Below are 67,169 nucleotides of genomic sequence, written 5' to 3'. Positions count from 1 at the left end.
GGGTGGGGGGTAGAGGGGGCAGGAGAAGAAAATGATTTTTCTTTTTTTTTCGGTGGGAGAAAATAGTGTGTGCAGTGTATAATTTGGACCCATCACTTGTGCATCTCCACAGTGGTTGGCCTGTCATCGTCTCTGTGGGTAATGGAATTCATTGTGGAGACCACTCTGGAGGTCCCTCAGAAGTGTGGGCACAAGACAAATAGCACTCATCAATATCTGCCTGCTGTTCTGTAGCCACAGCAAATGAGAATGAATGACAGAATGTCTCTTTGACATCTGAGGACATCTCCTGGGGAAAATGGCTGAGCAGAATGAACATCAAGAAGCATTTGGATGACGAAACGCTGCAGCCTGTTCATGTGAAAACATCTCTTGAGACGTCTCCAGGCATAATTAAAAAAACAGATGTTTATGAGAAAAGTTCACCTGATTTTAAAGTAAATGTGCATGATGAATATTGTGTGTATCAAATTTCAACAAAAACACTAACATGAGCTAATTTTTTTCAATTTTAATATCAGTCTTGGGGCATTAAATTATTTGAAAAGTCAGATTACAGATTGCACTCAGAACAAAAACACCTTTCTCCTCCTACAATCATTTACCCCTGAACTTTTATTCTTTTTCTTAAAATTGAAATGTCACATTTAATCTATTATGGCAGAAAAGCATTGTTGCACTGATCTCTGTGGGTTGAAAATGTCAACTCTGCTGCACTCGTGACAACAATCAACATCACTGCTGTGAGCGGTCTGATAGATGTCTGACCACATCCAACAGTGATACTATACCGCACTGTTGTATAGGGGTGAGAGTCAAGAAGGTAAATCACAAGACAAAACTGACAGGATACCTTCACTGCCCATGATAACGATGGACAGGACAGAGTCAGCGGATACAGCTAGTGCGGAGACGACAAATTGAGATTAGTCGACATTTAAAGATCGTGGAGAATTTTGACAATTATTTGTTTCTGGTTCCAGCTTCTAAATAGTTAGTTAGTTTTATATCACTGTAAATATCTTTATATTTTTTGGACCATTTGTCAGACAAAATCAGCAACTTGAAGACTTCAATTTAAATGCAACACACATGTAGCACTGCATCATCTGAGTTGCCATACAGACAGAGGTCAATGTATGAGAGCTAGGACGTGCTGATTGTAGTATCATAAATTCTCGTTGTGACTTCGCCATGAGATAGACCACATACTGAGCCTCGACTAATCACAGCTTGCCCTCTTTCACAACCTGCGTGATGTCATCAGAAAGTTAGGTGACAGGGACCGACTTCAGGGAACAACAGCGTAAACGTCGGAAGCGGTGTGATACTGTCACGTTTGGAAAAAGTAAAAAAACATCAAGAAAGCAGGGATGTTGTTGCCATAGCTGCACAAACCCCTCCCTCTGTTGACCAGTTCCACCTACAGGGGCGGCACCGAGAACATCACCATGTGGGAGCTGCTCTCCCACATGGTTATGTTCTCGGTGCTGTTGGTCAACATCGCGTAACACATTGTGGAAAATAACTAAAGGAAGAAAAACAATTCTCACAATTCTCGTGAGGCTTCCAGATGTGGGATCAGTTGTTGTCTACGATGATTCACTACACAGGATAAAACCATCAATTGTCCCGCCTCATGCCTTTTTTCATTTAATGAGCAGGAATCCATTCGTTGTCTTTGTTCACTGCGTTAGGTTTATTTCTTATGTGATCATATTGGCGGCAACGTCTTGATGATGTTGTGTATTGTGATTTACTGCGGTATAATTTTTTTGTCTCACCCCTATAACTCTATTTAGCGCTAAACATTACTTTTAAAGCGCGGACAGCATGTGCAGCGAAGTGAAAATTTCAACCACTAGACGACAGCAGAAGTAGGATTGTCAACCTGTGTGACATGGCTCTTCAGAAAAGCGCTGAACCACAAAAGTAGGCCGTTTTACAGACAGAAATAAAATGTGTTTTCTGAACTGCACTGATCTCTCTGGAACCTCACTCGAATATGGACACAAGGCAAAAACAGTGGGATAGAAAATATTCTTCTAAGCATCTATCATAGCGCTACCAGTTCCCTTAAGGTGGCAGATATTTTTTTTTTTTTTTTTAAATACAGCATCAAATAGCACTACAATAACATAGTGTAGTCACAGGACAGGACAGTCAACCCTGTGGTACACAGGAGCTTTTCCTAAACCTTGATTTTAGCGTACATCTTTTGGATTTTTACCTTCAAAATAGTAGATAAAGTAACATCTTTAAATGTTCAGTTAAAGTGCACCATAATGAGTTTTTGCTCACTATCAGTACATTCCAATAAAATAATTTTGTCTATATTTTTTTTTTTTTTCTGTACACTTATCTTAAATGCTACCATAAATTGAGAGCATGCTGCTGCCCTTACACCAAAGATTACTGCAAAACTGGCACAATACCACCACATGACACCACGTCAGGAAAAGGACTTCAGTCACATCACTGTCAGAGCTGCAGAGTGTTGACCACAGCTAACACCTTCACAGAGCACTCGTCCTCCACTGGAATTGGAAAGACAGACCAGAAGATGGACAGTTCCGACTTGCTCACGCCGAGCATTTTGTTTTGGTGTCTGACATAATTGTGGTCCCAATCGATCCTTTGGTCCGAAGGATTCTGGGCTTGAAGTGGCCTTGCTCCCACTCAAAGAGTAAATAGAGGCGACTGGTTGGATGAGCAGCTGCTCCATCAGCAACAACCAGTGTCTGGTTAGACTCCCTCTGTCCAAGTGCACCAATATTCATTAAATAAGCTTCACACAGATCTACACTCACACACATCTCACTTCGCCTGTCCAGAACAGGCGTGAACCTGCAGTCCAGAAGGGCAAAAGGGCTTCATCTTCACTTTCCTACTCGATCCCTCGCTGTGGACGGTTGGCGCAGCCTCTCTCACAGGCCCCAGTACGGAGCCAGGCTCCTGCGGTCCCTCTCATAAACATCTGGTATGACCCCATAGGGTGTCTGCACCATCTTAACAGAGTTTCTACCAAACAGCTTCCTCTCATACTCGATGAGCTGGCGCCAGAAGCCGCCATTGGGCCTAATGACAGGGCGGCGGGCTTTAACCCAGGCGTGGGCCTCAGCCAGAGACACGCGGTGATACTTCATGAGGTACGCCAGGCACAGAGAGGCTGAGCGGCTAACCCCCGCTGCGCAGTGCACAAGCACCGCCCCTCGTTTGCGTCCCACGCTGTGAATCTTATCAGCCACGCTGTCGAAGTACAAGGAGATGGGGGAGTGGGGCATATCCGCCAACGGGACCTTTACGTACTCCATGTGAGGCCAGTTGAAGTTTGGGAGCTCGATGGTGGCGTTGACCACGCAGGTGATGCCTTTCGACAGCAGCAGGCTGCGGTTTGATGCCACGTTCCCTCTGCTGAGGAAAAGGTTGGGGGTGATTTGTGCGATGCCCCCCAGCAGGCTGCCGTTCTCAGGCAGGAGCCTCGGCACCGCAGTGGGCACCATGGAGCTGCGATGGTGGTGGTGGTTGTGGAAGAAGCCTTGGCTGCGGGAACCCATTGAGGAATCAAGAGGGCTTCAAAAAGGACGGTGAATTGAAGAAAAAAGAAAAATCTTCAGCAGCTCAGAGTCATAGTCGTGAAGTGGGACCAGCCAGACAGCTCCTGTAACACAAACAGATTTCACTTTCAATCTAAATTAAACATTTTTCTATTTCAGTGGAGGCTGAACACTCAGGCTGACAAACATACAAACACTTCGCAAGGACGAGTAACATCACTGCTGTTTGCAAAGACTCCAAGACAAGGCTGCTATAATCCTTTTTTTGGATGGCATTGTGATGAGGCGGTTGTTTCCAGGAAATGTTTCTTTCAGTCTGAGTCTGTCTTTAAACTTCAAAAGCCCAGGCAGACACAGCTGTTAAAGAGCCACAATAGTTGACTAATTTAAAAACACACTGCTATGAGGCTGCGACCCACTGATCTACTCTTCAAATTACAATTACATCTGAGGGTTTTCACGAATCCTCAGACAGATTCAGAGTGTTTATATGTGAGCTAGAGAGGCCGCTCTATCTCTACTGTTTGTGTCTCTATATTCTGGTCGAATGGCCTCCATGCTGCACACTGAGACGTGCCTCCCTCTGCCATGTGAGCACAGACCCCCTGGAGGCATACACTCACCTCATCTCATGTTCATCCATCCACAGCCCCCACATACAGATTACATCTCTCGTCTCTCTGGCTATTGCTGCTTTTAATGTCGTTTTGGATGGCAGCAAACGGCAGGGTGGAAAGTAACCATATAGTGTATGAAACCTAAAATGTGCTGATAGTACACTTCATTTAAGCACCAAATTTGCTAAACTTTATTATTCTAATTCCATTTTCTTTTTCAAAAAAGGATGATAAAAATAACCTTATGAGCTGTAACCTGAACATGAAGATGCACGAGACATGACATGAAGAAAAAGATATTATAGGAACTCTAATGTGACATTTCTGGCTGTGCTGTATATGATGGAAATAGCCTCCTGTACTAATACTTAAGTTATCAGCAGAGAGCCCACAGCTCCAGGCGCTACTTCACACACTGTTGCACTTGTCGTGCGTCATCCACACCTTGTGCAGCAGTCTGGCCGGCAGGTCTTTTTCTTTCATGTTCAGCTACAGTCTGGTTAACAAGACACACGGGTCAACTGCTTTAAACTGGAATTCAACCAGCAGAAAAAAAACACCTGCTCACCTGCAAAGACCGCACGAGACAGACGGGGGATTCTTCTCATTGATTAAATTTAAATCAAAAAGTCGAGTGGAAAGATATGAATTTAAATACACCTGCATGACTGACAATACAATGAAACCGTGATGGCAGCTTTGGCATCCAATGATAAATTTCTACCACATCATCCATTAACAGCCCCCTGCAATGAAGATCAAGTTTTTAACCCTGTTAACGTTTTTTTTATATCATACAGGACATATCGTGAGCAAAATAAGCTCCACTATATTTCCAACTTGGGACTGCAATGAACAAATGACAGCCTCATTAAAAAAAAACAGCTTCAGACAGCCCGGGATTAATATGTCACAAACCTAAGGAACCAATCCTGTCAACTTACTCGGGGTGTGGGGGCGGGAAAAAGAAACCCAAAATCTAGTGAGTACAGAGAGCGAGAGTTTACATCAGCACAACCACTAACAGTGTGTCAGCCACTGCCACTTGCAAGCTAATAAACAACATAAACAAATAAAAGATGCAAACTATGCTAGCCGTTGTGGTATATCTGCTAGTTGCTGATTTTGGTCACAGCAGACTCCTCGTCTGACTGAAGCTCAGACATGCGGCTGAGTCTCTCAGATGTTTCCTCCACTAACCATCTTGCCACGCACCCCTCTTTCACCCGTCAACCTAACGCAAGCAGTGGTGGTGGGTGGGGCGCAAGGCCTGATCCAGAATTTAAAATCTTTTACTTTTTATGTGTGAATACCATGTTAAACAAAAATATTAATAATAGCAGAATATTTTTTTGCATTCTTTATATCTACAGTTCTCAACTTCAGTTTGGGGAACTACACAGTGCTGTTAAGTCTGATAAGACATATTGTTTAACAGGACAGGAAGCAGAAAACTATTTCTGCTATACACAAAATTATGCATTTTTCCACACTTTCTTACTATGTAAAGAATTACTGGATAATTTAGCTTCTCCAGGCCTCTAGGTCAGGTCACATTTATTGTAACGGGTCATGAGACTAAAATAATGGGAGCTACTACATTAAATGTTACATCACAAGGGCCAAAATAAAAAAGCAACTGCTGTGAAACCTTTTATTTTTCCCTACAAGATATTCTCTACTAACATGAAACACACTTTTTCAAGGTTGTAACCCCAGTTTTTGTGGTTTTATTATCTAAAGTTTGCATAAAAATAGCAAAACAAGTGTCCAGTACTAAAGCAAACGCTGTTTTTACAATACAATCATCATATAGCCAAGGGTTGGAGCTGCCTTATGTCATCATTACCTTCCAGCTGTAAAAAACTCTTTACTCCTATAGATCACAGCTTTGCCATCTCAGCATGATCTGCTTCTCTTTCCCCCCAAAAAATAAAGGGATCAAAAGGCTAAAATAACACTCTCCTCCCTCCCCTGTTCAGTCTCTCTGGCTTGCTCCCAGTTGCCAGTCACCCTGCTCTTTGCCTCTGAAACCGTTGCCATGGTCGTGATCGAGCTGTGGTGCAGCTGATTCCACCTTCCTCCGCACTGTCACCACTGGTGATGATGAGACAACAAATACTGTCATCCTGACTCTGGAAAATGAGTGTTTACCCTCAATCCACATCAGGAGATGGTGAGTGATACATCAGAGCAGCACTGAGACACAGTGTGAATGACTTTTCTGTAAGAAGAATCAAGTAATTAATAACTAAGTAGGAAAAAACATGTCCCACACTGTTAGTCTGTGTGGTCCATTGTTGATGTGTTCAGGCAACTTTACAATTATTTTAATATCGATTTAATCGATTGAAATAATTTTTCAACCACAAATATTAAAATCCTCTAGTTCCAGCTTCTCAGTTATGAAGATTTTCTGCTTTTCTTTGGCTTATGTGACAGTAAATTAATAATCTTTGGGTTTCGAACTGTGGGTTGGTCAAAAAACAAAAAACAAAAAACATAACATTGGCCTTACGGAAATTATAATTTAAAAAGAGGTGAAATAACACACAGATAACTGTAGACTATAGTTCCCCTCTGCTCCGTGGAGCATTTTAAAATCTTTCAGCTCATTGTTTTGGTTTTCCAGCAAACAACTTAATTGTTTTGCTTCAGTCTCTCCTCAACGATCATGGTTCCAGATGCAGCAGGAAAAAACAGCTCTGATAAACTCAGTGTAAACCTACTACACAGTAACCTGCCAAGCACATAGAATACAGTGGGTTTACAGCTTGTTGCACTGCCAACAAATGACCAAAAGTGAAATCAATGAGGTTCAACGATTGTCATGTTGTATTGTAGCAATGAGTTGATTTAAGAGTTGACATATCGAGTTGATATATTATCACCATTTTTGTGGTTATTTTTCTGGCTCTACCGCAGGAAGATGACATCCCCATTCTTAATCCCACCTAACAAAGCTCTGATCTCAGTCTGCTCTGTCGTTTTTTTTCCCAGTAGCCATCAATGAACACACCAGCAGACGTATGTGGGCAGCATTTCAGAGGTCTGAAACCAGGCAACAAATGTGAGATCTTGCTCTAATTATAAATGGGAAGACTCGGCTACTAAACAGACATCTTGCAACTAACAATTATTTTCAAAATTAGTAATTTATTTTCTTTAAATGTGATTAACTACTTTGTCTGAAAACAGCATAGATGTAGTGTGTAGAAAAAGGTGCCTGCTATAATTTCTCTAAGCTCATCATAATTTATTCAAATTGCTTGTTTCCAAAATCCCAAAATATTCAGTTTCCAATCAGATATGACAAAAAAGCATCAAATCATCTCATTTGAGAAGCAAACGTTTGGACAAATGACTAAAATAGTTGCTGATTAATCTTCTGCTGATCGATTAATTAACTAATTATTGCAGCTCTACTGGGACGCACAGTTGATGCATTAATGCATGGAGATGAACACCATATATACCATCAGCTGAGACAAGTACAAACTCTGTTGCTGCAGCAACCTACTGACCATCAGTATAAGACAGTGGCAGCCACATCAGCAGGGAGATGATGGCGATAAGAGAACCAAATAATCCCTGGCTCTCACCAAAGTGCTGATGTACCACAGATTTGCTCCATCCAAATGGTTATTTATACCCCAGGCTGGGCAGGAATGAGGTTGCAGAGAGCGGAGGAGGGAGAATTATGCAGAGGCTGTCACCACAGAAAACTCTACTGTATGTCTGAGATACTGGGGATACTGCAGCTCGCTGTCAATCAAATTCACTGTGAGAATTAATTCTTCAAAAAAAAAAAAAAAAAACACTGAAGAGGGTCAGTGGCATTCACGGGTCAGTGTCCGAAGAACTGTGCTACAGAGTCACTACACATCCTGACTTTTACTCAAGCAAGTTTAGTGTCTGATGTTTCTTCTTCTAATACTGTATTCTTGTCGTGATATTACAGAAACAGCCCCCCCCCCCCCGGCCGCTCTCAATCATTTAGGGTGGATGTGTCAACAGGTGGTCCCACCTAACAAATCGTCTTACGCACATCTCTGTTACCCTCTCGTGGGGAGATTCCTCAGGGGTCCGGTTACAGCTCCACTAACGCAAATTGGAAACGTGACCCACCTACAGGAACCTTGATGGTGAAACCTCAACGACACCGGATCATTTCTCGACTTGGTTAACGTGAAATTCCTGACTGACACTTCCTCGTGCCACAGGATGAGATTAATGAAATGAGTGAAAAAAAACTGTAAAAGAAGGTGCAAGCAGACACGCTCCTCTCAGCACCGTCTCTGAATTAAAGGCAATCCATTTATTCAGTCTGAGTGATTTCTGAAAGTGACTGCAGTCTAGATAATAATCAGCAGAGAATGAGGAGCAATGACAAGGACGGTGTTTTTGAAGCAGGACACGGCTTCTCAAATTCATCCAAACACAACTGGGTGCAGCTTCACAACCCACAAATAAAACTGCTGCACACAAAGAACACTTTCATGTCAACTGCAGAGGGTTCAAAAGAGGGAGAGTCAGCATAGAGACAGAGGGACAAATTCAACATGAGGACATGAGGGTTTTGGGTTTGGCACCTTGCTGCAACAGCAGCAGCTGGGTGCTGCTGACTCAGTCCCCAATGTTACACCTCTTACCATGTCGCACACTGACACATGTAAACAGTCAAAACGTGAGGGGCTGGGGTGAGACCACATGTCATGTAGAGCGACGTTGTGAGCGCACGTATGTGCTGCAGAGAAGACACTGTGGTACATACAAACCATACATAAATAAGCCAAGTTTGTAACAAGTTATATTACTGTATCCATCACTACAGCAGACAGAAGAGACAGATAACGGGAGTGACTCTACTTTTAAACAAATGAAAAAATGACACCCTGATCAGAATCTAATGAGGAAGACTTCTCATTATTCAAAACTGGTGCCACCAGCAGTGAACATCAAATTAGAGCTAAAATGATAAGTCGATTAATCGTTTAGACACTAGACACAAAGATAATCAGCAGCTATAAGTTGTTTATCATTTCAACCATTTTTCAAGCGGAAATGGTGAAAAATGCCATATATTCTCTGGTTCCATCTTCTCAAACCAGACACTTTTCTGATTAATTCATAATGAAGATAATCATTAGTTGAAGCCCTGTTTCAAATAGAGCTGAATCGAATAGTCGATTGACAAAAATTACCAAAAATCGTACTAGTTCTAGCTCATGTGAGAGTTAAAACAAGTAATAGATGACAAATTGGGACCCAAAAAATTCAATTTTCAAAAATCTTTTTTGGACATTTTATAGAAAAAATAATCCATTAAGATCCCCAACAGATTCAATAATAATGAAGATAAATGTCTTTTGCAGCCCTAATCTCATATATATATTATATTTTTCAGTCTAGGGAAATATGGATGACCAGGCCATTAATTTACAGCAGCCTACTCATCCCTGTCCCATCCCTGAAGATATTTAACTAAGGGACTGTAGAAAAATGACTGAGCTGGTGGGAGGGTTTAAGTTTATATTTCACTTTTTAAAATTGCATGACCCTACCTAGCATTATTAACATTTAATTCTATCTTTGACTTAGCAAAAAACTGTAACCTCCTCCCCCCAATATCTCCAAATATAGTATTACTATTAATAACTACAAAAAAGGTGACACATATGGAATCTGAGATGCTGTAACGTAATGTAAACCTTAATATATTTATGGACTGAACCATTTTCACAATAGCTATCACTGCATAAATCTGGAGTGGAATCAACAATTTCAACATTTATGGTAAAAATAGCAAAAAGCTTGAATTATATCATAGATTAACTTCATTAGACAAACTTAACCCCTTTTGTTATGATGCAGAAGAAAGTGAAGGAGAAAATAACTTCTGGTAGGGATTAGCCTACATATAGTGTAATCTAAAAATAAATACCTGAAACAGAGTCAGGACTGTTATGACCTGCTGTGCTGGTGAGAACCATTGTTTGAGACTATGATTCTCTTGTAATCCCAAGAGAAAATGCTGAAATCTCAAAAAAATAAATAAATTAATAAATAAAATAAAATAAAATAAAATAAATGAATTAATAAATAAAAAGACAATCCTCCATTAAGCCCTCCCTTATAATAATTTGTGTACAGTCCCTAAGTCTTAAATCTAGAAATATCTTTGGTGTTTAAGAAACTTGAAATATATAAGATGGCTCTTCAATGAAAGAAAGTGTAACGCCTCCTCTATCTTTCAGGGCTGGTGTGTGAAAATGTGAAGCTTTCAGTGAATGACTCCACAACTTTAATAATCTATGACCGAGCCGTGAAAGAGCACTGCTCCTCTGCCTGAAATTGATCATAATAAGTGTAAAACATAAATAAAATAGCCTAATGTTAGGATTGTGTTTGCAAAAAACGACGACATTCAGCTTCATGTCTTGTTTAAAGGCGTCGGGAAGTGTGGCAGGTGCGCTGGTTTCTTCAATTCCACTCATGCTACAACAGAAAACTGACCATAATAAACCCTGCAGGTAAACGCCTATAAAACATATTATTAAATATATCAGTGCCTTGTGTGATTTTAAATTAAAAAAAACATCTTCAACGAAATCAAAATTCTGTCGATAAACTGCACCCATCAGATGTAAAACTCAACTTACCAGTAGACTCTCACTCGGGCAGAGATGGAGGTTTTCAAAGCGCCTTCACCACCTGCACCAATCCGGCGGACACAGATCCGCTGCTGTCACACTCGGACATCTACATTCAGTCAGTCCAATCATACAAACGGACAGGAGGATGGCGGGAGGCCAGCTGGTGGGAAACAAACCGAGACACGCAACAACATAATGTGAAAGTCACAGAAATACGAGCCATCAGTGCATCCGCCCGGCTCTACGGTGGCAGCAGCGGCGTGTACAGGGCAGCGCTGTCCTCGGTATGAGAAGTGATCAGTGCCACACAGAGGAGGAGGCAGGAGAGCATGTTGGATGAATGAGATGATTGTATGCTGTTTTGTAAAGTTACTGAAATGGTTGGACACAGACTCCGTCTTATTTGACTTAATAAAGCCGTAGGATGAGGGAGTTTCTGAAAACTATCTGACTTGTTGATGTAAAGCCTGCTTAACCAGACAGGCATTTGCATAACCGAGCAGTTAGCTTAAGCCTTTTTTCCTCTAAAACCAAAACATGGTGCAAGAAAACAGTGCAAATAAAGCATACATCTCATCTTTGTGTGGCTTGTCAAATAAGCTCTGTGGTGATGTGCCAAGTCCTAATGGACTCACTACCGTCCCCTGTGGCTGGAGAGCAGAAAACACTGCTACTTCACTGTTTATTATAACTGCAGTTGTAGTGGATTATTCAGTATTTTATCAGACATTTACTGTCATTAACATTTTTTTTTCTTTACAGACAATTTAATAGTGATTTGAAAGAAATCAAAGTCATGAGTGAGACTCTGCAGGAAGTTCTGCTTCAGCTTTTCATCTGGCATCAATCACTCCTCATACATAAATAGTGGGAGGATCAAGCACCTCCCCGGACCACAGTGCTGAAAACTACTGGTGAGATGCAACAGAACAAACAAACCTCTTGATAACAAGTGGAATCATTAAAACTGGACTGAAATGCAATTTTGATGGCTTTCATAATTCGGGTTCTTTCTAAGCAAGAGGCCATTTATTTTCCTCAAAATGTTACTGATGCTTTTTCTCAGAGGTTACTGGAGCATAAAATGTAAAAGTCAGTTTATCAGCAGAGCTGTAGTCAGTCCAAATTCCCCCAGCTGAAACCCACCTGCTTAAATAATATCTGATTAGCTACCAACCAAACTCCGTAAAAAATTTTGGAGTATTTTTTTAAGAAATCGCACAATTTCACAGTTCATTCATTGATTTAAAGGTTCGGTTATATTTTGTGTAAATTTAAAATCTTCTGACATTATGGTCAAATTGGTCAAAGCCTTTTCTACAATGGTAGGTCTGTATATCTGGTGGACTGAATCCTTTGAAATGTATTTTGTTTTTTTGATATCAAAATAGTCTAAACAAACCCGACGTGTATAATATGTGCGGAATCTTTAAATGTTTACTTTTTTCATGTAATTTGATCCCAAATTCCCAGAAATATAGAGGACATAATTTTGGTGTCCTTAAAAGTCCCATAGCTTTGATATCCATATGAATATATATTTGTGTTTTTAAGTAGATAGTGAAAACCATCTAAATGTAGTTTTACATCTCTCTCAGGCTTCTCTCTGGAGCTCTAGTAACAACATGTCGGTGAGCCAATCAGAAGAGAGGAGGCTCCGAGCCTCTCTACTGATTTGCTGACAGTTTTCTGAGTGATGTAATGGAAATATAACAGAGAAACCAAATCCTGCAAGGCTGGATGGTGGGTCCAGGTGGGCAGAGCTTAGGGCATGGCGACGGTGACTACTTTGTTGTGACATCACAAAGTTAAGGAAGTACTGACGGCTCGTTTTGAGGAACAGTTTCTGAATACAGGCTGTGTGCATTTCTCTGTTGACTGAGCGCTTTGATACCTTCACAGTATAAATATAGAACCTAGACCTGCTTTGTAATCAAAAAAGACATGGACATCTCACTTAATACAATATGGGACCTTTAACTATGGCCCTGCCTATCAGTTAGATTATAGATTCTTCTTTGAAAAAAATATGTTAAACATTTATTTTCTGATTGATTATACAGGAAATAAAATTATCTTTATAGAATGAGGTTCTAAAATTATGCAATGCACACCTACGATATATGGAAACTTTTGTGAGTAAAATAGCTGTAATGGTTTATTTAAATGGCCATGCATCACAGGTTGCAGCGTGTAATTTATCATCCGGGCAAGCTGTTTATAATTAAGACACTAAACCTCACTGACACTGCTGTGTTATAATTGCTAATAACACCTAAAGGTTTTTTTCTTAAAAATTACACCTTCTAGTGCACATGCAGCTGTACCATACAAGTGACTGGAGAGGAAGACCTCATACAGGAGCTTCAAACACAACGTGAACTGTTTATTTGAATGCCTGCAGAGACGTGTGTGATCATGTTGCAGGTCTTGAACTTATAAAACCCAGAGAGAAAACAGAGCCGAGTTGACGATGCAGTAAACAATGTAGGATCACGCTCCACAGTGGCTCAGGCAATATGTTTCCATTTCAGTACGCTGCTGACTTGAAATCTAATTTTATGCACTTGTTTAACACACACACACACACACACACATTACCAATTTAAATGTTGCCCCAGAATTGTGGCCTACAAGCATATGTATGAAAAACAAATATACTGTCTGTTCTTTAGGTCTGTCATTTCAAATCTCATTATGCCTTGCCTGGAAGAAAGAGCTCGATGTCCTCGCACAGCTCGAGTCAGTGGACATTTTGACCAACTATGGCTGCAAATCTGAGCCCTTTGAGTTTGCAGCTGCATCTGCAGGGCTTTCTGTGCAAGCCTTTAGTGAATATATCCGTGTACAAAACCATAATTAGACATGCCTTCCAAAGTCAATCCTATTTCAGAGGGCTCCTGGGGGAGATATTATGCTATCCATAAACCCATGGCCCCTGCCTCAGAGTCACTCCTAATTACATTCCAAATTCAATCAACTGGAAACAAACAGCAGCAGTACCAACTAAAAAAAAAATGGTGCAAGGGTGACTGTTTCTGCACAGGAAAAAAAGACATGGGCTGACAGAGGTTGACACTTTTTTTTGACCCTGCACTTGAAATGCTATGCATCCTTTCATAGGATAAGTACAGAGGAGAGATAAGAGCTCATGTTGATTGAAATTCACCTGATGAATGTTTAAAGAGATGAGGAAATGGTGACAGAAATGTCTTCGAACGGAAAGAGCAGGATGAAAAAAAAAAAAAAAAAAAAAAAAGGCATGACATGTTTAAGAAGTGCTAACCTTGAATTAGAACAGTGAAAAGCGAGGGAAAGATGGATAGAGAGATAGAGGGAGGAAGATAGAGCTGCAGGCTGCATAGACAGGGACTGGGGTTCAGACTGAAATGTCAGATGAGTCAGAGGCAGTCTGCGAAGATGCTCCTGTTTAATATGGCTCCACAGTCCGCCGTGGAGGCTGAAAATTTACAATGACACCATCACTGTAATAACAAGCACCTGCAGCCACGTTCTGAAGGAGCTGTCTGCTCTGAATGAGCGGGTAGTGACATTGATTAACCCTGACCGCCTGTGACACAAGATAACTGATGGGCTTGACAGTGCGGAGGGGGCCACAGTGATTTAACCGTAAAATCCTTTGCACATCTCTCAAATGTGTGGACACTCAATAACCTGTGCTGTTCAGTTACAGCTACTTATTTACTCTTTCTGAGAACCAGCAGAGATCTGTCAATCCGAATAGTAAATTATGAGCGCAGTGATCCCGTTCAGGCCGCTGAAAATCATTCAGGGAGAATGCTGAAGATGACGGCGAATGCATTTTAGAGTCCTGGTGTGAGAGCTGAAGCAGAAAAACATGCGTGGTATGTGGAAATATTGGCACAAGCTGAGAAGGACCAAGCTGTCCCCAGGCATTTGTGCTGCTCCGTGTCTTTCAGGCAACATCCTTACTTTCTTCTCCTCACGGCATGAGGAAAGCTTCACGAGTCCAGCCTGAGGAGTGCACGATCAAAGCGTCAGCATATTATCAGAGTATCTGTGTCCTCTGCTAATAAGTTGATGAATGATTATCCCTGAGAAAGTAAACCAAAGTCTGTAAAGATATGCTGTAAATCTGCAAGATGATCCCAGCAGTGCCTGTAACACTAGAGATGTTTATTTCCGTCTGTGCTGATGTGTGTGACCAGTGGGCCAGTGAGAGGTGGTAAGATGAGGAGAATAGAAAGTGTTTTGTGGTCAGCAGTGTTGGAGATGCTAGATCTGGAGTGCAGGAAGGGTGGTGGTGGTGGTGGTGGGGGGGTCTAAATAAAGTTGCTGCTGATCCCACAGGCGCCCCCCCTTTTGCTCCAGCTGTGACAGCGGTAAATAGACATGGGATCTAAGTGTTTGCTGTGGCAACATGTGAGAGCAGCAAGGTGGCTGAGCGCAGCATGGAGCCTCCCTGTCACTCTGATCAGTGCTGCTCCGACATCAAACATACACATTTACTGCTGTGGAAAAGGAATGAGACCCGAGATCCCTCAGCAGCATCAGACACACATCCTGTTCATATCTATTCTTGAGGGGGAAAAAAATCGGTGGAGATGTTGCATCTTTTTTTTTCCCCAATATTATGCCTTATTGAGTGCTGAATGCATTTACTTACTCCATTTCTTTTTTTGAGTGAGTGAGAAAATGCACGTACACAGATGGGGGGTTGGGGGTTGGGGGGTGGCGGTGGGGGGATACAGCAGACTTCAATTCTGTGCACTGCTCTGGTTAGTCACGACTCCCCTGCCCAGCAGATGAGCATGAGCAACAGGATGAGTGTGTGTGCGTGTTTGTGTGTGCAGAGCTTCCCGCTGCCCCTCCTCCCCACCACTGCTCCTTTCAGACTTCAGTATGCCACAGACCTGGTTGCCAAGGTAACCTCCTGTGTTGATGGGTTCACCTCTGTGTTAATCACTACCTAGCAACTACCTGGCAGATGGATTGTGTACATTATATATATATGTGTGTGTGTGTGTGTGTGTGTATATATACAGACCAGTCCTCAGAACTTCAAAGAGCTGTTTGAGAGTTAAGACACGTTTTCAGGGTTCAGGTTAGAATCAGGGTTATGGGGGGAGTTAGGCATTTAGTGTGATGGTGAAGGTTAGGGTAAGAGGCAGAGGGGCAGGGGATGTAATATGTCAAAGAGTGTCCTTACAGCTATAGAGAGACTAGTGTGTATGTGTGTGTGTCAGGGTTTGTCCTTTTAAAGACGGTGACAAACAACACAGTGGAAAGATGTGGGAGACATCTTTTTCCTTTTTCCCCTGAATAGCAGCAAAGTTAAAAATCAATAAGACACCGGCAGAGGAGAAGCTCTAAAACCAATGGATCGATTCCTCCCAGGAGAGCTGTGTTTTCTTTTTAATTTTCCAAACATGGCAGCCTACTTTCACTGCTCTAATAAGAGAAAATAGCTCCAAGATTATGAGAGAATATGTCCATCTTAATGCCGTAACCGTGGAAATCAGCAAACAGACATGTAATTGACAGTTAATTAACATATCTGAGTGGAGATCACATCATTTCCTCTGTGTCTTGTTTGCTATCCTTCCTCTGTGCTTTCTGTATGATAAAAATAATTCATCCTGATGTAGATTATGATTCATTTATGTGATCTAATTATCTACAGTGGTGGAAAGTAACTATACATTTAGTTAAGTAATGTACTTAAATGAAAATTTGAGTAGTTAAGTAATTCCATTTTCTGCTACTTTATACTTCCACTCCATTTGTTCATATGCTGAGACAAATGACTCATTTTGTCTTGATGTGGCTGCAGAGGTTCATAAAGTTCATTAAGGCACCAACATTTCTAACTTTGCTTTTAGTCTATAAAGACCTAGAATCAAGATTTATTTATTGTGTCTCTGTCTAATAATCTTTAATTAACTAGATGTAATTTACAAATAAATAAATGTTGATCTTATTGGTATAGAGACTGTCAAATTTACAACTGTAAAATTTACATTATATCTCCGACAAAATTTTACTAACTTAAGTAGTCAGTGGTGGAAAGTAACTAATTACATGTACTTTACTTGAGTACAGCACTTGAGTCAACATTAAAGTGATGAACATATTAATGCATCAATAATTATAATCCAATAACATATTATACATTATTCTAAAATGTGTCATTCTGCAAAATCAATACTTTGCTGAGACTTTGAGCTTATTTTTGAGTAAGATTTTGAATGCATGACTTTTACTTGTAACAGGCTATTTCTACACTGCGGTGTTGCTACTTTTACTGAAGTAAACAAATCCGAGTACTTCTTCCACCACTGATTAGCGCTCTCTCTTATGAAATGTGTCAGAGATTTTAAAACAGCACACCAGACACAAACAACTTCATGGATACAAGGTTGCAAACTGTCAGTGTGCCTTAGTCTCCCTCTCAGTATGTGGCGTTTATTAGATCAACACCAATACACGGGTTTCCTCCTAAAGGAAGTCGACATTAATTTACCTTTGAGAGGAGTCCAGGATGAGACAGTTAGAGCAGGAGGCAAACAGCGCGTCTGAGGAGACTGTGTGGGTGGGTTGAGAAATGCTGCATCTCTGCACACATGCAGAGCGTTGACACTAACATCTGCTCCATCTGCCGCCACAGCACAGACTCTACAGTGACAGAGAGAGGGAGAGTCATGCCACAACATGTACTGGGTGAAACAAGTCTGCTCAACTTGACTGGCAATATAAGACATATTCTGTATGGAGAATAAATATGCGATTAGTGCAGAGTAAAAAAAAAAAAAAAAAATTACCCTGTGACTTGATCACGCTGCTTCTTCTATTTCACTGCGTCTGGTGAATCGCAGACTTGTTGCACCTGATTCTGTAATCTGCTGGTATTTGCATCATTCACATCCCTCCTCTTGATTCAGAGGAGATACAAAGCAAGTCACAGACTGAGACACACATGTCCTTGGAGAAAGAAATAAAGCTGTAGAGAGTAATATAACACTCAGCCAACTCAACTTGACCCAAACCTGGCCTCTGCAGCTGCAGAAGCTGAACTAAATTGGAAAAAACTCGAGCAAGAGCTTGTGCAAAACATCCGTGGCCTGACTTTAATTATGCAGCATGCAATAACCCCAAATAGGCATATAATCTGAATTTAAAAAATAGGAACATTTATTCTGGACAATGATGGATAGATCGCAGTTAAAAATAAAAAGCAGTTAGCCAAATTAATTCCAAAGCCAAAATAAAGAGCTGTGGATAAGAGAAGACGATGAATTGGGAGAATTTTGATGCTTTGATACAGTTGACAAATTGTAAAACTGCAACAACACTTGTAGTATAAAGGACAATTTAATTGTGGACCGACACTTAATCAGAGGTGATTAAGCCCCACCAGAGGATGCAGTGTCAATTACCATAGAAATACCAGAAGCATTTTGGATTTTGTTTTGACGTTAATTTTCCAGTTGTTTATTTACACTTGGCACAAGTGAAGGCTGCTCAAATAATGGGTTTTTATATTGTTCTCATATAAGATTATTTAGATTTCTTCATTATGTCATTCATTGCTTTTACATTTTAGTCAAAGCTTACACTGTTTTCATTATCATGGTCATAACGCACATCAGGACCACATACTCTAGTTCCAATAAATGTACTTCTATTTTATGGACCAATCGTTGTGTCACAACACATCCGTTGCCTCTCTAACTGTACAGATCCAATAACACATGATCATATAGCCCACTGTCGTCATTACATTGTTGGATGTGATCAGTATATTGTAACATCACTGCTAGGATATCTTCGGCACACTGTAACATCAATGTTGGATGTTATTAATTCTACAAACGTGGCTGGAGTTTTGACCCTTTACGACTTTTCTCTTATACATGGCCTTTACAATTAAGTACCAGCAATCCCCATTTTACTTTGTGTAAATGGGCTGCAACGCAATCAAATGAAGTTTAGCCGTTATTTATCTCACTATATTTTAAAAACTGTGTGTAGGCTGCGTCAGTGACAACCTCTCGGTCAGTGTGGAGTTCTGATTTTAGACTCCTCACTTTTGAATCAAACAATCACATTTGTTTGTCTGCGTCAGCTGTAGACTGAACACCAATTTGCCACTGTTTGCAGCCATACGAGCTGAAGCTTTAAACAGAAAATAAGAGAGAGAGAGAGGACAAAGCCTAGTTTTTGAGACTGGCTGGAACTGGGTCTCGGGTAAAGATGTGTGAAAAGAGGAAAACTGTATCCTGTGAAATGAGCAGAACTGAAAGGAGCAATTTCACTCTGCTGCTTCTTGTTTGTTTTCAAAGCTTGATTTGGTAAGACACATCAACGCGTGAAAAAAATGTCGGAATTTCTTCACCCTCACATCCTCTTGAATCCAGATCCAGTCCCTGCATCTCAGTTCAGACGCTCTTCCGTGGCCGCCTCAACCTTATCATCAAAGGTTGAATCTGCCGTTATAATCAGGCTGTTAGCTGGGGTTGATGTGGCGGCTGCTCTGTGCTCTGATAAGCCTGTCGGAGGCCAGTAGTTTGCTTCCTGCTGGTATTACATTCGTCACAGCTCTCTCAAGTCACACCGGGCCCACACATCCACAAATGGAGACGGAAAGGATTGAGTCATTCATGCTTCAAATGCTGACAAGACTATCAGCTCAGCAATAATCAGGTTGCTTTTTATGATTCTGCAAATGAGACCTCAATATTATCCATCATCTTGAAACACGCAGTGGTCATTCATTGATGGGAATCTATGATAATGTACTTGAAACAGGAAAATACAAGTTTGCGACTTGAGTTTAAAGCTCAAACATCAATACACTGGGAGATCACAAAGTTGTTTGGTGTCAGGACTGATTCGCATCCACTGACTCTCCTGCATGCTCGTATCAGCTGCATTGAGATCATACGTGTGGTTTTGCTAGATGCTGTGTAAACCAGGTCTGCCTTAAAACCATTTAGCAGGTCTTTATGCTGAAACTTCCTAAAAAGGGCTATATATATATATATATATATATATGGCTATAATATGGCACCCATTACAAGAAAAATGGAGACCAAGTTCTAACAGTGATTAGAGTTTTCTTCTTCTGCATTAGAAAAATATTGTTTACATTTACAGCCTCAAGTTAAAACAGCTTCTTAAAACTCATGGAAACATCTTACAACAGCAGTGTAGGACAGTTGCATGATTGTTTGGCTGCACTGAGCTGTGTGTAATGGACTAGGTCTGCAACTAATTATTATTTTCAATACTATTAATCTGTCAATTATATTTTGAGTAATTGTGTCAGAGAAATTGTGAAAAATGCCAATAACAAGATCCTTTGTAATTCTTTGTAAATTCTTTGTAAATTGAATATCTCTGGGTTTTGTACAATTGGTTTAACAATGATATACAACAAAGAAAACTAGCAAATCCTTACATTTGAATGTCATTCTTTACATTTATAAGCAGCTGTTAATTTCAAGAGGAATTTTCTTGAAAGAAGTGCTCCATGTAAATCAAAGGAAACTTTATTCCTTCTATGTAGTGATGTATTTTGGCCTGTTGAAAAATTTCACATTTTTGCAAATTTAGTTGAGCACTGACTAAAAGATTCACTGGATACACTATTAATTAACTGGAATTAATTAATTAATTATAAGATTACCGGATGATTTTCCAATTTTTCCAATTCTAACTTTTAGAGTTCTTTAAACAAAATAACCTATACATTTATAGTTACATATCTAACCTAAGTTATGGGTAAAATATGAGACCTGTAAAACAAAGCATTACCAAATATTTCAGTGCAAGTGGAGCCTATTAGGTTTAAATCAAAATATCAACATACACACCAAATCATTTTTACATAAACATTTTATGACAGGAGAAATAAATACATTCCCATGTTAATATGAGGCCCTGTTCTTCTGACAGAGAATTAAGCAAATTTTTATACATTTAAGACTCAAAAACACAACAGGACCATACAAATGTTACAATATTTCAAAGAAGAAGCAACAATCTGAAACTCTTAAAAAACAAAGGCTAACAATGTTACAAGATTAGAATTAAATGAGTCACTAACCACAATCTCAATCCCTTCTGTGGTCAAATCAGATGCTCCTAGGCCTTAGTGATGTAGCCCTCTTTGATTAAGAAATCATAGATTTTGCGCGTCTTGTTGACATCGATCTTGATCAGCGCTCGGGCCTGTGCCAGCCGCAGCCCACCCTGCCGTCTGCATTCGTTAAGTAAGGCCTGCTTGTACTCCAGGTAGGCTCCCGGCACCAGCCGCACCACCTGGCATAACTACGACAAAACAAAAAATTTAGGGGGTTAGAAACAGAAACTGGCATTTAAAAAAACATAAACAATGTCTTATTTTAGGCCTCAGTACGCTTCAGACACAGAGCTTATCAGATCAGTGTCTGAAATCCTGGTAGAATTGAATTTAGCAACTTTCACTGACCACAATTGGCCAGATGTGTGAAGGTGTCCGAGGCTTTCTTTTTCCATTCATTCATATCAGCTACTTCCATTACTTTTCATGTGCAGCACCATGAATGCCTTTGCAGAGATACTGTCTGTCCCAGCATGCAAGCATTTATTTACCATGTGTACATTTCATTGCTTGACGACTGCAAAGACATACAAAACACACAGTGGGCCAGATTTACTAGGAAAGTAGTGAAGCCAAATGTACTCTGCAGATTCCTCCGACCACCTGATTGACTGTGACAGCTGTTAGTCATATTAGTTTTAGTCATGCTAGCAACACAGCCATAAGGATGGCAATGTCGGTCGGTTTGTCAAATCACCACTTTGATCCAGAGTGAAATATCTTCCCCAGAATACTAATGAATGAATACTAATGACTTTAGTGATCCACTGACGTTTCCTTTAGCGCCACCATGAGATAAAAATTTGAATTTGTCCAATTATTTGTTTTAGGACCATATGCCTGCAAAATCAATGACATGGCGCCAATGTACAGCCTCAAAGAGCTGCTAGCATGGCTACACAAACAAACAAACTTTTGCAAACTGCGTGACCCAGCAGAACATATACTCAGCCCTTGTTAACATGTCTCCACCCTTTATTTGTGTGATCCTCCCTTAAATGTATATGCAAAAAAAAGGAGAGAAACATGCTGTGTCTGTATCATAAATAACTTGCATTTGTCTGAAGATGCATGTGTCACACTAGCCAAGTAAAAACTGGCACAAAAGCTTGAGTTAAGCTGGCCTGGAGTACTTGGACAGAGATCAGAGAGGCAGTGAGATGCAGCCAGCAGGATGCTATGATGGGAGGCGTTTCACCCTGCCTTAAGGTGTGGCCATTCAGAACAGGTATTCAAAACAACTGTCGTTACGTCAGACAGTCTTGATCGTTTGAATTATACTGAGACTTTCTTTTCCTGCGTGACCCTTTCAGCACGGGTAAGAGTTGTACCTCTTTCTCACGCTCGTTGAGCTTCTCTGTCCCCGGCAGTCCAGTCAGGTTGAGAGGAGGGGCGCTCCGCCTACCTGTCGCTGTGGAGCAGAAATTCAACAACAGTCACACAGACATGCAGCAGCATAGTGTTGGTCCTCACTTCAGATAACATTATAGCAGGCTGACAACATGCAGTTAATTCCTTTGCTTGCAAGAGACAGAAGAACAAATATTTACGGTGTGCAAATTGTGTAAATATAGCCGTGTGGGAGTATGCATCCCATTTGTGCTCTGGAGGTTAAGGAAAGGCAGCTAATTTGAAAGGAAAAACAGCAAGATAAATATGCATGTAGGGGCCTATTTTCGGGTGTATTTATGGAGGAGCGGCTGCATTAATGTGACTGTGCCTGGGGCCACGCCAAGACGCCAGAGAAGAGGGAGTACAGAGGGAAAGGTGGAGAGAAGCTTCGTACCTGACACTGTGATCGTTGTGACAGCTGGAGTGATGCCAGCATCTCTGTAATGAGAAAGAAAAGTGTTAGCATTTCTACTGCCTTATTTATACACACATACACACATCCCACTTACACACAGCATCTCTGGGCTTTGTTCACTATTCTTACTCCAGATCGTCATCCAAAAAAGATGACTCATTGCATTCAGATTTTATAAGGTAGAATAATTAGAACAACTTGGATAACACCCATGGTTGGAAAACACAAGAGCAGCGGCACATTAAAAGTACTAAAAATACTGCAGGGACTGAGGTGGAAGTGGGATGCACAGTGATACAAACGTCTGTTCTATTCATCTCAGTACTCCTCGTGCTGAGTGTGACGACAGAGGTCAGCGTCTCCGGAAAGCACGACTTTGCCAGCTCGTCTATTACACATTGGGTAACAAGCAGGAAGTTTGGAGTCTCACATTGCAGCCTGTTTGCTGAGCCACTGCTGGCAAGCTCTGCCATCCTGGATGTACTGCAGCACGTCACACAACATGGTCCTCTTCCTACGCTCGTCTTCACGCATTCGCTTCACCCGCTCATACACCTTGGCACCTGAGAGGGGTTACACATGGAAGTCAACAGAGAAGAGGAAGGATTCAAAAGAAGTCAGGGCTGCAAGTTTTTCATTCGCACATATTTTCCTTGATTAATTGTTTTGTCTATAAGATTTCAGAAAACAGTGGAAACAGCCCAAGACAATCCTTAAATATCTTGTTTTGGCTGACCCACACCTCAAACCCAAAGATGTTCAGTTTACTATCATGTGACAAAGCATCAAATCCTCACATATGAGAAACAGGAAACTTTACATTTTTTATAAATTTTGCTGCAAAAATGACTAAAACTTATTCAATTATTCAAACTATCAAACTAGTTGCCAATTAATTTTCTGATTTATTGTGGCAGCTCTATTTCAAATGAAGTTCAGTGCTTAAGCTGAGAGTAGTGACTAATAGTGAAAGTGACAGTGATGATGGGCAGTTTTCAGGTGAGACAATGTTTTTAATGAATCAGTGAAGCTTCATTTACTGGAATATCTCATTATGTTTTATTAATTCTGCCAGCAATTCTCTGATTGATTACTCCAAAAGTAGCTGATAAGCAACTCAATAAAATATTCAGTTGTGCTTTCCTTTGTGTGCCACGCATCAGCAAACTAGCCAAACATTATAATTCCGAAAAATTGGAAGACCTGATACAATGTGCTAGTGCAAATAATAATTAAACACTTTAAAGCCAAACTCAAAATAAAGAGCTCAGCACAGCTCAAGTCTGAATAGAAATACATTTGCTGCTTAGTCATGCAACTCTAAAATGAAGTTTTGTTGAACAGAGGGGTGAAAAGGTCAAACTACACTCACTGCAGAAGGACTTGATCCCTGCTTTCCTGTACTCCTGCAGCCTGCGGATCTCTCTCCTCAGCTCAAACTCCACTGGAGGGAAAATGAGATGAAGGCAGTCAAAGGCAAATCTGTGCACACTGTTACAACCTCAACTCTCGCTCACAAAACCAAGGTCTCCCTGGTTTCATCACTTCATACAAAATGAATAACACATTTTGTACCACTCAAACAGTTTCATAAGCAGCTCATACAAACTTTGAGCCATTTACATGTATTCATACATACACAGTGCGCATGTCGACAAATTTCCACATTCTGGTAGTATGTATATTTGTTTTCATGAGAAGATTGATGACAAGACTGATATCATTCTCATATCTATCCATTTAATATTAACCTATAATCAGCAGCTTAGCATAAAGACTGGAAGACTGGGGGCAGCTCCCATGGCTTTGTCCAGATTAAACAAGTGAGATTTAACATGTTCATACATTAGCTTCAGAGTTTCTGGTAGGCAGATTTTAATACCTTTAAAACAGAGCCAGTCTAGCCATTTCCCCCGTTTCCAGTCTTTATGCTAAGCTAACTGGTTGCTTGGCATAGCCTTATATTTCATGAGCAGATATGAGAGTGGTATCAATCTCCTGGTCTAACCCTATGTCTGTACGCGAATGAGCACACTTTCCAATACAAGGTGAGGGCTGATGATAATGATGTCCTATCAGTCACCAGATGTTAATCTAGTATGGGAGTTTTGGGAGCTACGTGTTAGAATGTACTCTCCACCACCATCATCATAACAGCAAATAAAGGAATGTATTTTGTAAAAATTGTGTATTTGGAGAATTTATGTCAAGGAGCTGAAGCTGCTCTGGAGACTCATATAGGAACATCATCTTACTAAGACAATTCATGTTGGCTTCTCTTTTAATATGTCACTAATTTGTAGAAACAAACATACTGGGAATCTCCTGTAAAAAAGAGACAAAGGCAGTCTGGCATTACTTCTGAAAATAACATCCTTTGACCAAACAATCATCGAGCAATGTCAAGGCGAGAACTGGTACAATTAATTTTCTGTGTTTGTGTTGCACAAATTCTCACACCCTGTCCATGTAAACCTGCCATTTGTAATCAGCCAAATACTAACGTGCATGACTTTCGATGAATTTGTCATGTTCAATTGGTCCAACCACTCTGGCAAATCGTCTCATGACATCGTACAGCTCCTGAACCTCCTTCGGGTAACATCGCTCCAGCACTGACGGAGAGGGAGAGAGAGGAGAGGAGAGTAGGTCACAAATAAAAGAAATATATGAAATAAAAATCCACCTCCAACACATGAGTGATTTGTGATTTTCAAAGCATGTCAGGAGAAGTGCAGTAATTTGGTTTATTTTTGTTTACCTGTTTTCACCACCAGAGAACAGCCATTAACATGTAGCTCTGAATCACCACTAGTGTCCATTATCTAGTGTCTATTATCACAGCCATTCTGTGGCTGCACTGCATTTATGATCTCTTCAGGCTGCTGTCTGTGGAGTACTTGTATCTTGTTGTTTGGTTCATGGTTATGTTATATATGTTATAGTTTTGTTTGTAATGTTTGTTTTGGATTTATAATTCATAAGTAGGATAATTGGATTTGTATTTTCTTTTTATGTGTATTTCCCCATAACTCTACACAGTACATTATATGGCACTATCAGGGAACACTATAAAGTATATAATGAAGCTTGATTTAGAAAATATTACACAGTATTGCAATTGACTGAAGTATTTGCGTTTGTGTGTGTGTGTGGTTTGCAGCGTATTATCTATCATCACACCCAGAAATTTAATTCAGACACTCTGAAGAGATTTCAATTCCTTTTCCACTGCACTGCAAAAGTTGTTTCAAATTACCACACATCATTACCATCACAGCAAAACAAATAAGTGTCACCTGTAATAACAATAAATCTTAAACTCACTTGGCTCAGTAGTGCCATTACTGAAGGAGGAACCTCACTTGTAAGCCTGCATTTAACAATGAACTGTATATAAAAGGATTTTTAAAAATCACATTTAAAATCATCAAATGCCATTACAATGATTATTTAAAAAAACAAAACAAAAAAACTATAAGAAACGGTCACAACAGAGGTCTTTTCTGAGCAGCGCTTGTTATCAGTTGCTCCAACAACAAAGCTGAAACTATGGGGAAAAAACACTGAAATCCAAAAGCTTTTTCCATGGAAATTATTCTAGTTTTGTTTGCCTCTGTTAAATTCACACATCGTGGGTTTCGAGCAACATGCCGACAAAGGACCCTCCGCATGGATGGCTCCAGACTAGCTTGATTCTTTATCATGTTTCCTGGCTGAAAGCCCACTTTCATCTGATTTTATTAACTGCAAGAAATCAAGGATTACTAGTTTGATCATAAGCTAGGACAGAGGCAGTATGTCAACCTTTGGACTGCACAATGGTCGAACAACTCTTTTTTGTATATTCACATGTAGCGCTCATACATATCATATTTGTTTCTATAACAAATATTTAATTCTAATCTAAAATAAAAGCTTAATCTTATTGTTATCATATTATCGTGTTTCTTTATACTGCTGTACTGACACATCCACCGAAGCAATTCCTTTCTACAAGGAATGTAGCTGCAAAAATGACTCAATGAAATGATTAGGTAATCGAAAGAAAGAAAGTATTTTGATAATCCAATTGGTTTTTCAAGCAAAAATTCCAAATATGTCTTGGTTAAAACTTCTTAGATGTGATGGTTTGATGCTTTTTCTTCGTTATATCTGTTTGTAAACTGAATATCTTTGGATTTTGGACTGTTGCTCAAATAAAACAAGCGATTTGAATACCTTATCTTGAGCTTTAGGAAATTATGATCTGGTGTTTTCACAGATTATTTGCTCATGTTTTATATTTGTCAGACTGTGTTAGTTTAAGATAGCAAAGATAAACTGTTAAATTTCCTTCAGTTTCTTATCGCTCTTATTATCATTGGAACTTAGTTATGTATGAAACGCTTTTCATAATTTTTTAGTTGTGTTGGAACTACGAGTGCGAATTAGATGTCGTGCTAACCCCGGCGTCTACATTTAAAGTGTGTACCATCATATAAATAAATGAATCAAACATCCTCTAGCTTTAAATTTAGTTTTGCAATTAAGATTTTTTTTGTCCTTCTAATTCAGAGCCTGCTTGAAAAGCAACAGGAAAACTATCAGATCTAGCAACCTTCCTGCATCAAAAAGATAGCCTCCTCAGTGGTCACTGAAACGCTCCGCCAGAGTGTATTGACCACCACTTAACTCGCTCTACAAGCATACACACACTGAAGAGCTTTTTGTGTTTGTCTCAAAGCACCACCCGTGTTGCTGAGTAACAGACAAGTGTCAAAGCCAGAGAGGAAAGCTGTTGCAAATGTGTGTGTGTGTGTGTGTGTGTGTGTGTGTGTGTGTGTATCAGTGTCAAGGTCCTTCATCAGGCCACTGTGTAGGAGCGTTAATATGCAGCTGCCATCTCAGGCTAAAACACATGAAGTCATGCCCTTAACAAAGCAGTGGACACACAACAGTTTTGGCCACATCTCTTAGGAGATATCAACACTGGCGGATGGTTTCATACCAACACACAAACACTGACTGCAAACAAAGGCAACAGAAAGAAAACATTGAATCATTTAATGTAACAAGCCCTTGCAGGACTTCAGACGGACTTCTGCCCTAAAACAACAACATTGGTCAATCTGCCTCCAGCAGTTACTGAGACATAATACTGTGAGCCTCCTGGGCTTGAACACTGCCTCCATTATTGCATGTGACACACGCATAAACACAGACACACACACACACACTGTAGAGACACACAATCTTTGACAGTCTCCATGACAACCAGTCTGCAGCTCTACAGCTACTCCGAGTTCCCTTTTGTCTTGAAAGACTGGAGAGATAAGGGGAAGGAGGGAAAAAGGGAGGAGGGCTAACTGGAAACTGTAGGATGCATAAATAAAACATGAGGGGAGTACTCTTCAACTCCCAAACCACAGACAGGTTCGCAGAGCAACACGTGGAGATATAACAATGGGCTGGGTGGTCGAGCGTAGTTTAAATAAAAGAGGGTTTAATTGGACAAACCCATTCATAGCAACCTCTCGCCGTCTGTCTGACTTCTAATGCGAGAGCCCAAGACAAGCAAAGAATTGCATTACTGAGCTCGCTGTAAGCCAACCTGTGACAGGTGGATCAATAAATGAAGCCCTCCACATTTTAGTCTTCATGGCAGAAACACTCATCGCACGGGGATCTATTCACAGTGAAGCAATTATGCCGGGGCACACTCAGCCCCCATTGCCTATTTGCAGCCCCGATCGTAAATACGAGCTCCGTCAGTTGCCTCGAGAGGCCACTGAGGTTAACGGTGGTTATTACACTGGAGTTGTTTGCGTGCATCCATAGAAACCCTGAGCAGCGATTTGGCTGGTAGATATCAGATGCCTCTCTGAGTTGCTATGAATACTGCTGCGGCTGAGCCCATGTGAGTTGGTGGGGGGTGGGGGAGACACTTACTCTGGAATTTCCGAAGGTTGATCAGGCCATGGTCTCGGATAATCCTGAAAGAAATGTAGATTTTGATTTATTACTATGCAAATTAATATTCTGATTACTGTGACTCTGCAAAATTAAACCTGACATTTCTTCATATGAAATCATCTTGGCCGTTACAGTCTATAAAGTCATTATGGCATTTGAACACCCAACACGCACACTCGGTCACTAGTTTATAAGGTAGACTTAGCTAGAACTAAAGCAGTCTAATCCTACCTTCATGACAGTTATGATGTTCCATTTGTGTTGAAACTGATTTTGAGAAGTATTGATTCAACTTTATTATCATTTTGGTTGCTGTAGTTTGCGGTGCTGCTGAATTGTTCTGACAGATTTTTCGCTTAACAACCACGTCTCTCTCTCTCATACAGTTGACTCAACACCTCTCGAACACAATTTCAACAAAAACTGGACAATATAACCTTCATGAAGGGAAGATTTATTGCAGGACTGTTGCATTAGACTGCATTTTTTTTCCTAGGTGAACCAAATAAATTGCCAAGTGAGTTTACATATGTCTAACAGCTATGTGAAATTGGTTAACAACTAGGTTTGAAACTAAAATCTAAATGCTTGAAAGGCCTGTAGTGCCCTTCCTGAAAAGTGAACTCTGTGGGGTCAGGGGTCAAAACTCAGGCTTCCAGGATTCTGACACAGACCAGATCCTCTCCGACAAGCAACAAGTTAACAGAGATCAAATGGGGAGCGTGCAAAGAGAAGCGAACTAGAAACCACACGTGCCTGCCCAGCCAGACATGCCATTCCACCATGCTCCGGGAGCAAGAACTCGTTAATGTTGATTTAGTGATGGATGTGTTACAGCGAGGATTGACTGTGTATGTCCAAGAATGACAGCTAACAGGCTGAAGGTGGAGAGGATCTCTAGAGTGCTGGCTGACTAACGCCTTCAAAAACAGAGAAGGGTAGCAAAAAATGACAGTTCTTTATTTTATAGAAAATGAGCAGGACTAAAACTATTTTCACGATCCATTATTCTGACAATTCTTTTCTTCAGTAAATGCTTAGTCTATAAATATCAGAAAATGCTGAAAAATGCTAAAACAAAGTGACTAATTAACACTTATTAAGAGGACTCAATTGCCAATGTATTATTAGGTACACTTAGCTAAAACTAATACAGTGAAATTCAACAGTCATACTATAAATCTTACCTTGAAGGTTATAATGATCAGTTTTTGTTTTAGAGAGTGGTTTGTTCAACTGTAGGGACATGTATAGGGCTATGGTTTGTGGTGCTGTTGTATTCTATTGCATTTTACTGGAGATGTTTCTATTATTTAGTTAACCCTTATATAAATCCAGTGGCCATAATAATAGAAACACCTGTCAGTGTCACAACACATCTCAACAGCAACACACACCACAACTTCAAAAATGGCCACACAATTGAATCATCTCCTCTTTACAACAGTTCCAACAAAAAACTTTATAACTGTTGGATTTAGCATGGGGTACCTAATAAACTGGTGACTAGGTGTATGCTATCACATAAAGAACAAAAAAAAAAAAAAAAGCATCAAATCCTCACAGATAAGAAGCTGAACAATATTTGGTATTTGTGTTTGCAAAATGACAAGCAATTATCAGAATGGTTGCCATTTATTCTTTCTTTGATCAACTAATTGTTTCAGCTATAAAGTCAAATGTATATTAGAGAGAAATGGCATCCTATAAACCAGTCACCAACGATGAATTTCGAAACTTGAAAATGTGTTTTAATTTAAAGTATTATAGTCAGCCCTCATTTCTTTGTGAAATAACAATGCACTAAATGTGCAACATCCATATCCTATGCCAGAAACTGGGAAAAATGTCAAACAGTTTGGCATGCACAGTGTTCACCTGGGGACAGACACATTTCCCAAAATATTCAAGGTTTGAAAAGAGGTTCACGCAGCTTGTAAGTTGCACCTGAATGACTCCCTGTGGCTCTTAATGAGAGCCTGGAATATGGCTTAAATATGCAATTATAGTCACGCTGCTGACTCTGTAACAATCCCAGTCTCCCAGGACTTGTGTCTTTAAAGCGCTTTTGACAAAATAATAATTAAAGTTTAGATTAGAAGTTATAAATATATTAGCATTATTAGAATTCATTAATGTTAATGGGGTACAGTTAGGGGTTTAAAACTGTTTGCCGTGTACATTTTAATTCAGTATGAAATGCATTTATTCAACCTGACAGCATAAAGTAGTATCAGTGGAAAATGAAGCTCCAAAATGTCAATATAGAGGCTTATATGCCATCTACTGATAGACTAGGGTCATTACATGATGCTGAATAAATACACAAACACAGTATATTGATCATTTAGTGTATTAAAAAAGGACCTACTTTTTCCTCCGCTGTCTCTCCTTTAATCTTGAATGATATATATCAACAACTGAAAGTTTGAGTGCTGAAACAGAACAACATGCACACCACAATTATAGGTGTATTGTAAAGTAAATGCTGTAGTTCACACCATTTTCTTCTATTTGTCAATGAAAAACAATTTGTAAAAAAGTCGATTAAGATTCTACCCACCTCGAAGGATGTCTGAGTCATCATCCACAAAGTCGATGTCTTTCAAATCCCATTCGGCATAATTGTCAAACTCCTAGCAGAGCAGTGAAAAATGATTTTCATAATCTGCTGGTTTGATCTTAGTTCACATAAAACTGATCAATGATCTCAGATATGTGCTTTTATTCAAAAAGTGAGTAGAGGCAAACAATGGGGATGAATCACTCACTGTGAGACAACAACAAGGGCATGAATCACTGTCTCAATAACATTTCATAATGAGCCATCTAGTGGCCGTTTCATTTATTTATTTATTCATGTTCACATGCCTTGTTAGCACACATGATGAAGTACAGGACACCTCACCTCCATGAAGTCTGCTCTGGCAGGCATGTATCCAGCCATGTCTCGAGACAGCACAGAGTCAAATGTGGGCCGAGGGGGATCATCAGTGGCTGTAACATGGAAATGCAAAGTAAAATATGAGCGTACAACATAATTTCTTTGTATTGCTCATGACAACAAGTGCCACCTAAAACCTTCTTCCAAGATTTGTTTTTTATGGGACTTACAGCGGACCTAAGCAATATCAGACATGAGTTTCTGTGTCTGCCTTGACTTTCCCAACTGCTGCGTAAACATGACAGAGAAATGTTTGTCAAGCACTCAAACACTGCGACAGATGGAGACCTGAAGTCAGCTAGGAACTGAGGCAAGTTACTGACTCACCAACTGCTTCTGCCCAACTGTTGGGACAGTGTCTTTCAGGCTTAAAGTGAAATTACACTTCAGTTTGTTTTGTACAAATCACTCATCTGGCTGCTCCCGAGAACTATACTTGATGCTTCTATCATTTTTAATAATGATCTGAATACTGTTTAACATTAGTAGCAGGTAAGGTTCATGGCAGGGAGGCAGCACCACAAAACTAAACCAGCTAATATAAAATGTCTGTTCCTGAGCTTCTAGGAGATGTGAGCACAGAATAAGATGTTTTTGGTGTCCTATTCTTCCTGTAACATTTGCTAAGAAAAAACATGAAGGAGGTATATCATGAGTATTTACGTTTGAAAGGAATAGCGCCCTCGGCAAAGCGAGAGTCCTTTGTTTTCCGCAGGCTGAGCAAGGTGGAGGAGAAGAGTGGGTTATTGATGAAATTCTTCATGTAGTGGCTCTCGCATTCCTCCTTGGTTTTCGTGCGCATCTGATATGCCACATCCTGCCTGAGGAAGAGAAATGGTACATGGTATGTTAGAGTACTACAATAGATGAGAGGGAGATTAACTGAGGTTCATGAACAATAATAATAACAATAGTTTATGAATCCACTAGGTTGGAACTGTTGTAAAACACATCAAACAGTACTGTACACTGTGGTGGTTTGTCTCACTCCATTTTTACCATCCAAATAATAACTTGATATCAATAATTGAGAGATAAGAATATAAACGTGATAATGATACATCAGCCATATTAATTTTCTTCACACAACCCATAACACAGATAACTGAATAAACTTCCCATAAAGGTCTTGTTTTTTTAAAAGTGTCACCAAGAAATAAACTGAGCAGGACATTTCACAGATGAAAAATAAACTCTCTGGTGGACAAAGTGCATATCCGTGATACTGTTTCAGAACATATCATTTCTGTACTTCTAATTCTTGTCATTTATCAGCTCATATATAAACAGTAGATTGCGAGAGTTTTAGCACTTTAGATGTTAAGATTGTTATCCATCAGAATACCATCGAGGGATCTGATTGGCCCCAAATTCATTCTGCAGCATGACTACGAGCCAGAGTCGTAACGAACTATCTTCAGCGACAAGAACAGGGAGTCCTGCAACAGATGGTCTGGCCCCAACAGAGCCCTGATCTCAACATCATGAAAGTCTGGGATCACATGAAGAGACAGAAGCACAGCTTAAACCCACAGACGTAGTGTGGCAAGTTCTCCAAGATGGAATTGGAACAACCTACCTGCCAAGTACCTAGAACCAAGAACTGGTGCAGTTTGCAGTTTATTGCAATTTGTACAAAAACTATTAACGGCATCATTTTCGAAAGCATCATCACTTTACTTTTAGTGTCTAAACTCTTTGCACAGTACTGTACGTCAGTGTCGATACCAGTGTAGACGTCTGGAAAGGCCTTTCACTCAAGGTTTCCGAAATGAAAGTAAGCCAGTTAAATCCTTGAGTCAAAGAACACGGTGTGTCAAAAAAACATTTTAAATTTAAAAAACGACAACAATGAATCTAGAAAGAGGTTTTAAAAAGATTATCAACATCAATTTTTCAGTGCAGGCAAACATAAGAACTGTGGAGTAACAATAGAGTCGTATAACTTAAAGAAAAATTTGTTCACAGGTAAAAACAAACGGATGAACCACTAACCAGTTCCCAAACCCACAGTCCATGACTGCCTCCAACAAAGCCATCTCTTCCTGCGCCGTCCATCCAGGCTCCAGTACGGGGAAGTCTGATGTCTATAAGAGAAGGTGAAAAGTGTGTATACATGTTGAAAGTGTGTGTGTCTGTGTGAAAGAGTTTAATGACATTCAGGTTTATTTTACTTACCATGATTTCATATTTATGATCACTCTGATGCTTCTTGTATTCAAATCCTCTGGTGAAACACTGAAATGAAACAAATGTTTTTATTTCAGTGTTTCATTTGCACTGAGTGGTCAGGGAATAAGTAAGATCTAAGAACATTTGTGTATTTGTGACCTACTAACCTGGAGGCAGAGTAAAAAAGGAGAGGGTCCACATTCTGCACACTTGATGTAAGGCTCAGTAAGGTAAGATGAACAACCTCTGCATGGTGGTTTATCAAAGGGATCATCTGAAATAGACATGTTGATTAAAGTTTACTCACTGAGTGAGGAGTTAACAATAGTAGAAAGAAACTCGGTAACTAAATGCTTTATACTTCTACTCCACTATATTTCAGAGGGAAATATTTCACTTTTTACTCCACTGCATTTATTTTAAAGCAGTTACCTTTAATTCAACAGATTCAGATTATTAATTCAACATACGGTATTATCATCAAATAAGTGGTGATGTATTTTCATAGATTAAAGTCAGAGCATTACACTACATTGAGAATGTTTTTCAGTGAAGAATTTTGCTTACATATGAAGGCATTAGTTATATCCAATAAAAGAATATTATTCAGAAATGGGCCATTCTGCATTGTGAATACTCACTTTTGGTTCCTTAGGTGGATTTTAATACTTGTATAGTTATATCTTTACTTGAGTAAAATGTTTTGAGTTTTTTTTTTTGACAAAACTGAAATGAATGCTTTTTAAGACATTTCAAGATCTGCAGATGTCCTATTTTCAATTAGGATCTGAGCATTTCCGTCCATCACTGGGTGTTACAAAGCAAATATGATGATATTATCAAAACATTGTCGTCATTCAGAAAACATACTAATCCAGACAAAACAGCCTAAAGTTACGGCGAGTTTTAAACCAATCATTAACATCAAACAAACGGTAAACTCAAAGCTAGCTGAGCTAACGTAGCTTTAGTTATCTGAGGTTTAGCGGGTATTTCAGCCTTAACCTGAACCTGAAAGTTATTCAGTCATACACTCACAAGATTTCAGAAACATTACATCATTAAATGCGGTTAAATACTTTACTTCGATAACACACAGTTGGCGTGGCTACATGCTAACATTAATGCTAGCAAGGCTAGGTTAGGAAGAATGGAGTTAATGCGACTAACAACAGGTACACTGAGTAAAGACTTGGGTGTATACTTTAAAACTGCAATGGCTGCATTTATCCGTGTTATGCTGTTAATACTCACTTCCAAAAGATGCGAGCCGGTCCATGTGACGATATTTGTGCAAAGCTAAAACTAAAGTGGATGTTTTGGATCAATCTATTTTTCAAGGCTTGCAAGTAAACCTGATTAGGAAGGCAAAGCTAGTCGAGCCCAAATCGATCGATCGATAGGCTTTCGCTCCAAATTTGCAGTAGGCCTATCATTTTCCACATATTTTCATCATATTTAGGTTTACTATTTACAAATAAGCATGTTTTTACTGCACATGTAAGACAGTCACTGAATAATAAAAAATCATACAGCTCATAATTAGTGTCCCCTACATTCAGAGGCAAATAATATACTTTTTTAACCCCCCTACATAGATTTTATATAAAATACAATCAAGTCAATTTTACTTTAAGTAGCCTATATTTTGATGATAATACTTGAGTAAAATTCTGAATGCATTTACTTTTAACTGTATTTCTTCACTGTGGTATTTCTATTTTTACTTAACAAAATATCAGAGTACTTTTTGTACTTTTACTCAACTGTATTTACAAAGTCTGTGTATTGAGCTTTTGATATTTTTTTCAGTTGATAGAAGGCAGTTTGTTAACAAAACCTTGTTCCCAGTGTGAGGCTCCTTCATTTAAATATTAGGATATGCTCTTTTATCAGTATAAAAAACACTGTGTTCTTGTTAAAACCCTTCTGTGTCTTGACACATTCACAAGAAATAACAAAAATACAAAAATGAATTTAAAAACAATATTTTTATTATGTGAACTTTATCATTTTCAATATACTTCAAGACAAAAAGCGACTGTGGTTATTCGCAATCCTACCACAAGGTGTTGATCTTGCACCATTTTCTCAATGAAAACAATGAACGCCTTGCAAGTCTTTCTTTGTCTTTCTCTCAGCATACACCACCACCTGAACCTTGTACAGTATGTATTAGCCTGAATGATGGAAAGATATGGGACTTCACTACAATACACCCCTGTGCTCTGTAGCTGTTTTCCCCTCCATAAAATCCACCCCAGTACAGTGTGACATCCAGGAGTGCTGCTTGCCCTGCAAATGGCTTATAAACAGCACAATCTGATGCAATAAATATCTATGATTCCTGATATTTTCCAGGGTCTATGTCCAACTTTGGCCACTGATTCGAATGCAACTGCTACTCAAGGACATCCCTGTGGCTGCACATCGGGGGAGCTGGCAAAACAAATATCTGAAAACCCTGATACATAAAACTGCAACTCTACATGCCTCAAACCCACTAAAATTAAGTGTGACAGTGTTTTTTGTGAAATGACCCTTTGATTCAGTACAGATGTGACATCAGCAGCATGCATGACATGTGCTGGCACCGGGATAATGGTAATATTAAACAAGGCCTATCACTTTACCTGAGGTGCCACATTTAGTGAAGAATTTTATCCCTCTGACATTCAGATTTCATCCCACTTGATGCCAAAATGTTATAATGTGTGTTTTATAGTGTTTCCTCATTTATTTTATTTGTTGGTTTAGTATGAGCTGTAAACACATAAAGGGGGCATACTGCAGCCACCAAAGTGCACATGGAGTTAAATCATAGTGTTCTCCTTTCCTCTCATTACCCTGGGCTATCTCTATGAGGACGATCCACAGTGACAAGTGCGTTCAGTTGTGGCGTACGGGACCCAGAGTACGCCTCAGACCTCTGGGGATAGAGTCAGTCAGCATGAGAGCCCTGAGCAACGCAGATCCATGAGTAACGACAAAGCGGCCTCCCGACAGACTGTACACAATAAAGGGACAGTTGTACTTTTCCCTCTCAGAGGAATTTCCAGCTTACTGCCAGAACACAGTTTGTTTAACAATCCTGTGAGAGCGTTATGATTTATTTATCTAAAAAGAGGAACTTCTCTGTGTGACAGTTTGCAGTATAAATGGTGTGCAGGTGAAGATGCTATCTTTAAGTCAATTTTTACCCTTACACTCACAGTAACTGCATTTATAATGAAAACTTTTGCTCTTGAGGGAATTTCATTATATGGCAAAAGTATGACATTGGTAAGACATTCACTTTACAATCATATGAAACAGAGAAAAGCAGCAGAGGTCCAAATCTGAGAAGCTGAATTCAGAAAATGTTTGGTGTTTTTGCTTGATGAATGACTCATACCAAAACAGTTGCAGGTGAATTGAATAATTGATTAATCAACAAATCATTTTAGGTATGCATGTATGCATTTATGAGGCTGGCGAAGATGTTGGCTTATGAGGCCTGAATCACTTTCTGCATATCTGGTTCATCCCAAAGGTGTTGGATGGGGTTGAAGTCAGGGCTCTGTGCAGGTCAGGCAAATTCTTCCATACCAAACTCCACAAAGAAAACCATATATATATATATTATATATATATATATATATATATATATATATATATATATATATATATATGGAGGTTGCTTTGTGCACCAGCCTTCACCAGCCTGTTGCCACAAAGGCACAAATGTTCTGTTGTCTATTACAATTTCCCTGAACTGGAACTAAGGGGTCTATGTACACAAAAGTATGTGAGGAGGGCTGTCCACATAATTCTTGTAATAGGTGTTTTTATTTATTGATCTTCCCACAGATGGTAATAAATTGACTATGAAGATGGTTTCCTGGTGTGACAACAGTCTAAGATGCATATGTCGCTGGTTCAACGCCATCTGAGGACCTTTGTCACAACCCCTCCTCTGTTGAAGGTAAAAATATCAAAAAATAATCTGAAAACAATTGCTGGGAAGCTGACGTTTGCTGTTGCCCAATTTGTATGAGGACAGTACTGGATCCTCCATATGACTTTAATAAAACACAATTCTCATTGCAAGCCAATTTGAAATGCCAGGGTCAGCATATGTGGGAGCATACTGTATAAAATTACATCTTGGCAGTGAATGCAGGCAGAATCCATTATCCACACAGAGACTAACAAAGAAAATAATGTCAGCCTTCCAGAGTGACATGTGTGCTCCTCTATGACAGCCCCTGCTGCATCACTGCCTGTGGGCAGAGAACCTGCTGTCTCTCCAGCCACATGCCACCCCCCACCTACTCACCCCCCCCCATCCCCCTCGTCTCTCTCTCTCCATTGCCTGCGCCTTCACACCCAGAGTAAAAGACCTGAAAGACCAGGCGAACCCCCAGCCTGCAGGCCTCACGCTGCTTAAAGACTGAGAGCCTTGGGGTTTCTCTGTAACAGACGTGTGCCAGATTATACACCGGCCAAAATAATGCACCCCCCCACCCCACCCCATTACATCTTTAAAAACTCCCCCTGTTTCAGCCCACTCCTTTTCCTCTTACCAAAGCACTTCCCAGCTGCTGTGATTTGAATATGAGGGCCCCGCTGAAGAAAAGAGGGCATCTGGCACACGCCTTAGAGGCTAAGAAAAAAAAAATAGTTAAACTGCTCCTGTCATGGAAATGTCCTGAAACAAGATTAAGCCTCTTAGAAGGTAAAATGGACACAAGCCCTTAAATAAGTCCAGTTAAAAGACAAAATGAGGAGACACCTGTGAAACGTCAATATTCAAACCACAGTCAGAGAACGGCTGCTTGGAGTGGACATTCTCACTGAGAGCTTTGCCTTACAAATTGGATTTGTGAGTAAATGACAACATAGAATTTCTTTTGTTTGAAATTATGGACATGTTAGTGCTAATTGTGTAATCACTCTCTAAAGGATGCTTTAAACTCAGATTTATTAAGCTATCTGCCCCCATCTGGCCACTATCTCTTATTAACACACAGCTACTCACAGTGTCCAGTCTGTCTTCCTTCATGCTACTGAACTGAATGAATTCATTACAGATTGAAAGCAACATGTATGTTTGATTTTTTACAGTATCTATCCAAGGATGAAATTTCACTGGGGCTAATCATAATCCTCTATAGTCTTATGAAACAATGGCTGTAATACACACCCTCAGCTCGTGTGCATGTAGTCAAACAAAATAGATGTGACCACAGACAAGTTTACATACAGTCTGTGACTTAATCTTCACAGAGAGCTGGCCATTGCTTGGGGAAAAGCATCACCTGGTTTGAAAGTGACTCAGGACAGAGCTGTGCGTCTTTAAAACGGAGAGTTCATATGTGTTGATGCAACTGATAAGAACAAAGTTTTTTGTCATTGTGTGAGCAGCTGTTAAACTTCATTTTCCTGTTGTACGTGTTTGCTTTCGTCTAGGCTTTGTGTTAAGTGGAGAGTTTTGAGAGGGATTCAAACGGCTTTTGAAACGCAGAAACACACTGCTCATTTATATGCAAGCGCAGGCTGTAAGACATTAAAGAAATTACGATGATTCTGGATGAGGTTTCATATAAATGTCAATAACGATGGAGAAAGACCTGACTTCCATATAAAGCACTGTTAGATGTTAATAAATGAATAAAAACAGACGACTCCCACACAGATGTGTCATCAGTTTATTTTCGCGGAGCCAAGAGGTTTCCCCATGCATATGTTCCTCCTCCGTGTGAGCTTCGTGGTCATCCTCTCCCCACGGCCAAGGTAACACCAAGGAATCAGCACAGTGAGAGTTCAGGCAGGTCAACAAGTGGGTGTGGAATTCAAGTGTTTCCCATGCGGAGTACCTCGACACACAAGCCCTGAGAAAACATGTGTCAGGCCTCAGCACAGCAAACAGGAATTCAGTGAGGTCTGCTGAGATTTATACAAAAGGGCCACAGTGTCTGAGGAGCCATCGGGTTAATTCAAATACTCTCGGGAGCAGGACAACAGTGGTGGAAGGAGTACTTAGATCCTTAAGTAAAAATAGCTATATAATCAAAAACATGAAAAGCTCTCTATCAGAGTAAAAAAGTCCTGCATTCTTTTTTATTTTGGTTCTGCCTAATCCTGAAGCAACAAGTCCTCCAACCTGAACCATCATTTAGACCATATACTTGGTTAGGTTTAGGGAAAGATTGTGGTTTGGGTTAAAGGGGCGATTCGTAAGTTTTCTCTCTCTTTCTCTGGCGCTGAACATGGTTTCTTGCTGGGAGTTGGTGGTGGTGATTATGGCTTGCCAAGAGCTTCAGCCTTCTAAGGAGTGCTACGTCATTAGGGCAGATCGGAGGCTACAGTGAGTCGCTATCAGAAAGTGACGAGACAGGCTGATATGGGCTGGGGCTAACTGGTTAGCATGCTAACTTCAGTAGAAGAAAGGATCGAAACCAGAGTTAACATTGGCATTGCTTTCACTAGAGACAGCTCTTGGTGATTAAAGGAATGAAGTTTGATGCTGAACTTGTAACGTTTCTTCAAGACTGGTAAATAAACAGCTGCTAATGCTAATGTTGGCTATGCAGCGATAGCAAAACTTACACATATCCCCTTTACTATGTACTTCATTACAGGTTAAAGGACCATTGTCATCATGGCTACAATTGTGGTCAAAGAAACAACGCTGACTAGCGGGTTGGAACAGGAAACAAACAGCAGTCCCACACATTCAAGTCCAATGTTTTACTGACCCCTACATCCACCCCAACCTTTTCGAGGCTTTATATACAACGTCACCAGACTTCCTCTTTTGCTCCCCCCATAATTACCATGGCTACTAGAGGTCACCTGATAATTTGATTTATTGCTATCAGAGTCACAATTGCTAATTTATTTAAAAAAGTAAGAAAATCTATTCATCAGAACCAGAGATATGATCTTTTTCATGACCCACATTCCTCTTTCTTATCAAAACCTGGCGCCTACATTACCCACAATGCAGTTCTAACTGCCAAAAAATCAGTTGGAAGTTCAGGTGTGTTAGAGGCCAATGTAGCCTCAAGCAGCTAGGTTGTAGGAGGGAAGCGTGCTTCTTTCTAACTCCACAACCCCATTTTTTTTTCTTTTTTCAAAGCTGTTGTCTTCACACCCAGTCGACACTATCAGATCACATTATCAGATTTCACACATATTTCCCACTGAAATGCAGTATAAGCACAAAATAGAAACACAAGTACCACAAAACTGTACATAAGTACAGTACATGAGGAAATGTACTTAGTTACTTTCCACCACAGCAGGAGTAATCACGATGAGGCCAGAGTGGGAGTGGGAAAATGTTGTGAGAGGTGAGAGAGGGGATTTCTGTGGCTAATGCGGAAACGTGGCCACACACACACACACACACGCACACACACTCACACACACACACACACACACACACACACACGATGTACCCCACTGAGGCTGAACTGTGGATGGAGAGAGAGATCCCCATGTGAACCACACCGTGTTTCCTATGTACCTCTTACGGCAGAGCGGATCTACCACAACACTGTCAGAACACATCAGCTGCTGGAGCTTTGATGGCTTCCACACTAGGGCTCTCCCAGTGCCGCCCTGGAGAGACACCACAGGCCTGTTGCTTTAGTCCTGCTCCCAGCAGCCCATTCAGCCTGCCTGGGTCTCGGCACATTGGAGAGGACTCCCTAACACAATACGCCCTCAGCTTAATCTGAGGGAAGAATGATGACGTGCATTATGCATTATCTATGCTGGCGTTTGGGAGAATGGACAGAAATAACAGTGAGGGGTCACGCGGGACAATGTAAAAAGTAAGGCTGGGCTGTTGTAGCTAGAGCATAAATGATCTTGAGCCCTCAAGCTACAGCTTCTGCTGCCCCGTGAGAAGAATAATATCCTTAGAGCGTGACTGGATGACCTCATTGGACAGAGAGCCTCACACCAACCTATAATGTCGTATTTCTACAAAGTGCATTGTACATAATGTAGCCCTTTCAGAGCCCAGCTGTTGTAAAAGTAGCTCAATTTTTAATATTCAGTTTGCAAGGGGTTTATTTTTGTGCATCATTATGACTTTTAATCTTTTTTTCTACAAAGTATAATCGATAATGTCACATCAAATGTTAAAGGTTATAGTAACAGATGTAATATTGCAATTTTGCAATATTGCAATATTTTTGCTTGTATTTATTTACATTTAAATGTAAAATTAAATAAGCTGAATAAGCGATTGGCAGTTCCTGTTTGCAGTGTACCATTGGATGTACTGACAACTGCCACAGGACTACTTTGATACCGAAGACAACTTAAAAACATGATGATTCTCAGTTCTGTAGTTACAAGGAGCGTTTCTTTTTCTATAATTTCTAAGTGGGTATATAGACGTTTATTCATGACGGAGATCACCATAATGATATCCTTGGTCACACTGAATCTTTTGCCACAAACTATAAAAGCAAATAAGCTGCTACTTTTATGGCCAATTTAACTATATACATTTTTCATGTGCATGTTTTTTGAAAGCGGTGTAAGTTTAGGCACACAGGGTCACATTTCTTTCATACCTAACACACAAGACAGAATATTTAGGTAGTTTTTCCTGACAAAAAAAAATTATGTCAAACACTTCTGAAAGTGTTCATTGATGCCTTACTGGCTCACAGACCTGGGGTTCCCAGATGTGAGGTCCACATGGTCCAAGTTGATAACTACAATACTAACCTCCTGTTGTTTTCAGAACACCTACATGTACCTGCCCCCTCTCATATCTTTCTCTTCATGTCTCCCTTATAGTTTTAAAACCACTGGAATGTATAGCCTTCCTTTTCATATCTAGAAACTGTTGTAATAATAAACTAAGTAGCCCACTGTGCCCACATGGGTCCGAATCCGACCCATGGCCCATTGCTGCGTGTCATCCCCTGTCTCTCTCTCTCTGACCTTCCCGTCTCCCGCAAATAATACCCCCCCAAAAAAGCAGCCCAAATTATAAAACAGAAAACTAGTTCATCTGGCCACACTGGCTAGGTGGCTGAAATGTGTCATGTCGTCACTATATTCTCCTCTCACAGCGGTATGCAGCCTGTCAACAGAGCGAAAGTATTCTCGGTTGTCACCTGCTCTTTGGAAGTGACTGTGTGTTGAAGAGCACATGTGAGCAGTGAATGTCTGTCAGGGTCAGAGCAGGAATGCAATGGCAACAGCATGAGACAGACACACAGCGATAAAGACACATTCACGTTGCTTGGCCGTCACCAGTCTTCCCACATCCACCAGTCCAGGGTTACGACCTGTCCGCTTTGCCACTTTCTACTGTACAGCAGAAATCACTAACCTGTCTGGGTGTCCACTGTGGGTCTTCTGTGGGACCACACCACTGAGGGGGATTAGCTAACTGTTGGGTGGTGGAATCTTTATGGTTTTTTTTCCCCCAGTTCACAGTTCATGAGAGTACAAAGTGTGCTATTAACGATCTGCTCATGGTCAGCGGATGCCGTGTATTGACACCAAACAGCAGAGCGACACAGATGACATGCTGTACCTACAGACATCACAGGCCAGACAGGGGGCAAATGGGGTAAATTAACAAGTACATCCCAGTGGGACAGACACTGTCAGGCTAGACAAGTGACTGAAACCTAGGAATCGTTCAGAAATAAATCAAGTAAGAAGTGTTGTGTAACACCAGTTTGTTTTTTAGGGCTGCAAAAATTTTTTTTTGTGGTATTGATACCAAACCACAAAGGTCATCAACACTGCTGTGGGATATGAAAGACAATAGCACATCTAAAACTGAAAAAGCGGAAAATCCTTGAAAATTGAGAAGCGGGAAACAGAATCCTTGGCATTTGGCCTGACTTTAAATCCCTTAACATCCAGTTTTCCATTTTTATTTACCCTTAAGTGGCTTTAAGTTTGGAAAACTAATCTTCTTCCAGATTGTCTGCCAGAGTCATATGTGGATTCGGTTTTAGCTTGTTACAACTCTTCATTGAAGCTATATGATGTTACTCAGCACAAATATTCAAGCCACGATTCCTTGTTTCCATCATTTTCATCCTTTGGAAATATTCCAGATGTCTTGTACATCATTATATAAACATTTTCCCAAATATCTGGTAGCTTTGGAAACATTTGGATCTCCAGAATTTGAAATTATTTTCTGTGTGTTTGAAGTGGCTATAACTGATACTTTTATGATAATAATGTATCAAATGACAATGTGAAAACAAACAAAACAAAAAAAACAATGAGAAAGAGGTCACTCATAATGATCAACATACATCACCTGAATCTGAAGTTCAGGTGATGTATGTTAATTGTTTCAGTTAATTGTTCATCTCTCCAAATCCCAACTTTACTGTTTTGGTTCACTGTCTCATAGTATTGTTTTTGACCACAGGAGGCAGCTGGAGCTCTAAAAACCAACTAACACTCACACTTGGTGACTAGCTGGTGAACATAGTGGAGAATTTAGTAGCTAAAGAGCCAAATAATTCCTTCAGGAGTTGGAATTAAACAAGACTGAAATTCTCCAGGTGGACAGAGACACAATTCCACTTGAACAATAATGTTGCTCTGTAACAGCTGGATGTGTAAATAAGTAAAACTTTATGTAACAAGGTCATCGTGAGAAGCTGTCCCCAAGTAGTATTCAAAAAATAAAAAAAATAAATGAATAAAATCCGCTATTGCAGGTTTGAACAATGTTTGGCTGCACAGCGTGAATGTGTTCAGCAGACTTCTCCGCTGATTGACACATCAGCATTTGTTTTTCCTTAGTGTGCGAGTCTGAGTCTGGTGGTGAAATACAGAATCAGATGTATAACAAGCAGGTGAGCAGTGATTTCATCATGTTTGTTTGCAGTAGGTGCAGAAGGTTGCAGAGCCTCTCAGATCTGGAGACAACATGTCTGATCTTGCGTTACCAATGTAAAAATACTTACACAAGCAAACACAGTATAAAGCTGTTTTTCTCCACCTATGGCATGAAAAGTTTGCTCCAAAGGATAGGAGGGGGGTTTGTGCACAAACAAACTGGTGAAGCCAACATCATCATAACTCACCATAATATCTTAATGAATCTGAGGTGTGGTGATGTTCATGAAACATCCTGAAATTATGGCAGAAAAATTATAAAATTCCTTTACACCCAAACTATTTAACACATCAGTCAATGTAATCCAGCATCACGATAAAACATGTTTGGGAGGGGCTCCATATTCTCACAACTGCTTGAAAAAGTTGAATGAATACAGAGCCATTGTTTGCAGGCTTGGGAACAGGGCTCCCAAGGGGCAGGACATGACTGAAAACAGGGACTGGGATCAGGGCATTTGGGTTTAAACTGGCATGTGGTTCTCATTGCTGCAGCGTAGTGAGTGATCACTGTGTACTGGTGCTTTAACTGGCCTCGGCCTTGCACGTGAGCCGATCAAAACCACATGTTCCAGTGTGATTGTGTCTGTGGGCTCATAAAGATGGAGCTCTGGCTGAAGAGCTGCCCCTGGCTCACACAGCCACACAGAGACCTCTTTGCATGTTAAAAACATTTTTTTTTTCCCCCACTCGCTTGGCTGATGCAACGTAGTACAACTTCCACATGGAGTGTATTTTCCCTGACTAAGGGGTTTGGGAGCTGATTTATAGTACAGTGCTGTTGTTGAAATGAATCTAGAGGAGTAGGACTTTGTTTTTCTAAAAGCCATCCTTGATTTAATATTCCAACAGCAATCACAGAAGAATGGAAGTTATTAAAAGTAAATTACAGTCCAGGGTATATGGAAAGATGACTGTTTAGAAGTGCTAAAAGATGCTTTACAGAGCCACTATTAGTTTAAAAGAGATGATCTGAACTTTGTTCTCACAACTAATTGAATTTAAGTGTTTTTTCCCACATAGCTTCTGTGCTAGGCCATACTGTCTGCATCTGGTTTATATGTCCTCAAGTTATTTTCCAGCGTCTTAAGCATTTACCCGAAAATGCAAACTGTGGTGCATCCTATAGCTGCTATCTGGTGACAAAATGCCCTACATGACAAGACAAAGGTTTATAAGAAGACATGTTTTTGAGGTATTATTTTCTAGCAGAGAGACTATCTTTCATCCTCAGGCTGTCAAGTGATTGACAGAAAATTCAGCGAAACATAATGTGTGCACTGAGATGAAAACACAAAACTCAGGTGCCACAAAATAGTGCTAACACAGAAACTGACAAAATCACATTAAGCCTTCATGTCTGCTCTGACGGATTGTCTACTGTAGGAAAATTGAAAATTGTTCTTACTTTTAAAAAGTGAATGAAATTAATTCTCCCGAGAGACACGGAGCAAAAAGATCCTGATATCTCTCATTGACTGTGTGCAGACACAGATGGGGATAATTAAAAGGAGAGGAGAAACCTACATCTGTGGTTCCCAACATTTCATGTTGACTTTAGCTGTTTCAGAGCTAACTGTTTCGATCATTTACACGTTATATTTTGCATTTCTTTAGCTAACTGTTGACTTTTAGCAGATTAGTTTAACAATTACATTTAGCTAAATACTTAATCTGTTTACTGTTAACTATATTTTGACTGCTTATCCATTAGTTTAAGCCATCTATTTAAACCGTCTGTTAATCCATGTTAGCTAATGTTAATTATTGCAACCCCTTAACCAGTATTTTTAGCTATTTCAACTGTGGCTCTACTTTAGCTCACTGTTTACTATTTAGAGATAACTGTTTCAAACCTTTATCCATTACATTTAGCATTCTTTTATCTAAGTGTTGAATTTTACAAACTATTTTAACCAATTATCTATTAGCCTACTTTTAGCATTCTTTTAGGCTAGCTCTTGACTTCTAGCAAACTGTTTCACTTGGTCTTATTTCAGATACTTCTGTTATGGATGTATTGTTTGTTGTGGATGTATTGTTTTTTAATCAAATCAGAATTTCTATGTTTTCATATGAGCCGAGAGTCTTTCCATGCACCCCCTGGAAACTGCAGAAGTAGCGTATCCCTGGTTGTGAATCACTGACCTAGATGACTGATTAAAATTAAAAGACATTTTTATCTTTTGCAGGGCTCTTTTGCAGTTACCACAGATAAGGTGCTAGGGTGGTGTATTGTGTTGGATAATGATGGTGGTGAAGTAAAATAGGGGTCCTTGGTGGTGTTGCTGGCATGGAAGTTTTGCCCTGAACTCTTTTGGCAGAAAGCCATCTGCAGCCTCACACTGAGCCACTGTGTCTTATCTCCAGCAGCCAGGATGCTGATTACAGGGAGACTGTACAGGCATGCACATACATCCTGCTCTGTGTCAGAGACAGCATGGCTGTGCATCTGCCTCCACTGCACCGCAGATATGCTCAAAGTCATTATTATGCCACTCACTGTAATAAGATAGTGGGCAGAGGCTTGCTGCAGTGTTGTTCGATGCATACTGCTTTCTTGGACACCGATGGGAGCAGGTCATATGAAGAAAATATTTTTTCCAACACTGAAAAGCTGCCATAGGTGATACTGGCTCTCTTTTTGCCCTTAGTTTGTATAGTCAGCTGTTTGTTGCTCTACAGCTTGACTACTAAAAGATCGAGTCAGCAGAAGGCGTTATCTGGAAACAGCTGATTTCTAGAAGTCCTAAACATTAGAGCATAATGAATGAATCATTTATTATTCATTCATTATTCATCCTACTTAATGGCAACTTATTTCCATAAAAAGCTCATCTCAGTGATTGTACTAGCTTCATTTCTTTAGGCCTACCTTTCTGTTTTGGATTTGTTGTATCGTGGTTCATTCATGTCATGAAATGCTTGATCTGTGCAGCATGATAACAATTCTTGGTGGTGCCCATCCCCCTGTATTCTTAAAGTTAACTCTTTTTTTTCTTCTCATGTCCAAAATAAATTTCCTAAGGGCATTTTTTTGGTATTTTGGGTGTGCATGTAGTGGGTGATTTTGGAAGAAGGACAGAGTTGCCTTTTCAATATTTACAAAAAAATATGGACAAATTAAAAAATGTGCATCTTTTCAATCATCTCTAACCTGATTTTCTAACCTTAGATAGGAACATCAAACTAAGCAGTCCAGCTTTTGTGTGATCATCACTCCTAGATTAATCTAGTGCATTTCCATTTTTAGATTAACATTTTATTTTTCTTGAGGGATGAGAACAATACAGGGCGCCATTTCGGGTCATTTCGCAAAAATTAAAGAGCAAGTGCAGAAATCTGATGCCAGAAGTTTCGCAAGTGCACAGAAACGAGTGCAAGGAGAAAGACTCAAGAAAGATTGAACTGACAAACAGTTTTACACAGGAGCAGAGCAAATTTGTGCTTGAACAGGGACTATTTAAGAGATAGGGCTGAGTTTTGAGGGAAAGCATTACAAAATCTGAAGGTGAAATGAAGAAATACCACTCTCAAAATGAAAGACCATGCTCTTGAATAAAGATAGGAAAGAAACTCCATTGTGAAGCCAATGGCATCTGAAGCTCAAAGAGTCAGAGAGTCAGTGGTTTTCAGTTTGGCGTCAGTATGTCAGTTGAGAATGGGACTGCTATTTCTGAACCTCTGCAGCTGCTGGCAGAAAAGTGGCAAGAAAGTGAGTCTGTCTTTTGTGACGGCTATATCTGTTTCAGGGGAATGTGACATCAGAGGCAGACGAGTAAAAAAGAAGTATGAATTTGACCTATGAACTCACTCTCTGGCTGAGGGTAAAGAAAGAGCGCCGCTCAAAGAGTTAATCTACTACATGGACAGACAGCTCACACACAGGTGTCTGCCTGTAGGCCTGAGAAACAGACTTGCCTGTGCAGTATGTGCCTTTCTCTTCCAGATGGATTACCAGTGCAAAAGGGTAAATACAGAAATACAATAAATGTCAAGGGATAAAGAAATGTGTAGAAATACAATGCATGCATTTACCATTAAACAGAATGAGAGCTCCGCTGTTATCAAGAGCCTCCAGCCACCTCCAGGCTTTCTGTTTGTCTCATCAGCAGGTTTGGCTCAGTTGTTGATCCTCTGAAACAAAGCTCATGCATTTTCATTACCTAACAGTAAAAAGACAGCATCAGCCCTCTATTAGACTCCTGCTCTCTGTTCAGGCTCACAGAAACCACATTTTATTGTGTTTCAAATTGATTACAAACAATCACCTCCTTGAAACTGAAAGGAACCTTTTTGGCGCACAAATTATATTATTTGGTGTTCAGTCTAATGATGATGGTTGTTTGTTTAACCAGAAAGGGTGTGAGGGTGGATGAGGAAAGAAAGTGGAATGCCTTTTTCAACAGGTTTATGTCCACGATTAAGTGAGGATAAGTTTAACTTAATTTGTTAAAAACCTAGATTGGTTTCATCCCAGATGATCACTGAAGACATTGCCTTGTTATGTTCAGTATTTAGTTTTCAGTGTAAACCAGTTTGTATTCAATACAACTGAGACATTTGCAAGCCTTGATTACCAACAGGGCAAAGCAGGCAACTACCAAGGGGCCTGAAAAGCCCCAGTTAACTCCATGTGAGTCATGTACAGTGGGGGCCAGTAGGGGCGAGAGGTTAATGCAGCCATGACCAATGGGAAATACATAAAATACATGTACATACATACATACAAATCTGACAATGTTTGAAAATGCCAAGGTAATATCAGAGGTTGTTTCTTTGAAATGCTCTCTTTCCCTTTTTTACTTTCTTTGGTGTCTCCAATGGCCGTGTGGTTAAGATCACACCATCCCTGCTTTGCTGCATTTCATTTCACTTCTCTCCCTTTAGTTTGCTATTAAACTAAAAATATTCTACCACACTTTGAAATTAATGAAAGAAATTATGGTTTCATTTTTTTTTTTTCCCACACAACGAGGACGTTGCTTGAATTTGAGGACGACTGTCTGCAGCAGATGCAGCGGGATGAAAGAAATGTGGCAGCACCTGTCTCTGCTGCAGCACAGGGGGTCACGACCCAGAGACCACCAAGAACTGCAAACACTACTGTAGCAGAAGCACAGGGGTGCATTAACAATATTTGTGATTAAGACCAAAAGAACACAAAAAAAAGTTTATTTTTTCTTCCTGATACAGCTAGAGCTGCAACAGTTACTTGATTAACTGCAGAGTTGAAATAAATCAGCATCTATTTTGATAATCCAATAATTGTTTTGTCATTTCTTAAGAAAAAACACCCCAAATTGTCTCGTCCCGACTTCTCGAGTGTGATTATTTGCTGGTTTCCATAATCTTCTACAACCGTAAACTGTTGGTCAGACAAAACAAGACATTTGAATATATCATTCTTGGAGTCTTGAAACTATCCTCATTAACCTCCTCACATTTTATAAGCAAAACGATGAATCTAGAAAATAATCGGCAGATGAATCAATAATGAAAATACTAATTAGTTGCAGTAGTGAATACAGTGAGAGTTTAAAAGTGAAATTCATGATTCAATAATGATTTAAAACACAGTCCAAAGTCTAATCAGATAAAAAAAAAAACAACTGAATGACACACCCCTGTGACTCCCTGAATCCACCACAGAGAATCGTTTTCCTGCATTGCAACAACTTAACAGCTTTCTAACAACATGACCATGTGCTGAAGCGATTGAGGTACTCTCAAGCTTTCCCCTCTGCGCTGCAACAAAACCTGCAATCCATCACTCACTTCCTGTTTGTGCTCCAGCTCAGTTTACAAGCTTCCTGTATGGGCCAAAGGACTTCCCTCACAACCCTGTGGATGAACTGAATCTTTCAACAGCCTTCTTATCTGCTCAGCACAATGTGACACAAATATTGGCTCAAGATTCAACGGTGCACACACACACAAACACACAGGCGCACACACACACACACACACACACACACACACACACACACACACACATACACCCCAATATAAGGCATGTGTGAATAATTAACAAACAAAAATAAATGAGTAACTTAAAGCAATAATATTCACCAGTACTAAACCAGAAATGAGTCATAAGATTGACTATTTTCTCCTCTACTGTTTGTGTGGTTCTTTCCTTGTTTAAATGTCAGTTAAAAGACACAAAATGACCAGAAAAGAAATGCAAAATGATCCCAATGAGAGGCCAAACAACCACAAAGAGACACAAAACAACTACACAGAGACAGAAAAGAACCACAAATTGACATAAAACAAGCACGGAGATGGAAAACAACCATAAAAAGACAAATCATTACCAAAGAGTCCACAACGAGATGCTAAATTACCAAAAAGGGACAACACAACTACCACAAAAAGATGCAGAATGAACACAAATAGACACAAAATGACTATTGTCCGGAGGTCCTGTAGGAGGTGTGGGGGGCCTTTTAACCTGTCTGTGTCTAGGCTCCTGTATCTGGTTACCACTGTCTTGATAAAGCTCTCCCGGTTTGAGCCGTTGTGTGTCATCTCTTTCGTTTACTTTTCCTCCTTAGCCTTGCAGCGATCATTTGCTATCATTGGGACACTGTGGTTTTGGGCCATCAGGAAAGGCTGCAGGCCTACAAGGACCACCAGCGGCACCTCCACCACAGAAAACTTAGTCTCGCAAACTCTCTGCAAGAACAAAGAGAGAAAAAAAGATTGCCAAAACTTAGTGTGTGGTATAAAAGTGCTGATCTTGTGTGTTAATCAGGGGGAAGAAGTGCTGAGGCTGCTCATAAAGCCTAATGTTTCAAATCAGCCTTAGGATGATCTAGAGCAGGTTATAAATACTAAAGCTAGTGAGATGATGCAACTAAAGTGCTACCTCCAACTTTAAAGTTTAGGGACTCTTGTAAGGATAGACCCAGCTGGTGCTGCACTACTGCAGACAGCAAGGTAACACTCCCTCAGGGCTTTGATGGCACAATGTTTAATTCATGAAGAGGCCACAAGTCCCGCCGATGCTTTAACGCTCAAGTTAAATGTATCAGAGGAGAAAAAGTAACTCCCATACTACATGCCAAAATGTGTTCGCCTCAATTATTTAACACTGCAAGGTTGATGACATAAGTGCAGAGCAAAAAAGCACTCGCAGAAGTATGGCAGCTGCAAACATGAAGTGGGTTTTTGTGGATTTTTTTGTTAAAGCTTACTTGTCCTCACTTTCTGCTGTCGTCCATGAATGGTGATGGTATTCAGCGAGACCTGCTGCACTTGGCCTGAGTGCATGTGAAGTGGTGCTTCACAGAAAGAGCTGATCTGGCAGCTTCAGGTACTCATAAAACTAACAGAGAGATTATCATGGTACACATTCTGGGAAAGGCATGGTCAGTCTGGGAGTCACTGGATTAGTTATCAGTTAACCATCATGATCATCATTTTTTAATTTTTTATAGCAACTATAATCAATATTTTTATGATACTGTATAAAATAACAAAGTGAAAACAATGAGAAGGGTGCCACTTGTAATGATGAACTTACAGAAAATGATCACCTGAATCTGCAGCTCTCCTTGGGCTGGGCTTTATAGTGAGTTTCAGTTCAATGTTTAGCTGTCCATACCGTGTTGGTTCACTCTCACTGCTCTCATAGCATCTATTTGAGCTGCAGCAGGCAAATGTTTACAGTAAAAAGCTCTAAAAACTCTCTGCACCAAACAGCAGACAGACACAGTTTCAGACTACAGCTGGTGAATGTGTGGCGCACTCAGCAGCTAACTAGCCAAATATCTTATTCAGGAGGTGGTGGAGACCAAAAACAGAGCTAAAAGAAGAGTGAATATTGGACTCATATTCTCCTTGGTGACCAGTGATATTACTCTAAATGAATGATAATGTTGCTCCATATCTGCTGGATGTGTAAATAATTAACTTTTTGTAATGCGTTTGCCGTATCAACTTGAAAGGCTATGATATGTTTGTGTGCCCTGCTCCACAGCTGCAGAGTTCTATGTGGTGGGTTCATCACTGCCACTGCTCGCTTTTTTACAAGTTGCACATGTCATTTGATTCATCAATATAACAAAAAGGTCGACAGTGTACCTCCATTGCCGCATAGTAGCTGTCCTGGAGCTTTCAGTCAGATGATTTAATCTTTCTCAGATTTCTCATCTATGTAGTTCAGTCAGTTGCAACCTGTAAAAGCAACTGCAGCACTGGTGATGTCTTGCTCTTCATTGTTTTGCCTTTTTAGATAGTTTGGAAAAATCATAGCTGTTTATGCATGTTTCAGTCAGTTGATGTTTGTATTTACTTGACCTCTTGGCCAAGTCTCTATTAAAAAGATAATTTACTTAAACTTAACAAATCAAAATCACAAACTCAAACAAAAAATAATAAGAGAAGCTTTGACTAAGAAATGTGTTTAGGCTACATGATGTGACTCTGTATGGGGAGAGATGTGTTACACTGATTAAATGTATAGTAGATACTAATATTCTGTAAGTGCTTACATGATCCTCCAGTCATGCATATTAACCAGGATTATCAGGAATCGAGTAGATTTCAAAATTGCAGGTGGGGATTAAAACTAAGGTTGAAGCATTATCTCCTCAATCCCAACCCTGTTGTCCAGTGCTTCACCTGCAGCTTACAGAGACTCAAGGCTCATGTGAATCTCTCTGTGAACTGTATTTTAGAGGTCAGCTGTCACTGGACTGCCATTACATAAATCTTATTCACATCTGACACATGATGTAAATCTCTTCAGAGAGAATCAATATTGTCCTGAGTAAAGCAGATGAGGATGTGAGGTATTCCTGTTTTGGATGGAGGGGGCTGGGTCTTGAAGACATATGGTTGTTTCCCCTGACGAAAGACTTTTTCCTTATGTTGTCAAAACAGCAGCAAAGCAGCAGCAGCCCCCCCCCCCCCCCCCCCAACAAGAATAGGCATCCAGCTGGGGTGAAAGGTCAGGGCCCTCCCTGCCAGCCTGAGGAGAGGAGTGTCAACAGAGGGCTGAGTCCATCTGTAAGCTGCAATCAAACCAACATCTTCGGTTACGACTCTTCATCCCCGCTCCCTGGTCTCTATTGTTCAAACATGGCTGCATGTGTACAGTGTGAGCTGCCGGGAGAGTCCCTGTGTTTCCTGCACAGAGGCTTGGTGTTGATGATAACTCGTGCACGTGTCTTGCAAAGACGACTCAGTGTGTTTTGATGACAGTAACAGAAGATGGGTTGAATCACGGGCAGAGGAGTGAGTCACCGCTTCTACCTATTGTCTATCTTTATTACATCTGTCACCGCAAAGCTCACAAAGACAGTTCATGACCTTCCAACATCAGGTCCTTCATCCTCACCTGTCCTGAAAGGCTCAGCTGACTCAGATTTATACCCATTCAAGGCCATTAGTGTGTTATAGCCTAATTTCTCACCACCTTCTGACACACTGGTTTGATCAGTCGTCTCTGAACCATCTTCCACTAGTTTAAAGAGGCTTACAATAGATTCTTTGACCTTTTCCCTAGTGGCTTTAAGACTTGTAGTATTTCTGTGAGAAGAGGATTTTTCTGGCAGAGGATTGAGAATGTATTGTGAAATGATTTTAATCTATGGTTGATAGAAGAGATTAAAACTCAGATTATCTGTATGAAAGACAGCTACAGTGGGTCAGTTTATATAGTATGAAACTATGCCTTCATGGCTCTGTTGCCTTGTTAAAATTAAAATCAGTGTCTATTCTTCAGTTACCATTAAATTTAAGTAATAATTGTTGTTGGGGCAAGAAATAGATTTGATGTTCTCTATTTTTATTTTTGAAACTTTGCTGAAAAAAAAGGCTTTGAGTTGAAATACTCACGAATAGATTTAATCACCTTTTTGCACACCTTCCTCTATCCACTCTGGATTTACAAAAGAGGAAAACTCAGAGGAGACAGAGCCCAAAACCAGTGTATAAAAAAGAATTACACAATTAAAGAATGCCAGTTGTTGTGTGCTTTAACATTTATGAAATCTCTTTTTTTCATTGTAAGATCCTGTGGTAGTTCTCCTTCTAGCCTAAAGCTATGTGTTTTTCTTCACTGTTCATGTACTCTGATTCAATTCAATACAACTTTATTTATTCACATTAGTGAAATTATATGCAGTCTAAGCTTAAAACAATAAATATCTATAAAAAAAACCCTGAAAAATTATAAAACATAATTCTCATGTATCTCTTGCCTTATGGTTTTATCTGCTAAAGTTTTGAGGTATTTGCCTCTGAGATTTCTGCCTCCACCCAGTTTGTGGTGCTCACAAACTGAAAAAACTGCATAAAAAAAATTTATTTTCTGTGTATTATTCAGAGTAGTGATGACACTGTTTCTGCATGGAGAGACAAGTCGCTGTTGAATTTAAATGTTATATTTCAGTGCTGTAGGCTCCACATACGATAGTACATTCACTTACATTATGGAGGCAGAAATCTGTGCAAATACATCCCAAACTATTTGTATAATAGATATAAATAATGTTTTCTTTCCTTTTTTTTTGTAATCTGGGTGAACAGACCTTTAGGTCTCCCGCTGCACAAGATTCACTGTTGTGTAAGAAATAGTCAGAGATGTGAATGACCTCATGCATCTTCATGTTTACTTTCTGGACTAAAGATAACCATCTGAGTCACTCATAAGCATGTTTCAAAGATCCCACGCCAGCCAGTATTAGTTGTTCCTTCCTTCACATGTACATCCTGTTAGTGTGACACTGTCACAGACGTATGTGAGTTGATAAGACAGAGCTAATATTACCGGGGCAGAGCGTGGCTGCATCTAAAGAAACATGATGGAAATGTGAGACATCCTCACTGACGTTTTCTTCAGGGAACTGGCACCGTTACGTACTGTACAGCCTCTCTGACAGATAACACATCATTATCTATTTTCAGTTGGCTTTACAGAGTCTAGCCTGTTATTATGTATGCAGTGTGGAGGAGAGGGGTTATAGACAGGAATGTGACAAAGACACAATTTTCATCACTTCGGTGTTGATCACATCATCTCCATCTTTACAGCTCATATCCTGCCCTAGATTGCAACCAGGCTGCAAACTGCAATTTTACTTTTTTTTTATTTGCATTCAGTACTGCTCTTGTCTCTTTACTCCAAGAAACAGCAGCCCAGATTGTATTGTGTATTTTAGTAAATTATGGGGTGAAAATGGTTTTGACAATCCTTCGCAAAGCCAAAGAAACCGAGACTGTGTGGGTGACTGTGAAGGTGAGTTTGACTAAATATAATTTTGATGGAAACTGAATGTAATATATTTGACGTTGGCCTTTATAAATGTTTAGTGAAGCCAAATCCTAAAAAAAAAATGTGTCTCTCTTACTAGTTATGCTGATAGTTTGACTTTTATGCACTGGTTTTAAAGGAATACTTTGAGGGAAATTATATTGGGGTAAATGAGAGTTAGGTGAAAAGATTTATACCAATTTTATGTCTATATGGTAAATATGAAGCTACAGCCAGCAGCCAGTTAGCTGAGCATAGCATAGAGATGAGACACATCTAATAAAAAAATGTCTTCTAAAAACTGACAAATTAATCACTTAATATTTTTGATTGTTGGAGTCCAAGCTTGATCCAGTCCAAAGGAAACAAATCAATTTTAATCCATACCGAAACTGAAAACATTAAAACCACGTGAAATGTTTTCAGAAAACATTAAGCCATGATCAGCACCATGTTCAACCATGCACAGGTTAGCCCCTGGGCATAGTTAAAAAACAAGTCTGGTACTTATCCCCTCCGAAAAACCACAATGTGTCATTTTCAGTTTTGGAAATGTTAACTTTAGAGGTGGTAGCAGGCTGATTTGTTTCCTTTGGACAGGATCATGCATCTAAATCTTGTCAAAAAAAAAAATTATAATCATATTTCCCAATATTCAAACTGTTCTTTTAAAGTAGGTTTATATACTTCTGAGATTTCTGCCACCACCTAAACACAACTGAAGTGAACGTAACTTAATTTGCAGAGCTCACAGATGTAAAATTTAAATTTAAAAAATCCAGCTGCTTCAGTATGTATTTCCAGGAACATGTCTTAATTTCTCTGGTGGCAGAAATCTGAGAAATTAAAAATCTTGTCAACAAAAATTTTTGCATTCCCAACAAGAGGTAAGTAAGAAAATGGCATTTTCTTTGTTTTGTAATTTGGGTGAACTGACCCTTTAAACAGATTATAAATTAACTCTTGCTGTTTGTATTACACTTAAATGGTTTCAGCCCAAGCAGGCAAAGAGTTCAGCGTGTTAAACCTGAGTGCAGCTTGAAATTGGACACCAACCGTTACACACTTTTGTCTCCTGACACACTCAGCTTCTTCATCCTCCTCCTTTCTTCACTGGAGTTTCACACAACCTTTGTTTTATCTAATTCGACTTCAGGAACTGAATGACAAAGAGTGGGACAGCACCTTGTAGTTTCAGCTCCATTGTATCCGGTCTCTGGGATCACAGCCAAGCCAATCCCTGAGAACGAGAGGTTTACTAATAAAAAAAAAAGGTTCCAGTGGTGTATCATTGGTGGCCCATGATGCAGGCTGAAAGTCCCTGAGTGCTGAACATGGTTTAATGTTTTACTTGTTCCCTGGCTGTAAATGTCTGCGTCTTTATAAATGGAATGTGTGAATCAAGCCGAACAGCTTTGACAATGGACAAAGGACGCTGGGGTCACTGCAGTATATTAAAAAAGCAGGAATGTTGAGTGCAGCAGGATGAAAGCCAACCATGAAGTCAGTTTGCAGTGTACACACAAGCTCAATGAAGTCTCACAGGATTTCTGTTGTGTCCTTGAGCAAAACACACACAGTCCTGGACCACCGCTCTGCAGCTGACCCTGCACTTTAAAACCTCTGATGAAATTCCCCTTAGATGGATCAATTGCATTTCACACCTCATACGTGTGCTGTGCTTAGGATTTTTTCTTTTTTGGAAACTTCATTTTTTACCATGAAGCAAATTGAGGACACCAGAGTTATACTGAATTATGTTGTTGATACAAAAAAGGTGGTATGGCTGATGTGGGATCACAAACTGTGGAAATTTCGGGATAAATATTCACAAAACAAAACCACACTTATAGTATATGTGTATATATATGTTTTTGTATTAATAATATATAAAACAACTATTTGTAACATGAAATGGTTTGATGAACCCACAGATGACAACTTTGCACACTTCTTCGGAACAGAACTTTCAGCTCACCTGTTTGGTTTTCCATCCCACATCTGTACCGCCCTGGTTCACTCCAACGGCTCTACACATTCTCGTTTCTCCCTGCAGTGGGCTGGAAAAAAGCTCTGATGAGAGAACTGTACCTACTATACTGTACCTAAGTTAGCATCTAGCTCTTAGTGGTGCATTTAGCTGCTTAAAAGCCAGATGGTTGAAACCAAAACAGAGCTAAAAGGAGAGTGAATACTGGATTTATACTTTTGTGTGTTTGCTGACTGCAGATATCTGCAAATATTGCTCCATATCTGCGCACCGTGTAAATACGTGACTGTTTGCTCACACGTTTGCCATAGCAACTTTATAAGGTGATATCTTTGTGTTTGCAGCAGCTGTTTGTGAGAAGAAGAAGTAAAACCTCAACTTATAAACCATATTTACTCATAATAAAATCACACTTCTGTACAATAGGGGTCAAATTCCAGCAACATTCCTCAGGCCGCTTTACAACTGTGGCCTCGGCTGCAGTAATTGGGCACCAACCTGCAACAACAAGTCTTAAATGTACATGGTGTTTATAGAGAAAACAAAGCGGGACCTCCTAACACACCAGTCACTGCTTAGTCAGGGTGTGGTGGATGTCGCCCTGGTAAAGTGCCACATAGCCTAGTTGATCTACTCCATGTGCTTGAAACCTGACACGCTGACTGAGAGTGGAGGCACAACAGGACGGACTGGCTTGCTGGTGATGAAGGGCTCCCAAGTGGCCCATCAATACAGAGCAGCAGTGCCATGATGAACATATTCTTCATCCTCCATCAACCCCCCCCCCCCCCCCCCAACATGACCTGCATCCTGGTCTGCTCTAGCATGCAGGCTCCAACTGAGAGACCACAGGGACCACAGCCCACTTCGCATGAAGGAAAACCTGAAAACCCATTTTCTCAATCACTTTTCTTACTGTGATTGATGGTTCCTAAACAAACATGCACTTCTCTGGCAAAGTTAGAACATGTCACAGAACAGAACATCTCTCATGTGGTTCTTCCACATGAGAGATTTCTGTATTTTTTGTCCTTTCTTTTCTCACTGGCTTGAAGGTAATGTAACACAAATTTTCATACACATATCAGAGGCAGCTTAACTATCGTATATAAAATACGTGTGAGTCAGGATAAAAACCAAACATAAACTAAAATGATCAAAAATAAGAACATAAATACATACATTGTACTTTCATTTGTTGTTTTATTTTCAAATATCATTTGAGGATAAACTCTGAGCTGCATCATCTTGTTTTCATGGGGGTCCTCACACATAAAAAACTTCAATAAAAAAAAAATTATTAAAACATAAATAATAGCATTTGAATCACAAACTGATGACAGTTACCTCAAACGTGCCCAGTTAGAGTGTTAAACCTTTAATTGTGTTAAAGTCTCTTGCTCCTTTTAGCCATGAATATTTAATCTTTAAGAGTAGTACTTAAGATTTGTAACTAAGTTTTCAAGGTTGTATATTTTAAGAATATAAAGATTACAATGTTTGATGATATTAGTCAGTCGGCTTCATTCCAGCAGTTTTTTTGACTTTCAACAGTTTTTTTGTCTCTGAACTTCCAGCTGTGTCTCATGATCTTCACTGGTGAGTGGAGCTGGCTCAGGTTTCACCATATGACAGAGTGTGATAGCAGTTGTGTTGTTCAGCTGAACACAAGTATTTTGGGTGAGATCATCACCTTTGTCTCTTTATATCTTTGCTAATAAAAATAGGTGCTCTTTGAACAACGCTCTTGACACCAAAACTTGATATTTAAAAACAAGACTAAGAGACCAGAACCATGCTAGCAGCTCTCTGAGGCTACACTGAGCCTAATTGGCTATAGGATTTTCATTAGTTTTACAAATATTTAGTCATAAACCAAATTGTTGGATAATTTTAAATTTTGACCTGATGATGAAAGCAATTACCAAAGTGATTACAGTTCATCTTGAGGGGAATATAGTATCAGAACCAAATTTCATGACAATTCATCCAATAGTTGTTGAGACTTTTCACTCTGAACCACAAATGTCGGGATCTTCAACTTCAGTAGGATTCATCCTCTGGGGACCATGGATGTCTATATTGGAAAAAAATCAATGGTGATCTATCCAATAGCTGTTACATTTTAGCCTGGACTTGTTGCCTAGGCTTGTTCAGTTTTTAAGACAAATAAATAACAAAAAATCCATTACATTTCTCAAACAGTTGGTTTTATATGTTTTTTCTATTTCCTCCCTGAGTCTAGATGCTAAAGATAGATAGCATACTGACGTGGACATCAGTAGGGCAAGCATGTGTTAACCATCATACTGGACAATTTCTTATAGTTTTTATGTTTATTCACACAGAGTGACACAAACTTGGACTGACATTGTCCATGAACAATGGATTCTCATAAAAGTGCCAGATTACAGTTTTAAGGTTACACCATAAAAAGGAGTAATCAACCAATCCCAATCTGCACTCTGTTGTCCGCCCTTTCCCACAGATGTAATTGGTCAGCTGTATTTGGCATATATTTTCATTCAGCTGGGCAAATTAGCAATAATCACAACTCTGAGCATGACGGAGACGTTTCAGCCGGCCAATCAAGACAATAGTTTTAGATCCCACAAACCCAGAAATATGTACTGCAGATCCCTCTTTCAGCATCTCTTGCCCCACGTGGCTGAGTCTTAATCAGAACCAGGCAGACTGGATCAGGTCCCACATGTGGAAGACTGGATTATAAAAGCTGTGAACAATTAACATGCATGAGGGTCTGCCCTGCCTCAGTGAGAAAGGAATGGTATCTACTTATGTTAATTTCTCAGGATTAATTTAAGAAGCTTTTAAGGGCACTTCAGTGGGAGGGATTTTTTGTTAAAGTGGAGTGACTCTTTTCCTGCTTTGACAAGCCAAGTGAAAACTCCATCACTGAAAATGTACATTTAGTACCTCTGTAGTCCTGTAGGCATAAATAATGAGTTAAGTGTGTGAAACAAACTCTTTGGTGCCACATCACAGCAGCATATTGGGACATACGGGGCCGAGTGTATGTGTTTCTGTGTGTGTGTTTCTGTGTGTGTGTTTCTGTGGTGTTGGCTCAGAGCTGGGCTGGCGCCATGTTTGGCCCCTTGGCTGCAGCTGCAGATGTGCTCCGTCTCTCCCTATGAAGGACTGCTCAACACATGAGGAAAACTGTGCAGCAGGATTGAGAGGGAGGCGAGACCGCTGCGGGGAATTGAAACGTGACCTCCTCCTCCTCCGCCTCATCGTCCTTAACGCTCCCTCCACCCGCCCTGTGTGACACATAACTCACTCGGAGAAGACTGCGCTTTCAACTGACTATGAAAATTACTGGTGTAGGCAGGAGGGATGAAACCTACTGTATGTTAGGATTATTAATATTTTCTTTGGAGCCTTCCTGTGACTTACAAAATAACTTCAATATCTTCAAAGTAAAAGAGGCAAAGAATATTTAGGATTCAGTTTACTGTATATCTTTATGGAACAATAATAGAACTACCAATCTGCAATCTAGAAGTAAAATTGGAAACTTAGCACAATAGTGACTTTTCCAGCCATCACATTAGTGGCATGGATCTATGGATGGCAACGTTGGTCAGTCCACAACTTTGGTCAAGATTGAAATATCTCATGACCACAAGGTCATGTCATGTTGATCCAACTGTGAGAGAACAAATGATAAAGTTTTTGCTCAGTAAAGCCTGCTGCTTCAGTGATCAGTACTTTCAACTGTCTCACATTCTCCTCTCTCCTTTCTACATGTTAAATACAAGAGATGCAATGTATGGAGGATTACAAGTTTGAAGTAACTTGCAACTGAAGATCCACGTGTATTGACATATTGCCCCTAATAGCTAGTCAGACTACTCACAATACAATAATAATTTCCATTCAGCCCTCAAAACAGAGCCACTGAAACATCACATATCATTGATACAGCGATGTGTTCAGTTATCTAACAAAGTTGAACAGATCCTTGTTGTCTGCTTCAGGCTCCAGCAGTGGACGCCTGCCAGGCCTGCTGTAAATCAGCCGCAGTGGATGAATTCCTTTATCACATTAACTGTCCCCTCATGTTAGGGGCCAAATATTGCTGATTTACATTTGCAATTAGCATTGCTGAAGGGGAAAATTTCAGGCGGACAATAGTTGTCATGGTCCAAAAGAGTAATGAAATTAGAGGCAATTGTTTAAGCTCGCCCGTACGATCCAATTACTCATGTGCAGCTGACAATAGCTGTCTGGCTGTTTGAGATGCACGACTAATGAGTGACATCGGGACATGCTGCCACCTTGCATTACTGCACGCCTGACTTTCCACAGGCACAGGCGTCAAAAAACACACCAGATTGCTTTTAAGTAAGACGTGGAGAAATCTTGCTCACGTCAGCAAGAAAAATTTCAGTGATTAATGTTGAGTTAAATGTTTGATGTTTTTAAGGTTAGTTTGTAAATTTTCACCATTAGATGTGTAAAGAGAGCCTGTAAGTGAGAACAGAAGCAACGAAGCTTTAATGTTTACATCCGGAGGGCTTTCATCACTAACTTTTTCTTTTGTTTTACAGTTTTACATTGTAAGAAGAAAATAAAAATCTCAGCTGAATAAGTTTTCCTGCTCATACCCACAAAATTATAAAAGACAAAATAAAAAGTAAGCATACTTAGAAGAAATAGAAAACCTCCACAGAGAATACTGAGCTCATTGTTTTTCATCCCTCACAGAGAGTTCAGACAGTTCATGTCCCACAGGTTCAAACAGCCTGAAATCATAGAGGGATGTGATTTTATTAAAAACAGGGAGGGTCTGTTTGTATGAACTGCTCAGATTTAATAAAGTGTGTAAATAATTCCTGTATCTTACATATTACAAACCTGAAATATACAGTATGTGGTTTTGTTTGACAAATTCAGCCGAATTTAACAGTAACCCGTTATTTTAATAAAGAGAGGATAAGATCAGCATCTTTCTAAACCTGCAACAGTGCACACTTTATAGTAATATTTATACTTCATACAAATATTAGCTGCTCATCTCAAGGATTGTGATGCTACACAGGGTTTGTATGCCACATGAACTCCATGCATATGTTTGATTTTCTCATCGATTGTTTTTGCTACTATACTCAAGGGTGCCCACACAATAAATGTTGTTTTTCCAGTTATCACTTAACATTAACAATTTCGATCATTTCCTTCCTGCCATTGGCATAATCTAATATACAGCCTTATTAAGGTTATATTGATAGCGGAGGTCTGGGGCCATGATTCAGGGAGAGTTTATTGATTTTCAGAGTAAGAGATTTTTGTGAGAGGGGTTTTATATCTGATTGTCAGACGCCAATATGTAAAATAAATACGTTCTTTTTTCCCCTCTTTTTTTTTTTTAAAGAACCATAAACAAACACTAGTTATCATCTCAAATCCAATAACCTTATACTCTATATGGAAAAACATATACTCATGATTTCTGTGCTTAAGTTCAACTTTTTGGCACTGACATACTCACATACTTAATCGGAGGCAATACCACAAAGTACAAGCAAAAATAATCACGATACTCTCACTAGAGTACAATGATTTAAAAAATTTACATCAAGCATTCAATTTTAAAGTACTCATTATGCAGCATAATAGCCCACTGAAATGTTATAGGACATAAAAATATATTATGTTTGATTATTATTACCAATGCATCATGTAAGGCAGAGCCAATTTAACAACTTTATGTACTGTGAAATGATCAAAAACTAATTTTACTGTACAATCTGATCATATGTTTTGCAAAGGCGAAAACAGTCAAATTTATTGGGGTAAAATGGAAATGGTCACGTAAAGTACAAGTGCCTGAAAACTGTATTAAGAGTAAGTATAATATTTGGGTCTTTGTGCCACTATATCTTATCTTACAGCTGTAGTTCAGATTATAAAATATGCTTTGTTGTAGATTAATCCACTGAACAGTAGCATAAATGAAGTTGTTATTTACAGTGGCAACAGTGTTTCAGTCAGAAGTGAGCAGCTGGAGGCTGCATTAGCCACTACCAGCACGACACACCTGAATTTCCAGACCAAACTGTCAGTGAGTGAGTTGAATTGTGGGTAATGTAGGTGCCAGGTTTTGATAAGAATAAAATAAAATAAATATCTCTGGTTCTGCTGAAGCAATTTTAAAAAATGTTTTAAATAAACTGTCCATTGTGAGTTGGACAATGTTATATAGTGTGATTGGGTTGGATGTGTGATAATGTGTGTATATGTTGTACATAATGTGTGCCAGGTGGTGTTTGATATTGTTGGCCACTGATATTAATCCTTGTGTATGCCAACTTATTATAATACTGTCATATTTATATTGTTTGATTCTTTTGTGTGAAAATGAATGACAAAAAATGGATGCAAAGTGACCAGGAAGAGAGAAAACAACTACAAAGAGATGTGAAACATCTTCAAAGAGATGCAAAATAACCATAAACAGACTCAACAACCACAAGCTTGACGGTTGTTTTGTGTCTCTTTCTGTGTTGGGGTCTTGCTCCTATGTAGGATGGTTGGTGGGGGCCTTGTACATGGCTGTGTCCAGGGGCCCGTTGTGTCCATGCCGACAGTCTGTCACTTTATTTAAGAGAAAATCTGTCTATTTAAACAGCAGCCCCCTCCCCTTTAATGTGTCACCTTTTCAAACCTGAGGAGCCATCTTGTTGCCATTAAATGTCAGCTTTGTGTCAGGACAGCTTGGCCCGGCAACAAAACATCAATCGTTTCCAATTGGCAGAATATCCTCCCCTCAGCCGTGGCCTCGGCCAATCAGAGGGCAGCTTGGTGGAAACAGAGTACTTTCACCGTGGCAACCGCTCCACTCTACCTCTGCTCACTGACACTCCTCACACCGTCCTCTCCGCCTCCATCAGATGGTCAAAATAACACCCACTGGTGAAGTGAAACCGGCCTTTCCTGCAGCTCACACTGAGGTAAACCCCACTGTAGCAGAAAAGGAGCTTTCTGTGTCTTACATATTATAAACTGCAATATGGGAGGATTTTTTTTAACCAACAAACAAAGGATTAAGAGTCAATATTTGACATTAGGAAGTTTGTTTATTTAGATCCCAATACTGTATTGTAACAAGGTCCAGATAAATATATTACAACATCTAACACATATACTTAGAAAAACAACAAACAACTTGATGATTCAAAGCCTGTCAAGTACATAAGATAACTCTACATAATATAATCACCTCTTAGTGAGTTGAAAAAAAATTATGTTAAAGAAATTGTTTTATTTTATGGGATCTGTAGTTTCTTTCTCAAAAATTAACAGGTATTTAAAATAGCTAGGATATTTCTTAGAAAGGCCTACAATATTTTGTACTAGTGAGAACAACGGAGAACTACTATTAAAATTACAAACACAGCAGCGTGGGTACTTATGTCATTGCAACTTTTTTATCCACATCTATAAAACTCACCCACGCTCTCTTGTGATGTTGCAATGTGAGGCTGCATTCATGCAATGTCGGCAGCAACAACAAGAAAAACATGCATTATTGTGACTTAGGATTGCAGGCCTTTGTGCTCACCTTGAGAATGTGGCACTTGCCCACGAATATCTAGGGCTTATGGGTAATGGTGTTCATAGCTTTACATAAAAAAAAAAAAAAAAAAAAAAAAAAAAAAAGAAAAACAGCCATCCTGATCTAAACGTATGTAGTGAGCCACATGAGACACTTTTGAGATAGGTTATTTTCCAAGGCTGGATTTTTAGTTATTAGTGCACTTACAAATATAAGTGGGACTTTGAATAAGGTTTTCTCTTACATCTGGAGCAGAACCTGGAAGGTACAGTTTCACTTTGGCCCTTTATATGCGATACAGAAAATACACAAGACCCAGAATAAACTGGAACCAGAGACTGCTGTATCCAAAAAAAAAAAAAAAAAAAATTGTTTATGATGCTTTAAAATGAAAAAAAGATTTTTATATTATTTATAATAAACAATAAATAGAGGAATTAAATAACCGAGTAAAAAAACAAAAAAACAATCCCAATCCTCCTCTTAACGCAGATTTGTCGCTCTGCGTCACTTAACTTCCTCCTTTGCTCTTGTCATGATCACTACAGCTGCTAGAAGTCGCCTGACAATAAAACGTAACGGCGGGTCATAATAAGCTGCTGGTACAGACGATCTATGGGCTCATTTTGTACAGGAGGACAGTCTCCTCTCTAAGGAGAGTTAATGTAGAGTTAAGCCTCAAAGAGGCAACTGTCACAAGACATGCAGGCAGATCAACGCACAAACACTGCACACCATCCAATCAGACTCGTAACTGTTCAACACTACTTCAAGTTCCCTACAAACAGCAAGCTAAGGTGAAACCGCACACCAAAGCACGCATTCAGTATGGCTACTTTACTACTAGAGTGGCTAGTGGCTGGCTTTCCAAGCTGTTTGTCTCCATTTGTTTGAGCTTGAAATGAAACAAAAGCACATTCAAATAGGTATAAAACAAACATTTAACAAAATATATGCCATGGAAGATAAATAAACTATTATCTACCGTCCTCAGTCCAAGTTTTAGTCCCTAACTCAACATGAAGGACCTAAAAATACAAATATTTCATTTCATATAGGAGCTAAAAGCAACATTTGGCTCCACAGTCTAAGTGATAAAATCATGATTGTAAACAAGCAACCTACCAAATCAACAGCAAACACAGGCAGGCCTCAGTGGCTGTCTCACAGGTGGGTCTCAAACCAGGAATCAAGGCCCAGGTGAGCTTTCAGACCATTTGTAGACTCCGCCCCCTACCTGGGTCCTAGTGCCAGTCAATCTCTTACCTTCCCCTCACACATCATTAGCCCTCTTTACACTTGCAAATGCATTATGACCCAGTCACAATATTTGAATAAAATATTGTTTTGGTAAACAGACATTAAACCTCAACAGTGATAGTTTCTGTTAAAAACAATGTTAAAATGAAACTGCATGCTGTAGAGGATTAAGTAAGAGGGTGTGACTTTTACTGCATGTTTTGAAGCAAACAAGTGTACATGAGGTTATCTCGGAGGTTGAGGGTGGCGACTCCACATGAGTAAGACATGAGACAATCTGAGAGCAGAGGCTTGCGCAAAGCTGTGTCCTCTGCCTATAGCATATGCTTGGGGGGTGGGGTGGGGTG

General features: G+C 39.8%; 2 protein-coding genes and 1 long non-coding RNA gene across 3 annotated transcripts; all 3 read right to left on the bottom strand.

Annotated features, from left to right (window-relative positions):
* Positions 1-496: 496 nt before the first annotated feature.
* On the bottom strand, positions 497-11,098 carry dusp14 (dual specificity phosphatase 14). Its single transcript, XM_023398876.2, has 2 exons — positions 10,837-11,098; positions 497-3,661 (listed from the first exon to the last, which is right to left on the bottom strand). The coding sequence occupies exon 2, from the start codon at positions 3,555-3,557 to the stop codon at positions 2,928-2,930; it is 630 nt and encodes a 209-aa protein (XP_023254644.1). The 5' UTR covers positions 3,558-3,661; positions 10,837-11,098; the 3' UTR covers positions 497-2,927.
* A 9,593-nt stretch (positions 11,099-20,691) lies between these two features.
* On the bottom strand, positions 20,692-35,194 carry tada2a (transcriptional adaptor 2A). The gene is made up of 15 exons (XM_023398877.2): positions 35,089-35,194; positions 34,002-34,108; positions 33,841-33,900; positions 33,658-33,749; positions 32,326-32,483; positions 31,627-31,715; positions 31,282-31,354; positions 31,090-31,153; positions 28,695-28,738; positions 25,268-25,378; positions 24,136-24,207; positions 23,194-23,326; positions 22,743-22,786; positions 22,288-22,367; positions 20,692-21,144 (listed from the first exon to the last, which is right to left on the bottom strand). Exons 1-15 carry the CDS (start codon positions 35,111-35,113, stop codon positions 20,959-20,961), a joined length of 1,338 nt encoding a protein of 445 aa, XP_023254645.1. The 5' UTR covers positions 35,114-35,194; the 3' UTR covers positions 20,692-20,958.
* A 21,238-nt stretch (positions 35,195-56,432) lies between these two features.
* LOC147819736 (uncharacterized) lies at positions 56,433-58,144 on the bottom strand. Its single transcript, XR_015436670.1, has 2 exons — positions 57,969-58,144; positions 56,433-57,230 (listed from the first exon to the last, which is right to left on the bottom strand). It is a non-coding gene; the product is annotated as an uncharacterized LOC147819736 (long non-coding RNA).
* Between the last annotated feature and the right edge of the window lie 9,025 nt (positions 58,145-67,169).

This window comes from Seriola lalandi, unplaced genomic scaffold (assembly GCF_002814215.2).
Source record: "Seriola lalandi dorsalis isolate HSWRI2012SDOR001 ecotype SW California unplaced genomic scaffold, Sedor1 jcf7180002049955, whole genome shotgun sequence".
NCBI classification, from domain to species: Eukaryota; Metazoa; Chordata; class Actinopteri; order Carangiformes; family Carangidae; genus Seriola; species Seriola lalandi.
The sequence above is the reverse complement of the archived record's forward strand: the minus strand, read 5'-3'. Positions and strand labels throughout refer to the sequence as shown.

What these genes read in the sequence shown, in the direction of transcription:
- dusp14 (XM_023398876.2), bottom strand. Translation starts at nt 3,557, where the DNA reads ATGGGTTCCCGCAGCCAAGGCTTCTTCCACAACCACCACCACCATCGC.
- tada2a (XM_023398877.2), bottom strand. Translation starts at nt 35,113, where the DNA reads ATGGACCGGCTCGCATCTTTTGGAA. An exon ending in CCGGCTCGCATCTTTTGGAA is followed by an intron (nt 34,109 to 35,088) that starts GTGAGTATTAAC and finishes TGTCTATTTCAG; the next exon opens with ATGATCCCTTTGATAAACCA. An exon ending in AGGGATCAAGTCCTTCTGCA is followed by an intron (nt 23,327 to 24,135) that starts GTGAGTGTAGTT and finishes AACCCCTCTCAG; the next exon opens with GTGCCAAGGTGTATGAGCGG.